The following is a 72,089-nucleotide window of genomic DNA, read 5'->3' as shown; positions in this document are numbered from 1 at the left end:
CCTTGGTTTTTCAGTCCCCGAGTACGGTGTGCGTAGGTGTCATTTACTTTGGATCTGCCTTGCTTGGGATATGTAATGTATACTGAATCTGTGGGTTGATGTATTTCATCAGTATTAACAAATGTAAGGCTATTATACAAATATGAATTTCATTTAATATTCTCTCTTCAGTCCTCGTAGAACACTAAATTTAAACATCTCACACATTTCTAAACATCTCATACATTTCCACTATGCCTCATACATCTTTTATTCTTGTATGTGTGTATGTATGTGTTTGTGTTTTTTAGAGTTAATTTGTCATTAAATCCATCTACTTAGTTATTGATTTCATTTACTACATTTTTATAATTCTCAAATTTTATTTACTTGTTTCCTTATGATGTCCAAATCTCTGCATATTTAAAATAAATGCATTTGTCAGAATTAATTTAACCTACTAAGGTTAAATTTAGGAACCAAAATAAAAAGATTACATGAAAACTTTTCAGACTGAAATTTTTGGAATTCTTCATCTTGCCATCTATATTTTGCATTAATAACATTAATGAAAAATGTATTTCATAATTGCAAACAGTGTAACACATAGGGTGGATTTTATCCTCTTTTTTTCTTCTCTTGGTGCCTGGTTATTCTTTTTTTTTTTATTTTTTTAAATGTTTTTATTGATTTTTGAAGGAGAGAGACACAGAGCATAAGCTGGGGAGGAGCAGAGAAAGAGAGGGAGACATAGAATTTGAAGCAGGCTCCAGGCTCCAAGCTGTCTGCACAGAGCCTGACGTGGGGCTCGAACCCACAAACTGTGAGATCATGACCTGAGCTGAAGTCAGATGCTCAACTGACTGAGCCACACAGGCGCCCCTTGGTGCCTGGTTATTCTTGACAGAATTCCAGACTCTATACATGAAAAAGTGAAGAATCTCTGAATGATGCTAACTCTATGTTTCTTTGTATATTTGCTTCTCCAAAATCAGAATAGGAAAAATTACCTTAATTCAAACAAGTACTGAATATATTTGAGTCTGGGAGCATTCTCTGCAATGCTCAGTCTGTCTATATATGCATCACTCTTCAGGTGTAACCCACGAGACTTCTCAGTTGGGAGAACAGGGAGAATTCTAAGACCCTTTACTTCTTGGGAGGTCCTGAAGTCCAAACTGGACTAGTCTATACCATGAGACCCCAGAACACTTGACTGTGCTTTCAGTGGCTTTTTGGTTGACTTTTTTTATGTTTTTAAATGTTTATTTATTTATTTTGAGAGAAAGATAGAGATGGCATGAACAGGGGAAGGCAGAGAGAGAGACAGACAGAGAAAGAGAATCCCAAGCAGACTCAGTGCTGTGAGCATGGAGCCTCATATAGGGCTTGATCTCAGGAACTGTGAGATCATGACCTGAGCCAAAACCAAGAGTCAGAGGATTAACTGACTGAGCCACCCAGGTGCCCTGAGTTGACTTTTTAGACTCTTGCCCTTTGAAGTTTAAGAATTCACCAAGTGTCTCAGGGGGAGAAGACTTGAATACTTCCATGCTTCCTTATAGCCCAAAGTATGGTTGCTCAGAGAATATATACCTTTGCATTGCAAAATTTCCATTTTGTGTAAACTAGACCCATAACATAGAAAGAAATTCTGCTGGCTTCTTACACTCTTCCTGGGTTGTCCAATGTTGGGTCCACACAAAGAATCAACAAATGCCCTCATGGGGGAAAAACAAACAAAAAAAACCCCAAAATTAAAAAACAAACAAACAAACAAACAAAACATGTATTCATGTCTTTATGACACCCCTTTCCATCTTGGCCTCAAAAACCTGGGCTACCTCAGCAGTCCTCACACGCTTTCCAACAGATGGTTCTGACATATCAAGCTTTCCTAGTTCCTAAAGGGAGTTTTGGTTTTGCTATCCTATTATAGATAAAAACAAAAGTTTCTCAAACAATTTAAACTGTTATATTTTTACATCTCAGGAGACACCTGAGAAGGATAAGAAGAGAATTTATGGTTTATGAGAATCTAAAATGGGTCATGTCGCATGTGTCATTTAATCTCATTTAATTTAAAATCTTTAATCAAGCCCTTTTTAGGAATTACTGTTCCCATTTTATAGCTAAAACTAGTGGCACATGTTCAATACTGTCTTTCAAGATTTATTTAAGTAATAAGTAGTAGGAGCTATATTGAAACCAACACTGACTGGGACCTACATGCCATCTACTACATCATGATTTAAATTAACTACACTGGGCAATATTGATTCAAATGAAGATGCTTCATCTATCCATGTAGTAGAGAGTGATCTTAGAATAACTGTTATTCTCATGGAGGGTAAAAGGACATTCAATATGTATTTGTGACCCAGGGACTTTTTTTTAATATCAATCCTGTTTTAAATGATTTATTCTAGTTTAAAATTTGTTGTTCTCTCTCCCCCATTTTCCAATGAAAAAAAAAAAAAGTACAATTTATAAACCTTTTATTGTTTCCTATTACTTTTTCAGTCATCTTTTTATTCTCTAAAATGAAATTCTCTAAATACTGCTTTTCTCACTGAGTCAATTTTCTCCCCATTACCATTATGGTTGTTTTGCTTCTCCATCAATATATTTTTAATTAAACTCTAGAAAGGGAATGGACTTCACTTAATATATTGGAAAGATTAATACCAGCTCCTAAATAAAGCATTCCAATTTGTACACTAAGATCAGTCTTGAAAAAAATAGAACATTTTTGTAATCTATTCATTATGGACCCTATGTTTTGCTTTAAAATACCACTAAACTTTATCAAAATGACAAAGCTAAAAATTATAATAATCCTTAATTTCTTGGATTTCTGAAAATGTATGCTTATGTTCCTCTGCCCAACTTATAAGATGGACACAAGAATATCTGTCACATCGTTTTGCAATCACACCTAGATATGATTTAAGTAAAATTATAGGTCATTTTATAGAAGCTGTATGATATTACTTTCTTATAGTAAATTTTTATATATTTAAATGTCTATTTTTGAGAGAGAGAGAGAAAGGGAAAGAAGGAGTGGGGGAGGGGCAGAGAGAGAAGGGGACAGAGGATCTGAAGGGGCCTCTGCACTGACAACAGATAGTCTGATGCGGGGTTTGAACTCAAGAACCATGAGATCATTACCTAAGCTGAAGTCAGACACTTAACCTCCTGAGCCAACCAGGTGCCCCTGTAGTAAATTTTTAACAACTCATTCCACTTGATGCATTTCCCCACTCCCTCTGTTAAGGACCAGTTTATTGAGAATAGTAGTTTTTGACAAAGAAATACATCTTTAATTGACTGAAAATAATTTGAAGGCCAATAAATGCTTCATAAATTATCTTTCAACTATATATCACAAAGTTTCTCCTTCAATTGAGTTGAAATTATAAGTTCCAAATATAGGTGGAAATTGTTTTCTTTACCTACTCATTATCGTAGGATGCATGCCTTCCGTCCAGGTAATGGAGTAGCTCATTCAACCTGCTCAGTGTACGACAGAGCCGGGCTATGGGGAAAAAAGCAACCTAACTCTGTCCATTAAACATGCTTTTCCCAGAAGGGAATTCTCATCTTTCCTGCCAAAATAGTTATGTGATCTAATCCTTTACATTATCAATCTCCCCTCCCAGCGAGATGTAGTCATAGAAGAAAAATTCAGAAAAAATATGGAATAGGATATTGACTTGCATATTGTTGACACTGTTACCTGGAATCACGGGTAAAGGATTTTAGGAACATGTGACAGCTGTGCCCCAAACTTTGCTCCATTTCCACTGCTTCACTACACACAAAATGGGATTTAGAAGCAATCATCTTACATTGCTACATTTTTATTACCAAGAGTTAAATAAATAGTGGTTGGGGAAAGAACTAACTTTGACACTTGAAAAAGAAGACTAGCATGTAGTGACTAAGAGTTTTCTTGCTCAAGATTCCACGGATTTAGAAGAAAAAGAAAACTAAGAGACTCTCTGTTCCACTGGGCACCCATGGATTGAGTATGTGGATGAGAACTTGTGTTATGTGACAGGATCTCATCAGAAATCATCTTGTTAAACAATTTCTACGGTAGCTCAAAAAAGCTAGAAAGACAACGGAAACAGAGTGTAATATCAAGCCTGCTTTTGAATATCAGGCTATTGAAAAAAATGCATCAAAACTATTTTTCTGGACACCTTCATGTTTCAAAGGATAGAGAATCAAGATCACATCTAGAGATCTACAGGCAAGACTTGAAGAATCAAAGAAATAAACAAACTTCATAGCTAATAAGTACCTTAGCCATTGCTCTCACATTTTCACCAGGTATTTATAATCTTAATGAAGGAATGGAGAGTGGTATGTAAGTTATTAACTAGCAAATTCTAAGACCCGAATCTCACCAGTGATGACCTCTTTGTTGCCTTTTTGCCTTTGAAATGTTCAGCACAGTTTTGATTAATCAGAGTACAGAACTCTCTCAATCCACTATTAATAGAGCTCTCAGATTCCAATTTAGATGTACACCATATACACAAACAGAAAGCTATTAAGTGGATGTTAGTGAGCATATACACAATCGTGGTGCTCCTCTGTGACTAGTGTCATAAATGTTTAGCCATGTCTTGAAAACATCAATTTCAGGTCATTTTTAGAAAGAAAGGCAATAAGTTGAAACATTTCCAAATAAAAAAAAAAGTGTGTATTTTATAGCAGGTTAGCAGATTTCACAGCATGCTAGGTGATTAACAGCATGTGACATAATGATGTAAGTGTCATGAGTGTGTTTACATTCTGTAATGTCAATATTCTATATTGCTGGTGCCTGAACAAAGAAACCAAGTTTACAGAGGACATTTGGACTGTGTCCATCCTAGTATTCAATTAGTTTTGCTATTTGTCATGTTTTTCACTAAAATCATAAGTTTAAATTCAATCCACTTAAGCAGTTTCATTTTAAACCCACATACATGCATATAGGTGTGTGCTTGTATATTTAATATAGCTGTTGATATAGATATTTGTGACGACATATTCATGGAAAGAGATGTGATCTACACAGTCAGTGTTTCCAATTTAGGAAAATTAGGGGAACTGACATTATCTTTGCGTCTTTTCTTTTCTTTTCGTTTCTTTTCTCTTCTTTTTTCTTTCCTTTTCTATTCTTTTGTCTTTTCTCTTCTTTTCCTTGACCACTTCTCAGAAATTTCAACCTCACTACTCTGCTCTCTCCTTTTTTCCTCTTATTATTTAAAATAAAATATATTCTTCTTTGTTCTCTCTGACGCTACAATTTGGATCTTAAAATCTTCAGTGATAGATGATGACAGCACGTGCTCAGAAACGAAGGGTTTGTTGGATGTTCAGACTTCTGGAAAGATAGGTCAACTAAACATATTTCATTGACCAGAATTCTCCCTAAGGGCCATTGTCTTTAGGGTGCCTGTTTTATCTTGCTCTGGGCCATCACTAGGAGACTGATCATACGACTTTTACTATGGTTAGCCAACTGCATATAGTGATGACAATATGTTTATATTTCCTTTTAAAATTTCATTTTTCTGAATTTCTTGGGAAGGAGCTCTTCCAGAGCAAGCAGGGTCTGGTTAGTGACTCTTCCAAGATATTGTCACCATTTTGCTTTGTTTTGTTTCTCAGATTGTGACTAGTAAAGCTCTCTGTGCCAAGAGTTTGAATAATCTTTGAATTCCAGAAGGAGGAATCTCAAAAGATCCAGCCAATAATAGCAGCGGGAATTGTGTTGCCATGCCAGGTGTACCTAGACTGTGACCTGATTTTTATTATGTTGAGTAGGAATACTCCAAACTAGTTGCATAACTATGAAAACTTCATCTCTTTGTAATCTTCTCAACAGCTTAGTTTCTGGGGAATAAATCTGCCTGACAATGGCAATCAGGTCTAAGGCATTTCTTGTATGGTTTGGGGAGGAAAGGTCTCACATATTCCAATCAATACAAAAATATATCAGAAACACAGAAAAAAGAAAATAAATTGAATTCAGCAAGTACTATCAATTGGGTAGCAAAAATTCTTTGCCCACATTAGCTTGGAATTATTTTCACAGGGAGTAGTGCAAGAAACTATAAAATACGAACTTTGAAAGCACCCAAATCCTTCAGCTACTATTTTAAAAGTTGTACAATATGTGTCATTCACAATAAAATTAAACTAAGGTGATATATTCATATATCTATGTATCTGTAATTTTATAAATACGTATTTCCTGTGTTTGCAATTTCTTACGAAATTGTCCATTAATAGAATATTAGTCTACATTTGCCATATGGAAAACAGTTCACTTTCCACCTATAATAAACTGAACTCATTGGTTTTAAGAAGTAAGTAAATTATAACCTCTCAGAGAACACTATATTCTAAAATATTGTGATAAGACCAGATACTTTACAGTAACACGGATTTTTCTCCCATAATAATTCATACCTGAGGTTGACAGAGTTATTGAGAAATTTTCCTTTATATAAGTTTTCCTTCATCCAAAACTGATTTTGTTTTTATTTTTATGCTTTGAATATTTGCTTTAAATATTGTAATGCATTTTAGCATTACATAGTTCACAGATTTCACACAGCCTCTGCCGAGGGATAATTCGCTCACATTTGTATCATTAACTGCTGTGGAAAGTCTCGCTCTTTGACTGCCTTTAGGAGAGTTTATGAGTGTTTTACGATGTTTCCTGGTTATGCTGTATTTTTACAACTGTTGCAAATAGACACAAACGTCATAAATTACCGAAAAAAGTCATCCTCGATCCCTCTGAGTTTAATGAGGAACAGTTACAGAAAAGGGAAGTTTGCAAGTGCCACTAAAGTCAGTTTGATGGATTCCACATGCAGAATAAGTTCAGATCTGAGCCAGATTTGTTAAACTTCTAATGCACCTTGTATTTGTTTCTCCTCTCCGACACTATTTTAAATGTACCTTAATTCTGGATAAATTGGCTATTTGTGAGTGAATACAGCTACTTGTTTCACGTGAATGGTTAAATAGAAGCTATCTTTCCAGATACAACAAACAGGTACCTCTATCTTCTTCCAAATAAAATCATTGACATTGTGCATGTCTAGAAATTCCTCATGACTAAAATTTCTAGAATTTATTAGCATTTTTAGTGCTGTAGTTGAGACACTGTGTAAACTTAATGGTTCACCTAACCATAATTTAGAGTTATCGTCATACCAGATATTCTATAATCACATATCTATCATTAGTGACAAACATTTATTTAATGTTAAATGGATGCCTGGAATGGTGCTAAGTAATATGGATTCAAAGAATTAAAAAAGTGGAAATTAAAATATAGCAGAAGACACATTTATAACTGGCAATAAAAGATAAATGTAAGTACTTAAATTATGTTACTTAATAAAGGTAACAGTGTTATGGAGAAAACAGCCTAGCAAGGAAAATAGCCTTGAGGAAGAGTGGAACTGAACTTCAAATTTTATAAAAATCGGATTTAAATAATTGAAAATGGGTTCAAAGAACTATATCCAGGAAGAATACGTCAAGGTATCTGCAGGTTTAGCAAATTAGGCTGCACGGGATATTGAAGAACAATTCATAGATTTGTACTCTATACTAGAATGTACAAAACAATGGCTATCCTAGAGGTAATATGACAAACTCAAAGGAACAAGAGATCACCAAACTTTCCGGTGTTCGGAGGTTCATTCTATTTAACATTACTTAATTCCTTACTAAATCTGGTACTAAGTAGGGACTGTAACTGGTTATGATTGCATTTCCTTTCTTTCTCTCTTTCTCTTCAGAATGCTTCTGAACATGCCCAAATTAGAAAAATAATTAAAAATGAAGGCTGGCGTAGAGGGAGGTGAACCAGCTAGCACAAAATGCATAACTCTTTGCTTTTAAGTAGAGGAGCATTAACTGACTGAGACATGAAAGCAAATACTCTGTGGAATGCCTTAGATGAAGCCTCTCCTATCAACCTCGTACAACCCAATAACACAGATCAAATTATTACCCCAGTTTTTTTTAATTAAAAAAGTGACCTTTTATAATACAAACACTTGCATGAGGTCAAAGAGTTCGTAAAGTGATGGAGAACAATCGTGAACCAATGAAGTCTGACCCCAGGGCCCAGGTTTTTAACAAATATGCTATAATGGGATATGAGTATGGGGCATATTTGAATTCAAGTTTACCAACTTTGAATCTTTCTGTATACTTATACATATTCAAAAAAGATCCGTGTATATATTTAAGGAGTTGTTTTTTTTGAGCTTGTTTTGGTTGCTGCACTTGATTCCACAGAAATCTAATCCTATGTTGCTTATGATGCTAATTCTTAGTCAAAAATCACACATTATAATTAGTTTAGGATTAAAAGTACTATTAATAATAAAATCTAATATCAAGAGCATCTTATAGAACAACTTTCAAACGGGGATCATATTTTTTTCATACAGTAAATACTTCTAATATTTTGATGAAGTTACTTCCACTGGACTTTTGCACAAAGATCATTGCCTTGCTCATCTAACACTACATACAACTAGAGATAAAAGGTATGGATTTATATATGTATATACATATGTATATATATACACACACACATATATATATTGTATTATATATGTGTTGTAATATATATACATATATATTCTATATTGTATAATACTATATTGTAATATATATGTATTGTAATATATATATACATATATATATTGTAGATTTAAGGGGGATAACCATTGAAATTTGTCATGTTTTGGATGAGAGCTTTGAACAGTCTATTCATCTGAAAAATAATACACGAAACATAATTTTAAAATATTTCTAATTATTTTACGAGAAATGTGAAATGGCATATTCCCCTGAACGTCCTCTCTTTCTACTCACTGAGCATTTTTAGTTTCAAATACATACCCTTGTCTTCACCATAATCGAAAAAGTAAGTGGCTATAACTCATATACAAATATTTCTTTCTTCAAGCTGGATCCAATACAGAAATAAACATAACGTTTGATTTTAGAAAAGGTAGAACATTTTTAAAAAAGCAAATGAGACAAACACACATCACCGAAATTAGTCTGTGTCTTAATTTGTTCACGGGAAACCAAAAAAGATGCCTAAGGGTAAATGCAGTTTACGTCTTCTGTGCTCCTATCATAATTGTGTTTTTGTTCTATTGCTGGCTGCACTACCATTATCACACTACTGTATATTCAGTTCTTGCCGATGGCAATGCAGTGGCCCCAACTAATAGAAGACAGGGCAGCATCAGGACTACATTAGGAAAGGAATGTTTTATTTAAGGACTCGGCTGGTAACTCACTACCATATTTCCCTTTACAATTTGCTCACTCTAATTGTTAAAACATTTCCTGCTATTTCCGAAGAGTGGAGACCACAAAAGCCTACAGATGAAGCACCAGCAGGTTTACACTGAAGGAACAAATTTGTTTTGTGACCTACATTTGAAAGAATTTTTAAGATGTCTTCTATGACTCCTTTCTTTCCTGTCTCGGTTAGTTGTTTTAGAATTGAACATCAGAACTTCTTGAGGCTCTGAAATGAGTAATTAATGAAGTATCAGTGTTTGGAAACTTTCTGAATGAAAATCAGTGAGATAGAACACAGACAAATGAACCTAGAGGCACACACGCACGAAGAAAAGCAGTCTGAAAAACTTCCGATTCAAAGATGGATTTGAGATTATTGAACTGTTTTCTCCTGATTTATAGTTTAAGTCTAAAATGTAAATGCTATGTCACTGTAGAGAGTGAAATTATCTGTGAGATACATCACTGTTAAATAGTAGGAGAGATTTTTTTTTAAGGAAACATTGAAAATGCACTGTTCACAGGTATAAAAATGAATAACAATTTCTCATTACATTGTGAAAAGTCTAAAATAACCGAATCACATTCCTAATATCAACAGGTTTCTTGTGGCTGTGTCTAGAGATATATTTCTGGCAATTATTACAAGTATCATGTTAAGACACGGCTAAATTCTCCAACTACTCTATGAGCTCTCTTTGTTCAGGACACTTTATACTCCCTCCTCAACTCCCAACACGAAAGGCAATAAATGTAAATAAATCATTACACAGACAAACCAAATATATTTTAACCAATAAAGTGCAAGTCTTCATTTCTAAACCCCTGGTAATTATATTCCATGTACTCGATATTAATTAGCAAAGCATCAAACATTTCTTTAGGCATACATAGCCATTTGGGGCATCATCTCAACTACAGTAAAGGTTTAAACCAGTATCTTTTCATTAACACAAGCACTGGGATGCCTGTGAGAAAGGTGGCTTCTTTAGTCATATGTTTACTAAGTCAGGAACATAGAAGTGGAAACTAGAAATTTGCCTTTTTAACATTTTCCAGATAATGGAAATAGTACTGTTTTTGGCACTCTCTGCCTGAATAAATGAATTTGACCAAATAGCCCCACAATTAGTGATCGCGTTATTTGCTTTGTTTTCCCGTTTCTGTGCTGCCAGGTCATCTGTTTCATCAAGGTACTCTCTCCAGAACTGGGATTTTCAAATCTGATCGTGTATTAAAATCTCCTGGGGACCCAGTCACAATTCTTTTAACTTAGTTTTTTTATATATAGAAAATTGTCCTCACCCCAGAACGTTCTTTAATTCCCCTTTCCAGCCAATCCTTCTCTACTAGTGCACAGAACATTACTAGAGGAACATAATTCTTTAGCCCCCATTCAGATTTTGTAGGGCTTCAGAAGTTAGGTCAATACTTATCACGGGAACTTTTAAAATAAAAGTTGTCTAACATACTCTCTACTAATTGGCATCATGTCCTGTGTATTCAAGGATTCATATCTGTTTGGAGAAATGGACCGTTAACCGGAATCCTCCCCACTTAGAAACATTTTGTAGAAGAGGAAAAGAACCCTTGTGAGAAACACTTGCCAAATCAAACATCTATGCAAATGTAAAGTACTATTAGAATGATCTTCTGCCCCATATACATTCTTAAAGAAACAGTTATCCTGTCACTACTCAGGAGAAAATTATTCAGACTGCTAAGTGTTCAGACTCCTTTAGTAACTTGCAAAATCCAATGGGCTCTCGGTTTTTTGCATCCTCTGTGTTACAAATTCCAACTTCTAGAGATAAAGAAAGGAACATGTATCCCCTGCCTACCTATCACTTCCTAACAGTTTCTCTTTTCCTCACTAGCCTCTAGCTCAGTATTTTTTCAATCACTTAAACAGACACCAGCCTTTCCTGCCCCAGGGCCTACACCCATGCTGATCTGCCTTGAGATTTCCTTTCTGTGCCTTTTGAAAAACTAACATCTCTTTCTTCCATTATTACCTCTTCAGAGAAGTCTTTCCTGACTATTCTCACTTCTGTGTTTACTCTCTCAGAGCACCATGGTAATTTAACTCATTAAACACATCCTGATGTTTGTTCACTGGTCCCTTCACAGACTGTAAACTCAGTGAGGCTAATGACATCACACATCATGCTTATTTATATACATATGTGGAGCCTAACATTCTGACTGAAATATTATGAATCCTCAAAGAGATGTAGATTTTGCCTTTATAAATTAAAAAAAGAAACGATGACCCTTATTTATTCATTAGAACTGGATTGCTCTGGATGCAGAGCTCCTGGGCTCCTCTCTCATGTGTCATCTCCTTTTGATTCAGTCTTTGGATCTCTGTGAAAGAAGGACATTGCTTCTTGAAGCATTCTGTATATATTAACTCTAACAGCATGGTAGTGATAATCTCCTGAGTGGTATTTATACTTGACATGCTATCAGCAGACTGAGAAAACACTTTCTATTTTCTCTCTTCAAACACAGGAACCTCTTCCTTCAGCAAGAAGGAGTAATTCAAGCATGCAGGGGCCTCTTTCTATTTAATTTTGTCCTGAAGATGACAATTATTTCTCCGTATTCCTCAGGTGCTTTATCACACGCAGCTCAATTGATCTGAACAATAGAGAAATGGGTCTTTTATTTGTTTAAGAAAGCTGATGTAGGAACTACACAGCCCTAATACTGCCTTAAAGCCTATTTCATAATACACTTCCTGCCTTGATCATGGTGCAGCAAAAAATCCGTATCCTGGCCATCTATCAATTTTGCTGATCTGCCCATGTATGGTGAGACTACATCATGGATGGAGACACAGAAGCGGAAGAAGAATCAGGAACCAACTAAAAGAGAAGGCTCCCCTTGTAAGTATTGTTCATTTATCTTTGCCTGCAAGATGGGGACAATCAAGCACTATGATGCACTAAATTAGAAACAGAAGGTGGAGCCAGGTCCATAAAGGGTAGTTTTGCACAATTCCTCATAAATTAAAAGAGAAATATACTTGAGCCTTTTTAATCAATGAGGGGACTGTTCTTTCAATGACTATTTTGTCGTTCTTAGCCTAGGAGTACTATAGCCGATGGTAGTGTGACTTCTGCTATTTTAGTCATAAAATACCTATGTGAACTCCAGATGTTGCCTATGAGGCCAGTTGTTAATGGGGCAAAGGAGGATTCATTCCGTGCCCATTTTCTACTTTGGTGCTGAAATGTGAGCTCGTCCATGGTCTAGATCCCACCCACATGCCAACATGCACCTGCAAAAGTCTTCAATTTGGGGACTTTTAAATCACAAACACACACTCTGATTCAGGCTTACATATTAAAAATTCCATAGTAAGGGAAAAAAATACTCCAAAAACTCAGAGCTCTAATTCCTTAATGAATTATGTACGTGGTGCGAGATATACAGACAGACATAACTTGATTTCCTGTCCCAAATACTGGAGCACATATTGCCATGTGAACTAAGTCCATTTCAGGGTAGTGTTTCAGTCATACTTGTGAGTAATGCAAAATGTTATCAAGATTTGCTGTAATTGAGGAAACTGGGAATTCCAAACTATTCATAAAGTATTGTTGACAACATCTAAACTCGAGATAAAAATGCAACCTACTTTCTACAAGTTAGCTGTATGGTCTTTGGAGACATAGTGCATGTGAATAGACAACCATGGACTGAAGTTCATTTTGCACAGATTCTACAAGGACTTCTTCTCATTTAAGAAGGCATGCCCCCTGCAATCGCCAAGTTTCATTTTAGACTCCCAGTGAACCAGAAACCCAAAGCTAAAGTCATCTACAGTCACCAGCTTTCTTATGCTTTTCACCTGGAGTCATAAATCTTCTCTTTATATCCTTTGGGAAGGAGTGAGTTCTGAAAACTTGGGCCAAGTTCACCTGACACTACTCATGAGCCCCATTTAGGGTTTACATAGAAAAAAAAAGTCAAATCAAAATAATTTTACCAGTTTTAGATTTCATTTAAAAAACACACAGACACACGTGCAATGTCCCCAGTCGCTTATTTTAGTAGTAATCTGGAAGACAGAAATGGCATCAGTTTAGACTGACATGACTAACCTGAGAAACACAAGACTCAAATCAATATCCCTGGCCCTCAGTTATCTCTGAAAATGAGGCCAAAGGAAGTTTTATGGTGGAAGTTAAAAGCACATTTGAGCATTTAATACTCAGTTATATCATTATTGTTCATGTTGATGTAAATGTTCTTAAACCTGATATTTTCAATCTATATAGGCACAAAACACAGTTAACTTTTTGCTTACTGGCTCCTGTTTTTAAAGAGTGGTTCCAGGGTACTAGGTCTTTTAGATAAGTGGGAGCACACAGGTATGAAGTCTGAGACTTGGTCATGAACCTCCCGGGAAAGGTTCAACGGCAAGAATTGTCTCAGAAACATTTATTTGGATCTACTTCCTTGAGAAGTATCATGATTGTTCTCACTTTACATTCCCTCCCATTTCTGCAACAAACTGCTAGCACCAATAGATGAAATATAGAAAGAATTGAAAAGTCATAGGCCTTCGTCAACTAAATTGGAAGAAGTTAGATCTTTGGGGAGGTAGGTATTGTCGGTAACTAGGCAGGGAAATGAGGGAAGTGTCTAGGTAACATCCTATTTCTTGATCTGATTAGCCATCATGTGGGTGTATTCTCTTTGGAATGATTTAACAACATGTAAATTGGTTATATGTGCTCTTATATATCTGCCAGTCTTTAAAAAATGTTCACTGAACAAAAATATTATGTGCTATCTTCCAAGATATAGCTACTTGGAAAAGTAACTCAAAACCACAAGCAGGATTGAGTTTGCAGACCTTCTGGAACCTAGGTGTAGAAGTCCGGAGAGTGAGACATGAATTGGACTGGATGGAGTTAAAAATGAAAAGAATCCTATGAACAGAAAGAAACTAAATAGAGCCATGATCACTGCATAAAACTTGGGAATGCGAAGAGGCTGAAAATGCTGTTCCTTCTTTCTGGACCCACAGCCTACTTAAAATTCCATACCCAGAGAGGCAAGAAAAGGAAGATAGAGGCTGATAACCAGCTTTTGCACTAAGTTGAATCTGCATATTCTAAACAACACCAATGTACAGGAGCCCCAAACCATCGGTATAAGACCGAGGTATGCATTTAGAACTCTAGCTGGAAGCGACTAGAAGTTTTAGAGCAGTTTGGTGACAGGCCAAGGGAAAAAAAATAACCTTTACAACAAGCAAACAACCAACAACTTACTCAAAGTAGATATGGATTGGGGCTCCTGGGTGGCTCAGTCAGTTAAGCGGCCGACTTCAACTCAGGTTGTGATCTCACAGTTTGCAAGTTTGAGCCCCACATCGGGTTCTGTGCTGACAGCTCAGAGCCTGGGGCCTGCTTCCAATTCTGTGTCTCCCTCTCTCTCTGCTCCCCCCACCCCCATCTGCTCACGCTCTATCTCTGTCTCTCAAAACATGAATAAACGTTAATTTTTTTTAAAAAAAGTAGATATGGATTAAAAGCAAATAACCAAATAAATCGATACCTATCCTTCTCTTAAAGAAACGTTACATGGAAAAGATGGATTGCCTCCAACTGAGCAATAATTAGCAAACTCTCTTCTCATCAGAAACAACACATGGAAGATAAAGAATATCCTTTCAAAGTGTTTACAGAAAATTACTGCCACAAAAGGGTACACTACAAAAGTGTAGGTAAACTTTTTCAAAATTGTGTATGCATATTAAGAGATTATTATTTGTGTGTCTGGACAGATGTTGCTGAAGAGCTAATATGGGACTACTTAGGTAAGAACTAACTAATTTGTTTTTTTTTATGTTTATTTACTTTTGAGAGAAAGAGAGAGAAAGAGAGTGTGAGCAAGGGCAGGGGAGGGGCAGAGAGAGAGAGGGAGACACCGAACTCAAGCAAGCTCCAGGCTTCTGTGCTATGGGCTCAAATTCATGAACCCTGAGGTCATGACCTGAGCCGAAGTCAGATGCTCAACTGAATGAGCCACCCAGATGCTCCAGAACTAACTAAATCTTAAGAAAAAGAAATGGAGGGCAGAAACCTAACTGGGTGTTCAGCAACTGGTAAAAATCTATGATCTCTTTTAGTTAAATATCAAATATAAACTAGAAACTAGAATCATAACTTCATGATTAACTTGCCGAAGGCCATTAATTAGAACCGCGATAGACCCAAATTTCATAAATAGTTAAATTTGGCAAGAATCTTATTCTGTTTGAGAGAAGGAGACGTGGACTTAATAAATTTAATTTTGTTAGAAAAAAAGATTGTGTTTCTTGACTCAACAAATATTTACCAAGCATATCCTAGGTGCTAGGAAATTGCGTAGTTTGTTGGAGACACAGGAGGCCCCTGTGAGCGAGGCAGAGTGGATGATGGAGGAGGGGGTGAATGTGGTTCAGGGACGGAGCAGGGAACAGAGCCTGTAGGGTATGCGAGGCTGTGGTAAAGAGTTTCAGTAAGATGGGGTAGGGAAAAATCCGACTCCATTTTTTTTTTTTAATTTGATTGCTGAGAGTTTGTTAGCTTCGCTCCTTCTCTTCCCCTTCTGCCTCACATCAGGGCAAGCTGATAAGACAGCCTCTCTCTTTTGGTGCCAGGAGGTGCCAAACTACACAAACCCCTATCTGCAAGCAGAAGTCCTCACCCCGGCCCTATTGCCACAAAACTCCAAGCCAGTCTCCTTTTGCTGCTCTTTCAAGATATTTTCAAACTCCCTTGGGATTTCTGCTATTCCAGAAATCCTCTTTATGTGACTGATAAACCTTTTTCAACTCTCTTGGTGCATGTAGCACCATCAGTGTTTACATCCGAACCAAAATTTTTTAAACTTTTTTTTTTTAATGTTTATTGTTGACAGCGAGAGCACGGGCGAGTGGGGGAGGGACAGAGACAGAGGGAGACACAGAATCCGAAGCAGGCTCCAGGCTCCGAGCTGTCAGCACAGAGCCCAACATGGGGCTCGAACTCGGGAGCTGTGAGATCGTGACCCAAGCCGAAATCAGAAACTTCACCAACTGAACCACCCAAGCGCCCCACATCTGAACCAAATTTTGCAGAGCCATAACAGGTAGTAAGCCTGTGGAGTATTTGTGAAGGTGTAGTTATTATTTGACTCTGGCTTTATAAAAAAATATCTTATTTTCTCTGTGCAAAATACAATGAAGGAAGGCAGTATATACGACAGGAAAACTGTTAAAAGTTATTGTAATAGACTCACCCCAATTATCCCCAATCTTCTCCACTCCAGGAAGCCCATATGGAAATTAAGAATGTCTGTGTGTCACATGAGAAAAGCAAGAGGCTGTTCAAGGCCAGCAACTATCCTGTTACTCTAATTCCTTCAGGCGTCATTGAACATGAGAGATGCTGTCACCTTGGTACACTTGAAATGCATTAGGTAATGATGTTGGGAGAGCTGGTGTTGAGATGGTGATGACTTGGACTCAAGCGGCAGGCGAAGTGATGGGAAGTTGTTTTAAAGGCAGAGCTACCGGGTTTGTTTTTTGTTGCTGTTGTTGTTGAAAATAAGAGAAAGGGAGAGGGGCGCCTGGGTGGCTCAGTTGGCTGAGCATCCCACTTCGGCTCAGGTCATGATCTCACAGTTCCTGAGTTCAAGCCCACACTGGGCTTTGCCTGACACTGTGGAGTCTGCTTCAGATTCTGACACCCTCTCTCTCTCTGCCCCTTCCCTGTTCTCTCTGTCCCTTGCTCTCTCAAAAATAAATAAACATTAAAAAATAATTTAAGGGTCACCTGGGTGGCTTAGTCAGTTGGGCGTCCTACTTCGGCTCAGGTCATGATCTCATGGCCTGGCTGGTGAGTTGGAGCCCTGCGTCGGGCTCTGGGCTGACGGCTCAGAGCCTGGAGCCCACTTCGGATTCTGTGTCTCCCTCTCTCTCTGCTCCTCCCCCTGCTTGCACTCTGTCTCTCTCTCTCCTTCAAAAATAAATAAACATTAAAAAAAATTTAAGTGATAATTTAAAAAATAAAACAGAAAGAAAGAAATCAAGGTAATTTAAAGATTTTGGCATGAAGAAATGGAACAATTTACAAATGGAATTGCCATTTACTGAGGTGAAAGGAATGTGGGAGGAGCTGGTTCAATGGACAGAAAGGAAATGTTGTGTCTTAAGCATAATAAATATGCTTACCCAAAATGTATTAACAACCACTAATGGCAAGAATTCAAAACCACTGTCTTCATTTTGCCAGGACTGCCTTGAAAAGTTAAAGCCAAATAGTGAAACGTACTATGATCTTGTGTGTGTGTGTGTGTGTGTGTGCGTGTGTGTGCATGTGTGTGTGCGTGTGTGTGTGTGTGCGTGTGTGTGTGCACGTGGTGGAAAAATAACCTCAACCCAGTATCTATTAAATAACTATTTAAACAAGAAAATGCATTTAAATCACTGTCTTTGGAAGATTATGGGAATTACATGATTATGTTTGGAAGGAGCACTGACAAGTTTTCTTGAGAAAATATAATATTATCGTGACAAACTCCATTTCTACTGATCATAAGTGTATCATAAGTGTAATGCCTAGTACATAATAGACGATCACTACATTTATTCAAGCAACTGTTGAAGATATTTTAATCTTAAGATGTTACCATTCTATTTTAAGAGATAGGTTTTTTTTTTTTAATTTAACCTACCTGGATTATGTTTTTCAGTTTTTCATTTTGAGATAATTAAAGTTTCACATGCAATTTTAAGTAATAATATAGACAGAGCCTTCACCAGGTGTTACCAAATATTAATATCTTGCATTTCTTTGGTACAATATCACAAGCAGGAAATTAACATTGATACAATCTGTTGAGTTTGTTCAAATTTTACCTGGTTTGATGCCTTCATTTGCATGCATGTGGTGGCTGGGGGGTGGCATGGAGTCCTATTTTATCACATCTGTAGATTCATGGGACCATTGCCATAGTCACATACAGAATAACTCCATCATAAGGATCCTTGGTGCTACCTGCTGATAGACATAGCCTTCACCACCACCCCATGCACATACAACCACTAGCAACCAGTCTCTTCTTCATGCCTGTAACATTGTCATTTCAAGAATATTAGGTAGATGAAATCATATATTAGGTAACAGTTCAGCATTAGCTTTTTCACTCTATTTCTGAGTAGTGTTCCATAGTTCGAATATACTACAATTTGTCTTAAGCATTCACTAAAACTTTTCTGCAGTTTTGGCTACTACAAATAAAGCTGCTATGAACCTCCCTATATTGTGTGTGTGTGTGTGTGCGTGTCTGTGTGTTGCAAACGTAAGTTCTTATTTCATTGGAATAATATTTTTTGGTGTTTTTTTTTTTTTTTGCTTTGCTTTGTTTCTCCCTCTCTTTTTTTAATCTTCCAGTGAGTTACTTGAACACTTTTTAAGACTCCATCTTGATTTAATTATTATGTTTTAGAGTATATTATTGCTTTGTAGTTTTTCTAGTGGTTGCTGTAGGCATCACCATGTGTATCGCTTACTATACTACTTTTGAGATTATTTTTTCTGTGTTCAGTTTCAGAGGTTTAATCTGGGACACCTGGATGGCTCAGTCAGTTGAGCATCCAACCTCAGCTCAAGTCATGATTTCATGGTTCATGGGTTCCAGCCCCGTGTTGGGCGCTATGCCGACAGCACAGAGCCTGCCTCGGATTCTCTATCTCCCTTTCTCTCTGTCCCTCCCCTGCGTGTGCTCTCTCTCTCTCTCTCTCAAAAATAAACATTAAAAAAAAAGTTTAATTTGATATTTCTTGGCATAGATTCCTTTGGCTTTACTGTATTTGAGGTTTGCTTAATTAACCTACTATAGTATACCTGTATGGACATTTTACCACTTTGTATGAAACGTAGAAAATATTTCCATTTAGGTCCTTTTGTCATTCTCACTTTTTAAATACAACTGTCTTAAGTATTTTCTTTACATATAATTGAACAAACTGGTATTATACCTCATTCAACGTTGGTTTCAACCATCAAATATGGTTTAAGAAATTCATTACAAGTAGGATAGTCTGTTTACTCCTAGTTTTACCCATTTGAGGTTCTTACATCTTTTCTGAAGTTTCAAGCTTTCGTTTATTTTTTTTTCTATTTAGAGAACTACTTTTATCCATTCTCTAAAGGTAAGTCTGCTAGTTACAAATTTTTGGTTTTTCTTTATCAGAAAACGTCTTTATTTTCCCTTCATTCCTGAAGGACGTTGTGTCCAGATATAGAAGTTAGAGCTCACCATTCTTTTCTTTCAGTGCTTCCAAAATGTGCCATTTCTTTCTGGCCTCCAGGGTTTTAGATGCAAAATCTTCCATCCTTGAACCAGTGATTTTTCATTCTTACCTATTAGTAATGTGTTGGTTATCTGCAGCTACTTTTAAGATTTTTCTCTCATCTTTAGTTTCAGATGTTCAATTATATTTCTTGCTTGAGCTTCTGTGGCTTTATTCTCTTTGGCATTCATTCAGCTTTGTGAATCTGTAAATTCTGTGTTTTGCCAACGTGGAGGAGTTTTTAACCATTATTTCTTTGAATACCTTTTCAGTTCTGCTCTTTCCATCTCTCCGTCTGGGACTCCAATGATCAGAATGGGACTTCTGTTGTTGTTTCACTGGTTCCTGAGACTCCACTAACTTCATTCAGGCTGTTCTTCTCTCAAATATTCAGACTGAGCAAATTCTATTGCTGTCATTATGTTCATTAATGTCATCATCTGAAGCTCACCAGTGAGATTCATTTGTTTATTTGTGATTTATTTTTCAGTTATATATATTTCATTTGGCTCTTTTTTAAACTTTTACTTCTTTGCTGCAATTTGCTATTTTTTTATTTGTTCCAAGAGAGTTTACATTGCTCACTGAAGCATTTTCATGGTGGCTGTTTTAAAAGATTTGCCAGATAATCCTGATATCTGATTTGTCTCGCTATTGGTATCTGTTTATCTTCTCTCATTCATATTGTGATTTTCCTGGTTCTTGGTATAATGAACACTGTTCCAGTTGTATTATAAACATGTTGGATATTATAGTAGGAAACCCTGGATCAGATTTAATGATTCTTTCTATCATTAAGCAGGATATTTCCTTGAGGAAGTGAGGTGCAAGGATCAGGTGGGTTCATACGTTTAACTTCCCACCGTACCCACACACTTCGACAGGAGTAGAGCCCCTGACTCACAGTGCCTCAGTGCACACAGATGTGGTGATATTTCGTCTCCCCTCAGCCCTGCTGATACCTTCCCAGAGAGAGTGCAAAGCCAGTTTGCAGCTCCTCATTACACAGGCCCTCCAAATCCAGGGAGAGAATAAGTGGAAAGCAAATTCTCATTATTTTGTTGCTGCCCGCCTGACATGGAAACTCAACACTTTACTGGGTCCCACTGGCATCAGATGTAGAGTGAAGCAGACTAGAATGGAAGGGAAATGTGGAATGCCAACTATGCTCACCTTGAACTGCCTCATTCCACCTTGTTGATACTGGGTTGGGTAAAAGAGCAGCTCCCCACCGGGCCAGGCTAACATCTGGAAAGGGGGCAGCAGAGTCTTGATCCACTTCGTACCACCTAATACTGCCTCATTGATGTCAGGTGGCTGCGGAGGCTTAGCTCCCTGCTGGACCAACCTATTTATTTTCATGCCCGTTTTGCAAATAACAACCTCAATATAGTTTAACAATAAAAATACATAAGATTTAAAAACTGATATTTCAACCTTTCTATTGCATTTTTTATGTTTTATGTTCCTTCCCAAACCTTCTTCACATACACTCATATTTATAGATTTGCAATAATAATACATGCTGCTTTGTATTCTTTTTATGCGTGTATTTATAGTTTCCATGTTTCTAAAGTCTTCATGATTTTCATTCTGCTGCATACACAATGTGTTGTAATGAGATGTGTGTTACAATTTTTTAAAAGATTATTATGACACTGGAAAAACGTTTAAAACCCACTTTAAAAATTCAGTGTACATCCTATTGTACGCTACCAAAGTAGCTGTTCAGCAGTGACTGTATTCGTTTTCCGTTAATGACTATTAGTTTCCAATGACATCTGTAACAAATTAGCACAAGTTTATTGGCTTAAAACAGCACAGATTTATTGGCATTTTATAGTCTTCGAGGTCAGAAGTCTATGGATCTCGATAGGCTGCCATCAAGTTGTCAGGGCTAGGTTTTAATCTGGAGGCTCTAGGGGATTATCCCAGATTTTGCTTTCTCCAGTTCCTAGAGGCTGCCCCCCTTCTTAGCTCATGGTCTCCTGTCACCTTCAAACAATTTGAAGCAACTGCTTTCAAAACTCTCTCACATTGTACCACTTTTAGACTAACTCTTCGGCCTCCTAACTTCCATGTTTAAGAGCCCTTTTGATCACATGGTACATAGCCAAATAATTCAGGATAATCTCCCCTATTTTAATATCATATGATTAGCAACCTTAATTCCATCTGCCACCTCCATTCCTCTTTGCCACGTAATATCACATTCACAGGCTTGGAAATTAGTTGTGGACATCTTTGAAAGGTCTTTATTCTGTGTATACCCATGACATTTTGATTTGGGTTTTCATTTCATTTAACTGAGTCATGCTATTCACTATTCACAAGATATAAATTGAGGTTTACAGGTCTACTACATATAATTTATCCTTTCAACACTAATTATGAATGGAGGTTGTAAAATTAAGATTGATTCTAAACTAATGTGGCTTTTAGGGTATAGCTTAGATGTTAAATCATTCCTAAAGCTTGGAGAGAGGAAGAACATTTTTTCTTTTATTTATTTATTTTTTTAATCTGAGAGAGAGAGAGAGAGAGCAGGGGAGAGGGGTAGAGGGAGACAGAGAGAGAATCATAAGCATGCTCAGCGTGGACCCCAATGCAGAGCTCGATCCCACGACCCTGAAATCATGACCTGAGCCCAAACCAAAAGTCGGACACTCAGCCACCTGAGCCAGCCAGATGCCCCAAGAACATTTATGTCTGAAGTCTTTGATCCCTTAGTATATTCCTAAAATAAAAGTTTGTCAGGAAAGGAATAATCAGAGTTGCCTTATTTTCTAAAACAAAGTAATGGAAGAGTGAGCTTAAATTTTTAGACTGGAAAGTGCAATTCCAGGAATCTAGACCAACATCATCGACTTTTACAAAGATGAAACTGAACCCCAGAGTCTTAAAGAACTTGTCTGTAGTCATACATTTGGTAAGTAGCAATGGGACAGTCAGAAGCAGTAATCAGTTTTTCTGAAGGCCAGTCCATGCCCATTTTGTTAAAATATCCATTTGGTGGGGGCAGAAGTGGAGACCTGTTCATGATGATTTTTTTAATTAAAATTTATTCGCAATGAAAGATTTATGATCAATGTACCGTCACATCACCAGGGAAATTTGTTGGAACAAGAAACTATATATTAAAACAAAAGAACAACTAAAGCTAATAGCAATGCTTCGATGGAGATTAATTCTAGATATTTTTATAAGATAAGATTACTTGCTACTATCCTCCATTTTCACTTTCTGGATACAAATGACCACATTATGAGTGAGCCTATATAGAAAACATTTATTCAAATTGAAAAATTCCAATATATCTTATACCAAGTTAAAATGGCACAATATATATATTAAGTTAGCAGTGTATTAAAAATATAATCAATCTATTTTATAGAGGTTCTTTTTAACTAAATGCTTTAAATACATTTATCACGAAACATGTAAGAAATATGTACTCCTAATTTCATCATCCAAGTAAAAATGTTGGCAATTTTTGTACCATAGGAATTTAAATATCCATAAAATGTGTCCATTTTCTAATCAGGTCTCTTCTTCAATTTAATTCAGGTCCAAATGACTAACACAATACAATAGCTAAGAGTTCTCGATTGAAGTCTTGAGTTAACCATCTGTATCTATTGATATCACCTGTCTTTGGAATCAATAGTTGCAAACCAGAATTTACTAGACACAATCCATTTACAGATGACAAAGAAGAAAAAGAATAATCTGTTAATATTTCTCCCCTCTATCAGGATGCTCATCAAAATGATTCAGAAGCCCCCAAATGATGCTTGGGGTTTGGCTACACAAATTAGCCATTAGCAGAACGTTGGCTTTTGAACATGCTGTGCAAACCTTTGAATTCTTCCCAAGATAATAGCATACTGTGAGCTCAAATGAAGGATCATCCACAAGTGCCCACCAAACTCTTTTGTTTATAGTTAAAAGATTTTTTGAAACAAACCTGTATAGAAATGCTTAGCTTTGAAAAAAAAGCCTTGAATTGTCATCACTGAATATTTGCACTAACAAATTTAGAGAGGAATGTTGGAGGAATGTGAGAAGTTTATGTAAGTACTAGAAATATGAGTTATATCAATGTGTTGATTTGGGTTTTGTCTGTTTTAGTTTTTGTTATCGGTCGTGGTGGTGTTGTTTCATCACCAGACCTGGGCTGACTGTTTTAAGATATCAATTATGCCCGTTACTTTATGCCAAGTATTTTTGTAGCATGATGCATGAACGAGTGAGCGTAAGAAGCCAAGTGCCTGCTCACTGGAAGCATAGTGTGTAAGATTTACAGGATGAGATTGTTAATTATGTTAAAAAATAAATAAAATTATTTTAAAAAATTTTAAAATGCAGAATGAAAAATATGAAGTATTTGCTATACTGGTAATCTTTATTTACCAATAAGACAAAACATCTTTGAGTAACTTACCGTGAAAATTGGGATAATTTAGGGAGTGAATGGGGTTATTAATAATTAGACCAGGATAACAGGCATGAAATCCAAGACAGTTCAAGAGGTATAATCAAACCAGTGGAATAAAGAGCTTGGAAGACTTTTCATTCAAACCTGGATCTGAACCCAGGCCATGGCACTTACTGATTCTGCTTTAACTATAACGTAATTTAAGACATTAAAGACAGTGGTTATTATAAGTTAAATGGAACCATAATGACACCAATCTCTTGGGCTTATAGGGAGGAATAAATACAATAAGATCTTTATTTAAAAAATTTTTATTTAACGTTTTATTTATTTTTGAGACAGCGAGGGACAGAGCATGAACAGGGGAGGGTCAGAGAGAGGGAGACACAGAATCTGAAACAGGCTCCAGGCTCTGAGCTGTCAGCACAGAGCCCAACACGGGGCTCAAACTCACGGACCGCGAGATCATGACCTGAGCTGAAGTCGGCCGCTTAACCGACTGAGCCACCTCATGACCTGAGCCAAAGTCTGCCACTTAACCAACTGAGCCACCCAGGCGCCCCTACAGTAAGATCTTTAAAGCAGCCAGCAGGGTCATGGCAACCCGTGAATGTTCAGAAAAGGGTCGTTACACGTATGCACGGATACTCAGAAGCTAATAAAAAACAAAAGAACAAGCAGCAGAAGATCCCATCAGAATGTTAGAAATTCTACCTTTAAGCAGTTATTCATTTTGATTAGACTTTTTTCCTTTGAAATGCAAATAATTCCGGGAGGAATATGTATTTTAAGCATTCCATAGGCCTTTCTCATTAGGTATTATGAATTAGCGCATAAAAGCAACAGATTATGTTTTGTTTAGGACTCTGCTGTTTTCAGAACAGTTTTGCACATGTCACAGTGAAATGTCTGCACATTAACAAGTACTATAATTGCCCTTGCTTTCCAGATGAGGACACAGAATAATATATTGAAGCCCAGAGAACGAGAGGTAGAATTGGGCTGGATTGCAGGTTTGCAGGTTTTGGTATCTAGACCTCTGATTCAGCAGGATTAGCTAAGAACTCATTTTCTGAGTGCAAAGGCTGGAAGTTGCAGGCTCCTTGTTAGAAAAAGAGAGATTTAAGAGACTGTATCTGGTAATCAACTGACTGCTGCTGGCAGATGACACTGGGCAGTGAGTAGAAAGGAAGAATGGGGAGGGAGGAGCACAAACAGGGAGGTGGGATCAGAAAGATAGATGGAAGATATAATGGACAACTGTTTTGTGCCATTTCAAGTACTCTGGCTTCATCTCTTGCATCAGCCGGTACTGCAGTGGCTCGTTTTGTGAAAGCTTTGTGCACTGTGACAGCTCCTTACCTCTTATCCCCGGGCTTCTCTGAAGCCAGGGCATGGGATGCCCACTGAAACCTCGTCGGCCTTTATACCTGGGTACATCAGAAGTTCAGGGAAGTTCAAACGAACGGAGATATCATGCACATATTTAAAAATAAATTATTTCTTTCTTGGAGTGCAAAGGTCTGAGAAGCATTTCATAATGCTCTTCCAAAGATCACAATGCATTGAGCACCGGTTGGCTTTTCTCTTTCTGTTTGGCTCTCTTTGTCTTTCACTCCTTGTTTTTTTTAAGGTTTTTTAAAAATATTTATTTATTTTTGAGAAAGAGAGAGAGAGATAGGGCATGGGGGAGGGGCAGAGAGAGAGGGAGACACAGAATCTGAAGCAAGCTCCAGGCTCTGAACCATTAGCATAGACCCTGACGCAGTTCTCAAATTCATAAACAGTGAGATCATGACCTGAGCCAAAGTTGGATGCTTAATCAACCGAGCCACCCAAGCGCCCCATCTTTGTTCTTCATTCCTATTTCAAGAGACCCAGGCTCAGCATAGTGGAACAGAAAAATATGGTCTCTGTTCTGCCAGGAAATTGTTCACATAATGAAGAAATTAGCAAACCAACAATACGTATCAGAAAGAAACAAGAAAAAATGTGGAATGGGTCTTGTGGGTATTGGCCCAATGGGTCCAAGTTTACAAGATTTATTGGCCTCGAAGCACTTAGAATCTGTCTTCGATGAGATGGCTTTTTGCAACGTGAACATAACAACTGTCTACCTGTAGCATTGTTATGGCACTGTTATCTGTAGACCAATAGCATGGATATCACACAGGAGCATATTAGAAATACAAATTTTAAGTCAATTCAGATGTATTCAGTAAGAATATGTATTTTATGAAGCTTCCAGATAATTTGTATTATATTTAAATTTAAGAAACACCAGCCTACAGGAAATAAAGTGGAGATGGCTTAAGAGATTATTGAGGAAGGAGTCAGAAGGCTCAAGAAAATAAAAATGAGTCTCTCGGAAGGAAACAGAGAATGGTCCCTTTGCTAAAGCAGTGAGAAATGTATAGGCAAGAGGAGTAGTGGCATCTTTAAAAATCTTGGTGAAAGCACTCTTCTCCGGGGCAAGGTTAAATGTAGGGGTGTGCCTGTTGACTGGGACCCCCATTTTGAACGGGAGATGGTAGTCTCTGGAATGGCAGAAGCCAGACGGCAACACTCCATGAGCAAGGACAAGGTGGATTAATGACTACCATGGATCACAAGGGCCAAATGGTAATTATGTTGCTTTAACCTGCAGGATCTGTGAAGATGATTAATGGATCCTGGTGTTTTGTCCTGAAAAGATAGACAGTTAAAAATAGGTGTTACTTGACTTGAAGAACTAAGAAAAAAGAAATGAGAGCTAGTGAGTCAACAGTTGACATTAGTGATCATGTCAACCTTTCAACCAGTTTTTAAATGTAATATTCCCTGCCTCAGAGCCATTGTCCACCTATGCGGAAGCCGAGTTTCCAGAGGAAAATCCTTGCAATATATGGGGCGAAAGTAAATATCCAAACTTTTTGAACTGGACACTGTTGGACATGGTGTCTGAATTTGCACTGATACCAAGGGACTGAAAGTGCCGTCTTGGTTTTCCAGATAGAATCATGATTTAAGGAGTAGAGGGGATAGATGGAGTCTGACTCAAGTCCATTGTACAGTGGGTCTAATACATTCATAACTAGTCCTGTCTCTATTGTCTAGCACCCAAGCATACATTTGGGATAGGTATATTTAATAGTTTAAAAAAATATCACCTTGTTTTTATAAACTGTGAAGTGAGACATTCTTGGCAGAAAGGGTAAAGTAGAGGACCCTAAAACTGATTTCTGCAGTCCCTTGGCAACATAGTATATCAGAAACAATACTGTCTCCCAGAAGGAGTTATGAGATTAACACCACCATCTAACTTTTATAAAATGTAGAAGTTTAGGCTCCCATCATATTCCCATTCAAACCCAAAAATGTCGGGGAAGGGAGACGGTGAATTCACAATGCTTTCCAATGTGAACTGGGAAATGTGGAGTTAACATTGACAGGAACACCCTTAACCAGTGGAAGAGGAAGCTGATGAATAATGCTCTCCTTGCTTTTATCTCACTGGAAGAGAGCTTTGAGAAGAATATCACATGACTTTCCAGAACATCTCATAAGATACAACATTAGTAGCCCACACACATGGTGTCAAATAAAAACCCTCCTGAGAACCAGCTAGAAAGAACTGGCTGTAGGGGAGTAGGCTGAACCAGCAGTATAATCAAAGAGTTGATCAGAGTGTTTCCCCTTAAGGTCAGTCCGTTTTCAGGAGGGGCTATGAACAAGACCTTGTTTCCAATGGTGATCCAAAGGTCAGGGGCCCAAGTGAGAAAAGAAACTTAAGCAAAGTTGAATCAAGTCAGTGCTCCTTTTGTTCAGATTAGTGAGTGTAGACAAACAGCTCACCCAACTATCTATGAGACAAAGAATGGGAATTTGAAGGGTCTGTGTCTGGCCTTGTCATAGGGAAACACAGGAGCCATCCAGAAGTCTTAGGTAAGTTGTATAGGGAAGGATTGTTCTTTGTAGTAAGTCTTTTCCCAAACACAACAAGTTGGAGATGTCTTGACCATGGCTATTTGCCAAGAGCACAGAACTCAGGGGAAAATTCAACACTGCCAGTGGTCAACTCAGAAACATATCTTCTGATTGCCTTCCCATTTTTCTCTTTTTTTTTTAAATTTTTTTTTCCAACGTTTTTATTTATTTTTGGGACAGATGAGAGACAGATAATGAACGGGAGAGGGGCAGAGAGAGAGGGAGACACAGAATCGGAAACAGGCTCCAGGCTCTGAGCCATCAGCCCAGAGCCTGACGCGGGGCTCGAACTCACGGACCGCGAGATCGTGACCTGGCTGAAGTCGGACGCTTAACCGACTGCGCCACCCAGGCGCCCCCATTTTTCTCTTTTTCATGACCTTGTCCCTCACTCCTGCTCTGTGGAATCACTTCAAAGTAAACTCCCTACACATAAGCCTTTTTCAGGCTCTGCTTTTGGGACAACTAGGCTAAGATAAAATAACAAAAGCAACCCTTACATTCAACTTAAATTAAGGGTCAGAACTGTAGGGCTAGATTAGTCTTCAAGAGAATAGGCTTGCTCTAAAACCTTGCCTGGTATTGACAAAGACTTGTCAATATAGAAATATCAGTGCCCTGGGAATCTGAAGACCTGTATTGAAACGACTTATCAGTTATCGGAGTTTAGAAAAAAAATACTTAAGCTCTCAGTATTTCAAGTGTTCAGTCGGTGAAATAGAGGCAACAATACCTGAGCTCGCAGATTATTATGAGGATCAAATGCTGTAAAGTACAGAAAAGTTCCTTGAATTCCTTCTGTACAAGTCATCACTAATTCATGAATGGGTTTCTCTCCTTCAACTGTTTAATATAGGTCTTTGGCACGTAAAGAGGTGTTAAGTTAGGAATGAGAAAGAGAGGGAGGGAGGAAAACAGCAAGATGGCTGATGGCTGCTATGGATCTCTTCGAAACACATTTCCACCCAAATTACTCAGTGGCTTACATGCTCTCAGGCATCAAGGCCATGACCATTTCTCTTCGCCTTCTTTTTTATATATGCATTTACTCTGACTTAAGCTCAGCAATTGCTTTCTCTGTGAAAGGCCAGATAGTAAATATTTGATACTTTGGACTCTATGTTCTTTGTCTCAACTACCTAGCACTGCCTTTGTAACAAAAATGTAACCATAAACAGTAGTAACTGAAGGGGCATGGCTGCATTCCAAAAAGTATCAAAACTGGTGGCAGCTGGATATGGCCAGCCAACTGGGGAGTAGTGTTTGACCCCTGATCTGACAGGAGTTTAAAGAAATATTCAGTTCTGTTAATATGCCATCCCACTTCATGCTTCTGGTTTTATTCATATACCTTTCCTCTAACAAAATATCTTTGGTTTGTTTGGCTGGTGACCTTCTAGCCATCCTTCAAAACAACATCAGAGACTCAGTTAAGTATTACCTCTGAAGTTAGGCACTGTTATCATATATCCCAGGGAGGTCTTCAACAATATATCCTTTATTCTCCTGCTTTACCTTATAATCAGCTTTCTTTTGATGTGTATAATAATTTACTGGCCATCTGCATATCGCTTTTCTCTATAAGAATTCCTTTAGGGAAGGGAGAGTTCATCTTTTAAATTCAGCTCTTATCATGTGTTTTTTGAAACGTTGGTTCGTTGCGCTGGTTGAAAAATTTAATGTATGATGTATAAATGAAACATTCGCCATGACTTTCTGGAAACTTGGTCTTCCTGGCTTGCAATTTTGGAGGAAAAGTTGCTTCCATTTAAGACTCAGACAACATAAGACAAATAAAAGTAACAATATTTGCCTGCGGTGACCCTCTTCTATTTTTTTTTTTTACTGGAAATCTTTACTAAAGTTTGAATTTGTAGGGTGCCTCATTAGGAGAGATAACCAGATTTACAGCTGAGATTTTGAGAGAAGAAATAATGGAAAAAATCTGAAAGCATTTCCTTATTTTATTCAGACTTGCTCTTTCAAAATAAATAGCTGATTAAAAAAATGACTCAATTCAGACCATATGGTAACATATTATCTTCATCCCATTAAGATCCCAACATTAAGGCAATCTTCATTAAAAGAAAAATGCTTTTAATAGGATTTTTACTATTTTTTATAGCTTCTCTGCCTCCATTTTTAATACACCCCAAAATAAAATTCATACCCACGTTGCAAAAAGGTTCTGTGAATAAGTTACTCATTGACTTCGGGACAGTAAATAGGGTCATCACGAATAAATTTAAAACTAAACTGCACTAAACTAAAATTAAAACTAAATTCACCTCCTACCATCAGCAGAGTTTATAATCCCAGGACTTGCATTTTCTTCAGGGGCGAAATATCTTGTATTTTCTTTTGGCTTTTTCTCTAGCAGTTGTATCAGCTTCAAATATCATTCTGGTGCTTTTCACTGCACTTAGGTCAGAGTTGTCATTAGCTAAGAAATCCTGAGGAAAAAGTCAAACTTATCACGGGAAAACTACGAAAGGAACCAAAAACTCTGTCAGAATATCCGGGTTTGCAGCAGGTAGTAGTAATTATGAAACAGATTCCAGGATGAAAAAAAAAAAAAGTCAAACACTGAATGACTAGTCTGAACATTGCATAGTGAACCAAAAAGCCACAGATGTTTCCAGGTTTATGTCTGAAAATCTGGAAAGATGAATGATTTATATATTTTCATTTTTATGATGGGGGCAAGTGAAGTGAATTGTTCTGTAAGTAACAAGTCATGAGATGTTGGAACATATGCTGGAAAGCTCAGTCACTTGGATGCCAAAATCGGCTTCTCTACTTAGTCCTCACAGCTAACCATATTTTATTTCTGGCTCATGGATTTCTTCTATTTTAATAGAATTTTTTTTATTATTTTATGGAAAAAATGTAGAGGTGACAAATAATTTTTTGACTACTTTAAATATTGCAAAGAAATTTAGGAATTGTTTCAGTTGACGAGGTTTGGTATGAAGGGAAAATTAAGTTGGGAATATACGGTTTTGAAAATATGCTTTCAGGAAAATCTATGTAAGTGATTTCTAAGGAAAGATAAATACAACAGAGTGAAAAGTCTATGTTCTCCCATTTTCTGCATCTATATTCTACAGTCTTAAATATATATATACATCTCTATATATAGATATATAGATATATAGATTAGATATATAGATGTATAGACATCCTTAAGCTCACACTCCAGAAACCTGCTATATCAGGATATTGTCTTCAACATACTCATTGTGGATCACAATATGGACCAATAAATAGTATAGCAATTTATAATAATTAAAATGCTTGTAATATTCCTTTGAATATGATTCAAATGGTATTTACATTAATACATTGACTTAAATGTTAGAATGGCTTTTTTCCTGCCTTACAAGTTTTCTTCCTTGTCTCTCTTTCTCACGCCCAGAATACCGCAGTATGGGCCAGAACCTTACACAAGTGCTGAACGGTTTCTTTCAAACACACCTGAACATTGGTCACTTCTAGTGATAATCCTAACATTTGGCTGAATATTTACAGAAGAAAATTTATGAAAAACTATGCACTAATCACCTGGTCTGGCTAATTCTGTAAAAGTCTAATGTTCTCAGTAGGGAGCATACACAACTACAGAAACCCACCAGGATCCTATCTTCAACCTCCACCATGATATACCGTTCCTGATTTTAAAAACAACATACGGAATCCCCACTTGTGCTAGTAATACTCTAGTTAGGAGATACAAATCACAGCAGTTATTTGAACAAAAAGAAATTAATATAAAGAATTTTCTAACTGGATATAAGGCTGTTAACTTTACCTCAAAGGGTAAAGTGAAAGCATGAAAGCATCATGGAGGTAGCAATTTCACGAAGCAGCTTCCTACCTGTCCCTAAAATCCCAAATGCCTCATGCGTGGAAGACTTTTCAGGAATCTGCAGCTCACCTTGTAATGTCTCTGTCATTTCTGGAAGGTAGCATGTCCCGGAACCCCTGATATCTTTAAACAAAACAAACAAATAAATATCCAACTTTTTTTTCAGTAGGTACAGCAGAAGCATTAGCCTTCTATGATCTTTACATTCTAGAAGTGGAAGCCTCTTACAATATCTTTTACGAAATACACAGTGTTACTTCATATATTTATGATAAATTAGTTGCAATTATTTTAACATTACTGGTAGTACTTATCAAGTGAAAGCACACTTTTTTGGCAGTTTGAACGCTCATACCTACCTCTGTATGTACGGAACTGTTTCTTTTTATTAAAAGCATATTTTCCAAAGCTGATATTTGGTAGAATGGATATGTACCTATATGAAATTCTAGATATAGATACATGGTGTATGATAGATAGACTGATAGATAGGTACAGAGATACAAAGATAGATCTCTACTATACATTTATGTATGAACTAGCACTTTTATTATAGTAAAATAAGCGATGTAGTCTAAACTATTCTCATGCATACTAGTGTGCTGTGAACTGGGTTCCAAATGTTACTCTTTAATACCAAACAACACTTTGTATAAGGTATAAAATGATGACATATTAGAAATATATTACTATGTATAAGACCAATTATATTCTGTGATTTTTGCTCAGAATACCAAACCTTAAAAAATGTGTAAAGTTGGTGGGGCGCCTGGGTGGGTCAGTCAGTTGAGCGTCTGACTTCAGCTCAGGTCATGATCTCACAGTTTGTGAGTTCGAGCCCTGAGTCGGGCTCTGTGCTGACATCTTGGAGCCTGGAGCCTGCTTCAGAATCTGTGTCTCCCTCTCTCTCTGCTCTTCCCGGCTCATGCTTTGTCTCTCTCTCCTTCAATACTAAATTAACATTAAAAAGTATTTAAAACAAAAGAATCATATAAAATTGTTGATTCATCTGTCATACGATAGCATTATACTGAAAAAGTGGTTTTGCTTTGAAATTCTCCTAATTATGTCTCTTAGCACAGCACAGGTATATTCACCAAAACAATTTGATATGTGTGTTAAATATGTATATGAATCACATGCTTGTTAAATACATAACTAGCCACCTATATTTATATTAACTCTCTGTGATTGTTTCATTCCTTACTTCTTTTCTGGTCTCCAGAACAACATATCTAACTGACAAATCTAACTGAACCCTATTTGGATCTCTCAAAGGCATCTAAAATGCAGCAATTTCAAAATGAAACTCTCTCTTCCAGCTTGATCCACTTAAAGTATCTGATTTTTCATAGGGTTAAGGCAAAAATCCTCAGTATGTCATATAACGCATCCATTTGTCAGTCCTTGCTACTCTACACCGTCTCATCAACCATGACCCGTTCCTTTGTCACATCCACATGGACACTCGGTTTTCAAGCTGCATCAAGGGCTCTGCATTTTCTAGTTTATCTGCCCAGATTGTCACCAGGCTCACCCACATATTCCCCAAGTTTGCCCTGTTTCTAGAGGGATTTTTTTTATGTCTTCAAAGGATAGGGAACATCTTTTTCTTACATGTTTATTTGATATAGCCAGGTACATACTAAACTTTGTAATGATAGATTTTTGATTTTTAAATTACCATCTGTTTCCTCCATTAGTCTCAACTTTTGTGTGTGTGAAAGCAGGTGCATCTGTTTTTTTTGGTTTATTGTTATTGTTATTATTGTTTTTTTACTATTACCTGGCACATTTTAGATACTCAACAGACATTTGTTGCAGGAAGAAACAAAAAGAGAATTGGATTCATGGATTATCAAGGAATTTTTTACATGAAAATGTCCTAAGTTTGGTGTCTGATTAAAATAATTTCAAACTCGGGCTCCAACGTGAAGAAACTATAACTTGAAATTTTGTATCATATTTTTATTAGCTATAATGAGCAAGACCTATGTTCTAATGAACATTAAATGAAATAGTATATGTAAATCATGGATGCCAAGCCATATTCTATGTATACATTCTAAAAGAAGTAATTCTCTCCCTCTCTAAATGAAATAACTAAATTTGCAGTGGTTTTCTGAATGCTTCACTACATCCAAATGTAAAAACTTGACATATAATCATAATTTTACCATCAGGTTTCCTAACATGTTGGCAAATCTTTAGAAATTTTAGATGTATGATTTGTTTTCTCCAAATTTAAATCTCATTTTTAAAATCCCAATAAAGCAATCAACTGTTTCAAGATAAATTATATTAATCTAACTTATTTGAAACTTTAAAAATATGTGCCATTAAAGGGAAATAATAGAGCTCTTAATACTTACAGCATATTTACATGTCGTTATAGACTGAATGCCTGTGTCTCCCCCAAATGTATATGCTGAAACCTAATCCCCAATGCAATGGCATGGGAGGTGCGACTTTGAGAGGTGTTAGGTCATGAGGGTGGAGACCTCGTGAATGGGGTTAGTGCTCCTATAAAAGAGACCCCTGAGAATGCCCTTGCTTCTTCATCATAAGAGCACACAGCAGGAGTATGGTTTTCTATGAACAAATAATCCAGTCCTCACCAGATACTGATTTTGCCACCAAGTTGATCTTGGACTTCAGTATCTAGAACTGTGAAAAATAAATTTCTGCTGTTTATAAGCCATGCAGTCTATGGAATTCTGTTATGGCAGCCCAAACATACTAAGATATATTTCTCCAAGTTATATAAATAAATTTTGGCTATTTACTTTCACATGTTGTTTTGCTTTGGGGGCTTGGGGGAGGGGCAAAATTATGCTCAGGGACTGAGTTTTTCTTTGCCAGCAATTTACTTAACACAGGTTCACTGTGGAAATTTCACCAGCCTATAGCATACAGGATGATGTCCCTCAGTAAGCCAATTACGAAATAACATACTCCAAACCAATGATAGATTAATCACACTATTGTTCCAGGCAAGGGGAGACGAAAGAAATAAAGTCCATATTTAGTTGAGGCGTACCTTTATAAAAGCTGGAGCTCAGGACAGATGGCTTGGTCAACCAAGAGCTAACATCCAGCTGCCAGGGCAGAAGTAAAAGTCCCTGGTAGCTACAGCATGATAGAGAAATAAGACCACTGGTATTAATGGGCAAGATGAACCTTGAGGGGCCTCTGCAAGGCTATTGCCACTGCCAGTAAGAATCGCCTTCACTTGACAGGAGCTAATTGTCCAAGGTCTTTGGAGAGCTCTCTGAATCCGCAAAATGTTTCCTTGGCTAGACCAAACACTCTAGGATGGTCCTCACAAACTCTCGGTATCCAGCCTACGTGTCCCCTGTCATCATTGCTTCTTCCTATGTCTTGTATTGGTAAGCCCCGTGGCAACCCTTAGCAGCTGAGCTACTGAGTTCTTATCAGTAAGAACATAAGATGATGACATCTTAACACAACCTAATTACTTTTTGGATAAAAACGACTTTTGTTTGTCTCTGTCATGAACAAGTGAGTTACAACAACTTCACTTAAGTGGATTTGAAATCACATATAACATATATGTGACTATCTACACACACATATGTGCATGTGTTGATAACCTCTTTTAGGGCAGTCCTACTTCCACGTGCCAAAATGTGCTTCGAATATAGCAATTTCTCTTTATCAAGTAGGATACCTACACTGTCATTAAAATCATCATGCTGTAAAAATCCTTTTTGATTGTGTCGCATAAATTTTACAATTTTTTTCTTTTTTAGAATTTTGGTATCACATGTTACTTCCATGAGAATAGCAATTATAAAATCAGTCCTCAAAAAGTTCCAATATGCTTCAAAGGAGTACCGATTCCACTTTCACATTTAATCTGATTAGTACGATTAGATTTTTGTCTGGTTTTCAATGCAATGTCCTAGACCAGTAGAATGCTATCTCCTAAAATAATCAGGGTCAATCAACCAGATAGCTTTGGTATCAATGGATTGACAAGGATCTCCTTTAACATTTTTTTTCTTCTTTTTGCTCAAAGACTTGTAATAACTGATCAAATAATCAGAGTACCAGATGGAATTATGTGAAGGTGTGTGTATATTCAGGTGCTAAGAGACCATCAACAGCCACTACACTGTTATACTTGAAGTTCTGACAGTATATGCAGACTGACCGGAGCATTATTTGGCTGGGGCAGCATAGCTCTTCACCTGGACTCCAGAAGTCTGCTCGCACTTACTCAGAAAAGTTTGCACCATCGCACCCAGGTCTCCATTTTTCCCCCTTTTTATTTTTATAGATATATTAAACATATTACAGAAATTTTAAAAATCATAGTTTTTCAATAACTAAAACAGTACTTCTTCTTTTTTTCAGCTTCCTGTTTGTCCTTATGTAGGTATACTTAATTTTTTTTATATTTATATAACCGTGGATATACTTCTGATTTAGGGTCACTTGTATACAAGATGCTTTGTGCATTCCCCCATGGATGCTTTTGCCATTTTTACGCTGTCTGGGTTCCCTGTTGCAGTTTCAATGGCAACATCTATGTGTCTCTTTGTTAAAGGACTATCTCAAACTTTCAGAGTGCATTTTTCCTGAATTTATGTAAATGCGGAATAAATTGTATATCACATCCTTTACACAAGCATGCTTTAAGAATTATCTCATTGAGATAGAAATAAAATTACCCTCATTCCTTTGTCCCTAGTCAGAATTGGAAATATGACTTACTTTCTCCAACGCTCGCCTCCAGGGGGTGCCACTATGTAATTTAGAGTGATGTCACATACTTTCTTGACCTCCTTCTCTTCTTCACTCTATTTTCGTACTTCCTTACCAGGTTTTCCTGTGGATACTTCCTAGCAAATCACTCTCAAATCTCGCTTCTAAAAACTACTCTGGGAAACCCAATCTAAAATAAGATATGAGGAACAAAATAAACAAATTGTTTAATGGGGATATTTTTTATCTCACGTGTAAAATAATTCTTCATGAAGAAGAAGAATTCTTCATGAAGGCATTTCCTAGATGGTTCTTGGTCAGAATTAGTTAACAGAATTAGTCAACAATTAAGACAGGGTTGATAGGCCAAGTGAAGTAGCTACCATTACTCTCAACACCATCATATTCAGATTCAGTGATGAACAAATTTAAAGATGCCCCTCAAATTTCTGGCTGTCATCATTCTCCTCTGCCCCTCTTCTAGCTCTTCTTTCTAACTGCCAGCCAAGTTGACCACAGCAAACCTAGGACCATCACCAGGAGCTTGACTGTGGCTCACAGAAAAGGCACCTACAGAAGGTCAACAGCTTCCCGTAGACTTCCCCATGAGTTTCCCTCTTCCACTTTGGTAGCTGAAAGAGCTTGGATTCTCTGATTGACTTGAAAAACAGCCTTCAGGGGAGCCTGGGTGGCTCAGTCGGTTAAGCATCCGAGCCCCGCGTGGGGCTCCGGGCTGATGGCTCAAAGCCTGGAGCCTGCTTCCGATTCTGTGTCTCCCTCTCTCTCTGCCCCTCCCCCATTCATGCTCTGTCTCTCTGTCTCAAAAATAAATACTCCCTCTCTCTCTGCCCCTCCCCCATTCATGCTCTGTCTCTCTCTGTCCCAAAAATAAATAAACGTTGAAAAAAAAATTAAAAAAAAAAATAGGGGCGCCTGGGTGGCGCAGTCGGTTAAACGTCCGACTTCAGCCGGGTCACGATCTCGCGGTCCGTGAGTTCGAGCCCCGCGTCAGGCTCTGGGCTGATGGCTCAGAGCCTGGAGCCTGTTTCCGATTCTGTGTCTCCCTCTCTCTCTGCCCCTCCCCCGTTCATGCTCTGTCTCTCTCTGTCCCAAAAAAAAAAAAAATTAAAAATTAAAAAAAAAAATAAACGTTCAAAAAAATTTAAAAAAAAAAGAAAAAACAGTCTTCAGTTATTTTTCCAGACCTTAAATTCCACAGATCTTTTATAATTGTGCAAGATCTAATTTGTACACTCAGTTCCTTCCTTATAACATTCATTGTGACTTATACATATAGTGACTCACACATAACGGACATTGCATAAACATTTGATGAATAAGTTGATGGTGATTTCACTGGGAGAGGTAATTTACTAAGTGACTGGGAAGTTATATGCCCCAAATATTAAGTACTTTCTTTTTCACTAATAGAATTAAGTTCAGTCATAAGCAATGAAGATATTCCTCTAAACATATACTTCCTTATGATATTTAGAATTCATAAAAATCTTTTTTCTTTTTAATTTAGAAAGAAAGCAAAAGAAAGGCATAGGAGTAGAACATTCACATCCCCCGTTGATAATTCAAATTGATCAAGTGCTCAGTGTACAAATCATTGACTGTCTAATTGGAGCATAGATAAATGTGTCCAAGAAAACATGATTCAGTGTCCCTGAAAATAAATTGGACCACACTGAACTTTCTTTTTCCTGCCTAAAAAAAGAAAGACGCTTCTACATAGGCAGCCAGGAAACATTAAGTCATTTCTAGTTAAATATGTGAAAATTTATAAATGACAGCTCAAAATCAAGCCTTGAAAAACAGCGGTGTTTAGATGCTGCCTTTGTGCAAAAAGACCCAAAGTGTCACTTGTTTTATTCTACTTTTCAGTGAGGAAACCTAATAGAAACCACCACGAATTATGTCTTGCCTCATAGAGCCATGATGCTTAACCATGGAAAAGGGGGAGAGAAGGATCCCAAGATTTATCGTGTATGTAAGAAACCATTCAATACAATAAAAACTCATGAAAATTAATATTTTTCAAGCTAAATTATTATAGAAATTATTTATATGTAGATTATTAATAGTGCCCTCATTATTCATTTTCAAGTTACTTAATAAATTCCAGTGGAAGCATTAATATGCTATCTTCATTTCAAGATAGGCATTATTCTGCTGTTTCAACTGGATTGTCAGTTTTTCCTCTTACTCCACTTTTCTTCCCAATAATATTTTTTTAAGTTTATTTATTTATTTTGAGAGAGATAGAGACAGGATGAGTGGGGGAGGGGGTGAGAGAGAGGGAGAGAGAGACAATCCCACGTAGGCTCCATGCTGTCAGTAGAAGTCTGATGTGGGGCTCGAATCAATGAAACCGTGAGATCATGACCTGAGCCAAAATCAAGAGTCAGACGTTTAACCAACTGAGCCACCCATGCACCCCCAATAATGTTATTTCTAATTACTTTTTTTTTTTCAGGAGGGAAAATAAACTATGAGGTGGTCATATAGTAAAATGCTACCTTTAACTCTTATTGAGTTAAACAGCATACAACGCCAGACTGCACATTGGGAAAGCTTTCAATGTGTTTATATGCTAAAGATTTACAGGTGATTCCGATATGAAGCTAGCATTTTCAAACCTCTCTTTCTTTACCATATAAAGCCCTAAAGATATAAATAGGTATAGATAACTATTTGTCTCATAAGTCCGCTAAAGGACATAAGCATTATTTAAGAGTTAAGCAATATTTAATAAAGTTTTTCACACTAAGTAAATTGTGGAAAATACTAGCTCTAGTATCTATTAGCTGTGTGATCCTAACCTCATTTCTCTTCTCTGAAATGCATTTCCATTTGTAAAAACTAGAGACTCTATCTACCAAGCCTACCTTGCAGAGTACTCCTGAAGTTCAATGCAATTAACGAATGTACAAATATGCTTTGTAAACCCTGAGATGGTGCATGGCTGAGAAAACAAACAAAAAAATCCTGAATACTGTGAATTACTTTAAGTAGGTATTTTCATTAACCCCTCTTCCAATCACATCTAAACACCACTTTCCCAGCAACATCTAGGTTTGTGTTTGACCAAATACTTGGCCACCATAACCTAGTTGACACATAAGATTAGCCATCAGAGTAGGTCTTCAATAAATAGAAACTATTTGACACAAACATGAAAACATATGGATATCTTTCACATAAAATAAAACTTATTTTAAAAATAAAAGCATTCACACACACACACACACACACACACACACACACGGAAAATTAAAATGGACTCCACCATTAGGAAACATTGTTCATTGTTCATGTTGCTAATGTTGTAGGGGAATAAAAACAGAAGCACAAAATCTTCACTTAAGAATAATAGATATAGGGGCACCTGGGTGACTTAGTCGGTTAAGCAACCAACTTCGTCTCAGGTCATTATCTTGCAGTTCATAAGTTTAAGCCCCACATCAGGCTCTGTGCTGACAGCTCAGAGCCTAGAACCTGCTTCAGATTCTGTGTCTCCCTCTCTCTCTGCCTCTTCCCCGCTCACATTCTCTCTCTCTCTCTCTCTCTCTCAAAAATAAATAAGCGCTAAAAAATATTTAAAGGGCACCTGGGTGGCTCAGTCGGTGAAGCATCCGACTTCAGCTCAGGTCATGATCTTGCAGTTTGTGAGTTTAAGCCCCACGTCAGGCTTTTTTTTTTTTTTATTTTTTTTCAACGTTTATTTATTTTTGGGACAGAGAGAGACAGAGCATGAACGGGGGAGGGGCAGAGAGAGAGGGAGACACAGAACCGGAAACAGGCTCCAGGCTCTGAGCCATCAGCCCAGAGCCTGACGCGGGGCTCGAACTCACGGACCGCAAGATCGTGACCTGGCTGAAGTCGGACGCTTAACTGACTGCGCCACCCAGGCGCCCCAGGCTTTTTATTTCTTATAAAAATGAACATATTCTTGCCATATGATCCAGCAGTTATGCTCCTTGATGCTCACTCAAAGGAGTTGAAAACTTATGTCCACCCAAAAACCTGAACATTGATGTTTATAGCAACTTTATTTTTAATTGTCAACATTTAGAAGTAATCAAGATGTCTTTTAGTAAGTGAATGGATAAATAATCTGGAGTATGTACAAATAATGAGATAGCCAGCACTAAAAAGCTGTCAAGCCATGAAAAGATATGGTAGAATCTTAAAAGCTAATTGTTAAGTGAAAAAAAGCCAATCTGAGAAGGCAACATGCTGTAGGATTCCAACTATATGCCATTCTGGAAAAGGGAAAATTGTGGAGACCATAAAAGGATCAGTGGTTGCCAGGGGTTTGTGGAGGGAAGAAACTAATGGGCAGAACATCAAGGATTTTAGAAGCAATGTAAATACTCTGTATGATACTAATAATGATGTACACATGTCATTACACCTTTCCCTAAACTCACAGAATGCACAACACAGAAAGGAACTCTGACATCAACTTTGTGCCATGGGTGATTGTGAGATGTCAGTGTTGGTTCATCGGTGGTAACAAACATCGCACTCTGGTAGGGGAGGCTGATAATGAGGGGAGCTGTGCATGTGTGGGGTTATATGGAAAATCTCTGTATTATCCCCTCAGTTTTGTTGTGAGCCTAAAATTCCTCTTAAAAGGTCTTTTAAAAAGTGATCGATATTGTCATTTGTGAAACTGTATTGCAGGAATTAAGATGGGGAGATTGTCAGCCAGGGGCCAGGGAGCATCATACCAGCCTAGCTCTATCTCAAAGTTAGAGGATTTTTGTAATACATGGCATTATCTAGGATCTCCTTCACAAATGATCTTGCCATCATCAAGGGGAGAGAACTTAAGAGAACTAGCTGGGGAGAGAAGGTACCCCGGACACTTGCCAGGGAAAAGTTCAAAATTGTAGCATAAGCTAAACTTTGAAAAAAAAATTAAAACTTTAAAATGGCAATTCAGAAATATTACTAACATATATTTGAGAAAATTCATGGTATCTGTTGAGTGAAACATACAGAATCTATAAATGTCTCAGGCCAATTGTTCAGAATAGGAAAACAGTAAGAATCTATTTGTTAATTGAAACTTTAACTTTTAGCATTTGGAACATGTAATATCATCTCCTACAGAGAGTCATCCATATTTTCTGATCATTAGCTCTCAAATAAATATAAATGTAAATTACCTTTTCCTAGGAAATTAGAAAAGAACAATTTTGTAAACTGCATTATTTGTACTAATCCTCACATTTGCATTTTAAACTCAAAAGGCTAAGATGTGAGAGGGAGTCTCTTTCAGCACTTCTGGGACTCTCTCAAGGAAGAAATAGAGGAAGGGAGAAAGGGAAATTGAGATCAGCTCTGAGATTTTTCTTATTTTCCACAGTAAAAAAAAACCAACATAGTTGTGAAATTTATAAAATCATTCCCAAGCTTTTCTAGCTCTCAGAATTTAAAAGGAACTATATTAGTATCATTTCTTCAACGGCAAATTTGGAACATATTATTTCTACCCTTAAAGGCTTCATATTAAATGAAGATTGATGTGTTAAAGCTGTGGCTACTGGTTTGTGTAGCATATGTGCCAATATCACGAAGGCTAAAACGAGTGGAAAATGTCAGTTTGTAGCCAGGAAACTAAAACAAAGGGAGAAGAAGGAAAAACGCGCCAGGCACCTAGACCCTTAAATCAGCACTGTCGGGAATGTGGCAGACCACTCTCTCTCTTCTCATGGCTTTGGTGTGCAGAGGGACTGAGCTGTCATTTGTGTCATAAGGTTTCACTTAAACAAGGAAATAAACGAAGGTGCAGTGCAAATCAAAACATGGCTTTTGGTTAAACAACCAGAGCATGAATGAATGAGAAGGGTTCCTCTGGCTTATGTTTCATTAGATTCATCACTTAGTTATAATTTCTCTTCATCTGGTAATTCACATTTAATCCTCTGGAAGTTTTCAAACTATATTCTTTAAAACACAACTCAAAAGTCCTGTTCTCATCAAGATGAAAAAAAAACGGATTTCTCCAGAATCCATTTAATATGATCAAATACAATCTCTTGATAGAAGTTTCAAAATCAGTGGAATTGACATATTCTAGTGGTATCTTCCAAATTAGCTGCACTTATCATATTAGAAATATATACAAACAGGAGTGTGTGTGTGTGTGTGTGTGTGTGTGTGCATGTGCGCACGCCCGCGTGTGTGTGTGTGGGGGGGGTGTCTGGGGAAGATTCAAAATTCTTATAACTTATGGTAGTCACAAGAACTTTCCAGAAACTCACAATAATTCCTCTGGTTTTTGACAACAGTGAAAAAACACCACTGTTCACATAAAATGGAAGGAATTCCAGGGTCCTGCCATAGAGGGAACAGAATTCGATGCACACATAACAACACCCAAATTATCTCACATTTAAAAACAAGAAGTCACTTTTGAAATGTTTTTCATTTGGCAGTTTTGATCTTTTGACCACTCACTCATTCCTGACTTACTTTTCCTTCACTATTTCCATGCCCAGTTTCCTTTTTTACCTTGCTTGCCATACACCATTACATTTTTCTTATACTCCTGACATTTTTATTGTTTTGAAAGTTCTAATTTGTTTTCTTATTTATTTTTTCCTAGGCTACATATTATTATTTGAAAGAAATTCAAAATGCAGTGTTTAGGGGCTGCAAATGCTGTTTTTTTAACCCTATTTACACAAGAATCTTCTAATTTTCCTATGTGTTTTGGCATATATATATATATATATATTTTTTTTAATTTTACTTGGTCACACACTAAAGTGAGATCAACTGAAACTAAGATACTTGTTGGCTATATTTATACGTAAATATGTATTTGTTTGTTTCCACAAAGCCCTTGGGAGAGAAGAAGGGAACTTGAGAGTAGAAATGGAAGCACATGGAGTAAATCTTTCTCTTTGAAAAAGTCTCCCACCTAATTGAAAAAATTATCTACTTCTAGATTAGATTGTCATAAATCCCATGCTCAAAATAATTTTTAGAAATGCAAAGTTTCATGTATTTAGAAACTACCGGTAATTTTAGCCTATGACAATAAGAAAAGAGTCTGTCTGTTTAGCTAGAGAAGTACTTACTCAACACTCCACCATTTATGAAGACCTCTGGAAAAGCTTTGTGAAAGATACAGAAGAAATATCTACACATGTGGTGAGTGTTTCAACAAATCACAGTCTTTGCCCAGTGGGAAATTGTGTTAGTAAGTTCTGGCTGCTATAATAAATTACTACAGACTGAATGACTTATAAACAGCAGAAGTTTACTGCTTACATTCTGAAGACTGGAAGTCCTAGACCAATGTGCTTGAATGGTCAAATTTGAGTGAAGACCGTCTTTCCAGTTGTCAAGTGCCACCTTTCCAGTGACTTCTTGCTGTGTCCTCACATGGAGGGGGTATGGGGCACTGTGATCTTTTATAAGAGCCCTGATCCCATTCATGAGGGATCTACCCTCACAACTCAAGCACCTGGCGAAGTCTTCATCTTCTAATACCATTGCACTGGGTATTAGGATTTTAACATAAATTTTAGGGGGACATTCAGACCATAGCACTCTGACTCTGGTCCCCCCCAACATCATGTCCTTCTCATATATCATTCAAAAGTCTACATCCAAAGTCTCATTTAAATATCACTTGAACCAGATATGCGTGAGAATCTAGGCTGCAAAACTATGAGATCAAATATGTAATATGCTTCTAAAACACAACTTCAGGACAGCCATTGGATAGATATTCCATTTCAAAAGGGAGGGATAACAGGCCCTGAACAATTCCAAAGCCTTAACATCCACTAAGGTGGGGAGTGCTGCCCTCTGAACATACCAAAGCTATGATTCTACTTTCTGGGCACATTGAGATGGAGATCCTCCCTCAGAACACCCTCGGCAGTTCCCAACTCAAAGCTTTAATTCTGAGCACAGTCTGTTTGTGGTTCTTATAGTTTGGAATCCCATGCCTGTGTTTCTTCTGGGCTGGAATCTAACACTTGTGACTCTATAGGTTTGAACTTTTGAGGGCAAATTTGCCCTTTTGTTCACTGAGCGTCACCCTAGGGAGAGTTCTCGGTGGTCCCCTACCCGGATCCAGAACCCTAGAGCTCCAGTAGGCTCCATCCTTGAAAAGCTAGGTGGAGACGTGGAAGAAGTCTCTCCACCTGTGATGAGTATCCATTCGAGAAAATCACAGTTTTCATTCACCTAGTGGGAAGTAAACAAAGAACAGTCTGTAACTTCAAGACCTTTAAAATAAACAGTTTGGGGTACCTGGCCGGCTCAGTAGCTTAATTGACCAACTTTTGATTTTGGCTCAGGTCATGATTTCAGGGTCGTGAGATTGAGCTCCATGACAGGCTCTGCACTGACAGCACAGAGCCTGCTTAAGATTCTCTCTCCCCGGGTGCCTGGGTGGTTCAGTCAGCTAAGCGTCCGACTTTGGCTCAGGTCATGAACTTGTGGTTTATGGGTTTGAGCCCCACGTAGGGCTCTGTCCTGACAGCTCAGAGCCTGGATCTGCTTTGGATTCTGTGTCTCCCTCTCTCTCTGCCCCTCCCCGGCTTGCACTCTGTCTGTCTCTCTCTCTCTCTCTCAAAAATAAATACATGTTAAAAAAAAGATTCTTTCTCTTCTTCTCCCTTGCCCTCCCCCAACAAAAACAACAACAGAAAGTGGTTTGAGAAACAAGATGTTAAAGTGAAAATATTTAAGTTACAACTTATATGTAATATTGCTGTTCCAATGGAATAATTGTTTTAATATCATGCGTAATTAATATTCAACAGGACTGCCTAGAAAATTATTGCTGTAAAAATTCAAAAGAGTGCAAGCACGTTGGTCTGAGAACATCAGAGAAGTTTTGGAGAGTCGTAAGGATCTGAGCTGAGTGACAATGATTCGGTCAGATTTGAACAGGGACTGAATGTTCAGAGAGAACAAAGATTAACCATAAAGTTTTCCACCAGCAACTCAATTGTCTGAGATGGAATTAAAAATTTGACTGGAGGACAGAGAAGGAAATTATAATTTTAAGAATAAATATGAACTAAAGTTAAATATTGTTTGCAGCATAATCTGAGCATGAAAAATCTTTTACACTTTTTCCTATGACTTCTGTACATCCATTTTAGTATGATTAATTAATGGCTAATGTCTTTCTTTTATTGAAGACTTAATAATGAAGGAAGGTTGAAAAATAAAGGGGAAAAATAACATGTGGATAGAAGAGAATAACTTTACTTAGTGTCAGATATTATGACCATATAAAAATGCTAGACAGTCTTGTGTCAAATTATAATAATTCAAATAAAAATGTCACAAGCATTCTTATCTCATGATTCACCTAGAAATATTAGGCTACCATAGATCGTTAGTTACCAACTAGGAAAAGTAAAATTAAAAAATTCTTATTTCCAGTAGCAACAAGAGCATAATGTAACTAGAAAACACATAAGAAAACCATGCAAATTCTTGACAAAAAATTTTATAAAAAATTATTGAAAGACACAAAGAGATGTGAAAAAATGAAGAGATATACCATGTTAATGAGTTATAAAGCTGTCATTATAGCAAAATTAATCTATAATTCAATACAATTATAAAAATATATAACACCTTATTTTTCTTAGAATTTGACAAGACATCCCTCAAATTCACATGAAACAGAAAAGTGCCAAAAATAGTCAAGATAATGTTGACGAAGAGTAAGCAAAGATATGGAGTTTGTACTTGTAGACATTAAGACAGACTATATCAACAATCTAATGAAGACACTGCAGTTTGGCACTTAGAAGACAAATGGGGTAATGAAGTCTGGGTTAGAAACAGATTCTTATAGACGTGCAACTTGGTATATGATAGAGGTACCGTCGCAAACACGTGTGATGTTAATAAATTATCTAATATATGGAAGTCTCCCTTTCATAACAAAAATAAATTCCAGAGTAAAACTTTTCCAGGTTGAAGTTTCCAGTATGAAGTAGTTATTTTCTTCAATGCTCTAGAAAAGCACTCCATACGAGGAGAAAAAGAAAAGAAACACATGCACGTGAGTGCACACACACACGCACACACAGCAACTTTTAGAAATTTTAAAAATACAAAAATGTAGAAATCCATAAGCATTCTTGGCTATCAGGTAGGGTCATGGAACGACATTAACAGAGAAGAAACGTAACTACAGGATTCAGAAAAAGCTAGCAAAGCATACTACTCTAACGTTCCAGAAGAAAGGGTATAGCCTGATGGACAGAAGCAAAATCCCGTTTTGACCTTTATAATAAAAGCATGATGCATGGGTTGTCATTGGGAGTTTCCAAGAGTGACTATGGTTTCCAGAAGAAACTAGAACGGTCAATTGTAGAGTTGCTTCAAGATACCATGCTCTGTATCTTACTCCAGTCTCACCGATGTGTCAGGTAATGGTGGAGTAAGTTATGTGTCTTTTGTTATGAAGACTAAAAACATAAAAAATTGTAAATGATTTACCTTTTCTTAAACAAGAATGATTTGAGATTATTTCTAGTCCTATCACTCTCTCACTGGATACAGAGCATGACTTTGGCTGGTATACCGCGTACGAGTTTTATCAGTCTTGTGTATCAGAGCAGAACGAATGGATTGAAAGTCACTCCAGGGTTTGTACTCCTTTTATGTTAAACTTATTAATGCCAGATGCCTTTCTAGTCAGAGACATGCATTTTGACAAGATTCTACATCCATATATACCAAAGTATATATATAAGTGGACTTTAATCCGTTTTCCTCTAGGCCCCCACTGTGGACCAGGGAAATTCTGAGAAGCTTCCCTTGCAACAGTGCCTTTTTGCCCTGATGTTTGTTGGGCAGAGGCTCAGCAGGGAAGTTGGGCATGTTTGTCCCTAGTACATTTCAAGAACACCCACAAAACCCAAAATTAAAATTATTTAAAGCAAGATTTTTTTTCCCCTCATCTTCTATTTCCACATTTGTGGCCTGATGGAATTTCTCCTCGGGAGAAAAGAGGCAGCTGAAGAAAATCTACCAGCCAAAGAATCATTTCCACAAAATATCTCTCTGTCAACACCTTAATGCGAGCAGAGACTCTTCCTGATCCTCAAACCAGCACCAGAGTGTGTAAGACGGACTCAACAGTGGGTGCTCAGGCCTACACACCTGAAAGGAAGCCTTTGTCTTTCATTAAAAAAAAGGGAAGTAATCAAGAATTCAGGAATGTTTTTATTACATCTCACAGAGTCCCTTTGATTGCTGTATTGCTCATTCTTTTTCCATCGCTCCATAAAGATGGGAGAGAATACTGAGTGGTGAAAGCTGGTGGAAGCATTAATCTTTTATATCCATTCTAAGTAGTTGCTTTATCTGACAAAATGTTTCCTTCTGGGGAAGAGGTGTTTGCATTATTCCCAATCTCCTTTTTGTCTTTAATCAGGAAGGTACTACTGTATTTCAGGACATTCTCTATCACATATAACTTCGCCTGTTTGTTTTTCAGCATTTGGTCTTGCTTTAGGATTTGATGGAGAGTTTTGGATTTTATGAAGTGGTACCATTAGGATTCAACAGTGGTGCCATGTGCTTTTTTAAAAATAGAATATGTACATTTTTTTAAAAAAAGAAGACTTCTACTGGGGCACCGGGGTGGCTAAGTCAGTTAAGCGTCTGACTTCGGCTCAGGTCATGATCTCATGGTCCATGACTTTGAGCCCCACATTGGACTCTGTGGTGACAGCTCAGAGCCTGGAGTCTGCTTTGGATTCTGTGTCTCCCTTTCTCTCTGCCCCTTTCCCACTCATGCTCTGTCTCTATCTCTCAAAAAATAAATAAACATTTAAAAATAAATAGGGGCGCCTGGATGGCGCAGTCGGTTAAGCGTCCGACTTCAGCCAGGTCACCATCTCGCGGTCCGTGGGTTCAAGCCCCGCGTCAGGCTCTGGGCTGATGGCTCAGAGCCTGGAGCCTGTTTCCGATTCTGTGTCTCCCTCTCTCTCTGCCCCTCCCCTGTTCATGCTCTGTCTCTCTCTGTCCCACAAATAAATAAACGTTGAAAAAAAATTTAAAAATAAATAAATAAGACTTCTAAGGTTATTGATCAAGCGTATTTTTTCTAGTCTTTCTCATTTATTTATTCATTCCATTGATTATATTGATCCCTTACTATGCAATAGGTCACAGACTGCATTTTGTGAGACGTTATTTTTGCTATTCAAAGTGCTTAATTTCTTGGAATTGAAAGAAGTGTAAAAATATATCCTCTTAAGTAAAAATGATATGCATAGAGTTTGTGGTAAAAATAATAAACTCAGGCCACGGGGGAGATTTAGATTTCAGAGATTTAGATCTACATTTCATCTGGGTGGATCTGATCAGAGGATATCATTTAGTTGAAGATATATATAGACACAGGGATGATTTTTCGTAAAAGAATGGGCTAAAAATCAAGTTGATAAAAATCTGGAAACAAGTTCAAAATTAAATAATAATATAATAAAATAATAGCTAGGACCATTGTAAATTAAAAATACACTGTACTCATATCTTATCTCACACCTTATAAAGGTACAACTGCACTGTGTCGCACTTTCTTTTTCTTCCCTCCCATGCAGACCTGATGCTTGATGCTAAGGTAGTCATCCTATAAGCGTGAGAGAAAATGCAAGAGAATCTTAGAGTCCCCAAGCCTGACAGAGTGACGCTGCTGAACCAACGCAAGCAGTAGCCTCTTCTCAGGTGAGCAAAATAAATCCTACTGATTTCAACTACTGTAAGTTACATTTTACTACAATGAGCAATGATTCTCAATTGGTGTGTGTGTGTGTGTGTGTGTGTGTGAGAGAGAGAGAGAGAGAGAGAGAGAGGAGGAGGAGGAGGATTTTGCCTGTAAAAGGGCATTTGACAATATCTGGAGACATTTTGAATTGTCACGACCAAGTACTACTGGCTTCTGGTGAGTAGAGGAGCCCAGAAATGCTGTTAAACATCCTACAGTGGCATACAGGTTGACCCCCCGAAACAAGGGAGTATCTGGCTGCAAATTTCAATAGTGCCAGGGTTGAGAATACTAAAAGAGTTATACAAAACCAACGTTGTGGTCTGTATGTTTGTGTCCCCCTCAAAATACATGTGGTAAAATCCTAATCTCCAAACACGATGGCATTAGAAGATGTGGCTGATGGGAAGTCCTGAAGCCCTCCAGACTTGGATTAGTGCCTTATAAGAGAGACCCCACAGAGATCCCTTGCCTCTTCCACCACATGAGGACACAGCAAGAAGGCTCTACCTATGAACCAGGCAGAAGACCCTCACCCGCCACCACATGGAATCTTCCAGTATCTTCATCTTTAATGTCCCAGCCTCAAGAACTGTGAGAAATAGGTTTCTATTTTTTTATAAGCTGTGCAAGCTGGTGGTATTTTGTTACAACGGTCCGAATGGACTAGGACAACCAGTTAGGAGAACATCTCTAATTGATTATCCTACTGCTTCTTCATTTTACCCGCGGAGAATGACCAGTATGTTTTCGTGTTGCACTGTACTTACCACACCATGATCCAATCAGTCCTTCCCATTACACCTGTTCATAGCTGTGCTATTTGTAACAGCTGCTGCCTGGACCACTTGCGTGTGATGAAGTTTGTAATTCTGGGTTTGTGTTGGCTCACTTCGCGGCAAGAGCACCAGCCAGTTGCCCCAGGCTGTGAGGGTCCGCACAGTGTCCAACCTGCCCGGAGGTGTCCTCAGAAGCAACCTACCGAATGAATGAGGCCTTGTTTCTGAATTGTTAGGAAACGAAAAATACACATATTCCGAACGTGCGTTAATCATAAAAATACATGTATTAGATTTTGATAAGAGAAATAATCGTCCTCTGTTGCGTAGTTCACAGAGTGATGAGTGAATTTGGTTTCTTCTGAACTTAACACAAAACCAAACTTTTCCCTTTATAGTAATGGTTGAGTCAAAATATTGAAGCATTTTTCCTTATTCCTTTATTGTTGACAGTAAATAAGTTGAATAAAAGAGCTAGTTTGAATAAAAGAACAGACTTGAATCTGTTGTAATGTGGCATAATAACTCTAAAAAATTTAATGTTTTATGCACTTTTCACCAATTTATAATAATCACTTTTTTAGTTTGCACATTTCAGAAATATTTTGCACTATCTCTAATCATCTATACACTAGGTATTTTCTCAGAATATTTTTACAAAAGTAAACATTTTTACAAAACTAAACTGAAAGTAGGAATTCTACATATCGATTAATCAGGATGAAAACTGGTTGAAACATGAAGATTAATATTTTAGCATTTTATAATAAAAGCATAAATATATTACATAAGTGTAATTCTATAAATCTAATGATTGTTTTGCCAGAGTGTAGTGTAACACTAAGCAGTAAGCAATAGTAACACATATTATAATAATAAAAATTACTGGCTTTTTGGAGCACTTGGTAGCAGGCACTTTCTAAACATTCTGCGTGTGTTATAGTATTTAATCCTTACAACACCCTTAAGATCAACACCATGATTATGTCCAATTTTCAGGTGATGAAATATAGATGCAATTTACCTGAGATAATACAAGTAGTGATGGCATCAATATGCAAACTCTTTTTTTACAACTGAAATATTATATGACATCAAAATAGATGAAACAGACAAAGCAGAAATAACCTGCTGGTGATCCGATGAAAAGATGCATGTGGCTTCTGGCTCATTTCCTTAGGCCAAAACCACCTGATTTGGGGTGCCAGTTTTCCGGAAAAAAATGTGTCATTATTGTGTTTCTATATATACACCGATAGACAATTGTTATAGGTTATTTATGTACTACTAAGTATCTAATAAATACAAGCACTTTTGCATTTACTCATTTTAGTAGTTTGAATGTTGCCTGTTTAGCTCTGAAAGAAAATGTCAAAATGCTAAGAGTTTTGAGTTTGGATTTGTCGTGTTTTGTATGTAAGTTTTGACTCTCCACTCACGGGCTAGGTGAGGCTCTGACAATATTTCACCTTCCTGAGACTGCTGGTCTGTAATATGTGGAATTGGCCCCTTCCTCCGCCATTTGCCTTATTTGTAGGTAAAGATCCTAGTTCATTGCCAGGGATATATTAGCTAATCAATAAATGACAGCTAGTTTTTACTGTGCTTTCAGTAAGTTAGCAAAAATTAATAAATATTAATGTTAAGTTTCCAGGTGTCATCAATGCTACCATTACTATATTCTACTTATTTCCAATTTTTACTCTATAATAGCTCCCACTCATCAGGTGATGTGTTTAGTTACATGACCCATCACTTAACCTAGAACATTTGTCAGAAATATAAGTGCACTTATCAAGTATTTGCCACATCCATAGCTCATCTGCAGCTAACCATATTGACTTTGAAAGAGAAAACGTAATTTCTAGGGATGTTTACACTTGATATTTGCTGACATGGTTCTTAAGTTCGCTAAATAAGATTTTTCTTTTTCAAAAGATATTTAGATCTTTCAAGGTGTATTCCACGTGATCCAGGTTTTCCAAGTGCTTTGGATGATAAAATTACATAAAAATAAAATGTATAATAATCTTAAGAATTAACTATTTTGACATGGGAATATATTGCATTAAATAATCTTACAAAGTGGATTGTACCGTATTCACTCTACAGTGTAGACTACAGGGTGATGATTTTAGATAAATATTCCAGATTATCTAGCTTAAATATGTGACTAATGAGGTAAACTTATAGGTTTATTTACATTAAAGATCAACCAGCTTTGCTTTGCTCAATGGAAACAGATTGCACTCCAACCACTAGCTAGCCTTATCACCAATGAATGAAAATAATCATACGGAATTGTAAGACATGGAAGCATTTAGTCAAAGTTCATTATCACAATTAGATAAAGTCTTCTGAATTGTAAGCCGATAATATCAAAATAATACACAAAAGATACATTTCTCAAGTAAATAAAAATAAATAAAACATGTTTCAATTCTTATTTTACTTTTACTGGAGGGTCCATGAAAGATTTACTTTTGCATGTGATGCCATTAATAGATCTAGAACTCCTTTACATGTTGTAAAATGTGACCAACCCTGCCTAGCATTCAAAGCCACTCAACCGATGTTCTACATTTCAAAGTCTTCTCTCTCATTAGTCTTATTGTGTTTCATTCATGACAATTCCTGAACATGTCATATTGTCTGTGCCTTTATTCTTTGTTTGACCCTCTTGTCTTTTCACTCTCCTTACCCATCATAGCTCATAGCCTTTTTTTTAATGCATTGTCAATAAAAACTATTATCAGTAAAAAATATATAAATGAAAAATCACTATACTTTAAAAATACAGTTATGTAAATTAAATGCAACTTGTTCCTCAGAATAACCCAATGCATTAAGTAGCATGATCAGAGTAAACCAAATTTAAGGATGAAGAAATTTAAATGCAATGACACTGATTTTGTCACACTGAAAGTTAGTAATAAGGTGCCCAAGGTCACCATGATTCTATTTCTGTGCTTTCAAAATGTCACACTTGACTGCTCTATAGTCTTTACAACAGCTGGGGCTTCTTAAGTTTTTTACATGGTATAAGAACCCTTCATCTTGTCTGTCAAGTTATCTATGACCTATGTGTGATTTCCCTTGGAAATAGGAGTAAAGAGGATCCTCTTGAGGACTTTTTAATAGATTTTCCTAAAAGGTACAGAACATCCACCCAAGACTCTTGACGGATCGCTAGCCAGTTTTCTCTACTTTCCAAAATTCCCTTGAATGCCAAATACTTGCTCTGTCACCCCTAGACCAATTCTTCTCATACACTTGAATCTTTTTAAGTTCCGTAAGATTTTATCCTGCTGTAGACATTTCACTGAATTCTGAACCTTCTCTTCAATCAAACTGTTCATGTTACAGCTGACAGCATATCACACTTAGAGGGCTTTTTCACTGATCCTTTTCTGTGAACCCTTTATTATATGTTTCAATAGAGCCTTAGAAAGAGAAAATTAGTTAGATAAATCTGGCAAATAGCAGAGAAGAGAAATGTAAAAATTAAAGTTATATCAAAATTCAAGAATGTGGGAACCTGAGGTTCACAAACATCAATTTTGGGAAAAACAACCTACTCCACTTACAGGGAAAGAATATAAAAACTTGTTTTTCTCTGGATAGAGAACATGTGTGTGAGAGAGAGAAAAGAGAGATCATGCCTGAATTACCATATTACAAAACAAATAGGCATAATGAATTCTTGGGAAATAAACATTTAGAGAAAAATAAGGAAAGTTTTCATGAGCATGGTATTCAGGTACTCTCACATTTAAAATAATGCTTTTCCCTGAAAAAAATTAAAAAGGTGTTAAGTTTCCAAGTGGGGAGTGGAGAGTATGCACCACTTTTTCTACCAGAAATTGAAGGAAACGCTGAAGACAGATAAAAGAAAAAAAAATAGTTCAAGTTTAAAATCAAGTCTACTTGGAAACCAATTTGACAATAAATTGTATTTAAAAAAATAAAAAATCAACTAAATAAAATAAAATAAAATCAATTCTACTGTATCAAAAGTATGCTTTCATATAAAATTATATACTAATTTTAGCAAATGTAAACTTTAGTCTTTTTATTTAATTGTAAATCATTTGAAAACTCATCCTCAGGCTCTGATCAATATGTAGGTATGGACAAAACAAGGCAGTGTTTCCCAGATTACAAACAGATGCTCCACAGGATAAATTAAAACATGTGTACATGCTATGATTTTGCCTATTATTCAACAACACAAAAATGACATAGATGGAAAAATTCAATACCTCTAACTTGATGGCTGTTTTAAAGAATAAACTAATTGCACATAGTATTGATGTGTTTTTCACTATGTCATCTTTTATTTTGATTTTTACTATGGTAATATAAAGTTTTAGACTGTAAGCAAAAACTAACAAAATGCTTTGGTATGTGTTTCTCCCAACCACCAGTAAGGCTATCTGCAATTCATTTTAAGTTCATAATTTGAAAAATCTCTTTTGGTGTTGACATTTTACTCCTCTTGGTATTCAGTGAATAATTAAGCCAAATCCTGCCTTCTAGAAAACTTCATTGTAAGGAAATATGATCCATTAATCAGAAATATATAACCACTCACAAATAATCAAGTGACATCTAAAAGAACTGGCTCTGGGGCACCTGTGTGGCTCAGTCTGTTAAGCGTCCGACTTCAGCTCAGGTCATGATCTTGCGGTTTGTGGGTTTGAGCCCCGCGTACGGCTCTGTGCTGACAGCTCAGAGCCTAGACTCTACTCAGATTCTGTGTCTCCCTCTCTCTCCCCCTCCATGGCTGACACTCTGTCTTTCTCTCTTTCAAAAATAAATAAACATTAAATTTTTAAAAAAAGAATAAATAAATATTAAAATAATTTTAAAGAACTGGTTCTGTGGTATGTTTTTTTCTATTTCCTCTTATTTATTTAAAAAAGGAGAAGAAATAATGGCACATTTTGTTTATTGAAGTACTTTTATTGAATCTGTTCATAAAAGAATTTATGAAAACTTAATATTAAATAGATTTACAAACTATGCAACTACATTCTAAAGCCAAAACTCTCCTGAGGACTTTAGAAATGAAACAAGTTGACTAGAAAAATAATAATATAGAGATAAAATAAATAAGAAATTTATCAAGTAGAAGTATACATAGTATGCAGAAATTTGTCCAGAAATTTACTTCAAAGAGTATCTCTTTCCATTGGATAATAGTCTGCCGTTTTGAAGTGGAAGTTCTACTTAATTAAATAAGTATTTGAATACCTATTATTTACCAAGCAGAGGCTTAATATTATAGGAGATACAAAGACTACAGAACTCTATTTCCATCATTCTGAATTAAAATATATTTTTTATTTAAAATATATTTACTAAAATATATTTCTTTATCCACATATATTTACCCACATGCAATAATTAGGTAAATATATAATTAAGTCATTATTAAAGTTTTTTTTGAAAATAAGTAGATGTTCATGCAGATAAAACCAACATCATATATTATCAGTATGGAATAAATCAGAGTTGATTGTCTGGTTAAGAAATTGTATGCAAAGGTTGGTGTAAGCTGAGTTCCAACAACACTAAAGAACTCAATATATAACAATTTTAAAGTGTTATATTAAAATTCAAAATGTTATATGAAAAGTATACCAGAATATACTAGGATTTTTACAAAAAAGAAAAAAAAAGTTCAATTCTTTATGGTCACTTGACAAATACCTTGGATTGGAAATTGTTGCAGACCAGGAAGTTAGGATTGATGAACATGAATTTCTAAAGCAGTTTGGAAAAGGGTGGGAGAGAAGACCAAAGACAGGTCTACCCCAACATCATGGCAGTGAAGATGATCTTCATTCATAGAAAGTGTTCGGAAGAACAGACCCTTGCACGTTTGTGTTTAAGAAGCATCTCACACTTGGGGCTCCTGGGTGGCTCAGTTGGTTAAGTGGCCACTTCAGCTCAGGTCATCATCTCACAGCTCAAAGGCTTGTGAGTTCAAGCCACACTTTGGGCTCCATGCTGACAGCTCAGAGCTTGGACCCTGCTTCTGATTCTGTGTCTCCCTCTCTCCCTGCCCCTCCCCTGCATGAGCTCTGTCTCTCGCTCTCAAAAAATAAACATTAAAAGAATATTTTTTTAATGTTTATTATTTGAGAACGAGAGACAGAGAGACAGAGAGCAAGCGGTGGAGGGGCAGAGAGAGAGGGAGATACAGAATCGGAAGCAGGCTCCATCCAGGCTCTGAGCTGCCAGCACAGAGCCCGACTTGGGGCCTGAACCCACAGACCGGGAGATCATGACCTGAGCTGAAGTCGGCCGCCCAACCGACTGAGCCACCTAGGCACCCCTAAGAGAATATTCTTAACTAAAAATTTTTTTTAAAAGAAGAATCTCACACTTATTTATCCAAAACATACTTCTTAATCCCAGCCCTAACTAGAATCTATTCTTCCAGAAGACTTCTTCATTCTAGTAATTGAGCCAAATAACCATCCAGTTGGCCAAGGCTAAGACCAATCATCATAAATTCCTCCATTTTTCTTTACCTCAAATCCACTAGAAGTTCTACTGTTTACATTTCAAAATATTTTTGAAAAGTCACCCCTTTTCTAGTAATTCCATGGAGCTAACCAGTGCAAGTAACTAATATTTTTCTTCTCCTGCTGCAATAGCTACTAAATGCTCTAAAAAGCTTTAAAAATTCTAAAATGTAATCTCGTAAAAACTGGGGTTAGATTTTTAAATCCTAAATCATTTCACTCTACTCTCACTTTTATAAGCCTTCTAATAAATAGCTCCTCTTTTAAAAAAATTTTTTAATGTTTATTTATTTTTGAGAGAGACAGAGACAGAGACAGAGCATGAGCAGGGGAGGGGCAGAGAGAAGGGTAGACACAGAATCGGAAGCAGGCTCCAGGCTCTGAGATGTCAGCACAGAGCCTGACATGGGACTTGAACTCACAGACTGTGAGATCATGACCTGAGCTGAAGTCAGACGCTCAACGGACTCAGCCACTCAGGCACCCCCTAATAGTTCCTCTTTTTAAAGTCTAATTCCTTACCGACAGGATCCATCTTGCTGCTTCACAATGATTTTTCTGATCTCATCTTCTATCACATACCTTGTTTCACTCTTACCCCTCCCATACCCACATATACAATATTATTTGTTATTATTATTTGATTGCACCAGTCCTTTCCCATTTGTAGACTTCTCATATGCTTTGTTTGTTTGTTTCAACAATGTGTAGTTCTCTTATCCTAACTCATCAAAATGCCGGCTCAATCATACACGACTTTGTTACATTATGGTAGGTGGGCTCATTTTGGAAATTATATGAATGGAAAGAAAATTGTGTTTGATTGGGCAGCCAAAATCTGTGCTGGAGGCATTTATAAAATTGTTTCCGTAATTAGACATTGGGTAGTCAATTATGCAAATAGAAATATGCCCCTGTGGTTAAGGAATTTTAAATTAGAGGGATATTAAGGCAGTTAAGTGATAGTCTATGTCATAAACTTCTCATGAGCACACAAAACCAACCTTCGTAATATATATATATATCCTAATGTTATGTTTACATATATATTAGACACCACTGGAGTGGTGTTAAACTCCAGCATGCTTTATATGTTTCCACAAAGCACCAGAGATTTAGGAGCCTTATTTGTTTGACATCCTAAGCATGATAAAATTACTTAATCAAATTTTCTCAGAAAGTAATCAGTGTCTTCCCACATCAATCTCTGTGCTATGGGTAGGTATTTATTCTTTATCACGGCTTATAAAATTAACTTTACCTTAAGATGACACTAAACAGGTTGGTCTATATGGTTTCTAAATATGCCTGATAACTTCTGTTTATTTGACTTCTACCATAAGACAACTCCTACATGCCCTTGTAATTTAAACCTTGACAACAAGTGCAGAATTACTTTAAATATCATTCACTGCATAGAATGGATAAATAAAACAGTAATTTACATGATTATGTAAAACATAGCATAGCTGATTTGCAAAATAACTCTGTTGATGAACCTCTCGGTTCAGGTTAGATAATATTAAACAACATAATTTTCCTCAGTGAACTCATCACAATACATTGAATTTATAAACCATCTGGTGATGCCTACTAAGAAATCAGAAAATTTGACTTTTCGAGCTTGATCATATTCAAGCCTAAAAGTGTGTCTGCTTTCTAACTGGTGAAACGTGTGATTCCATGAACTCAGAAGAAAACGAGAAATAAATGTTGATTCTTTAAATGGAAGGTAGTATTTTCTCTTTGTGGAAACCAAAAGAAAGAAACAATGTTGCATTGAAGTTAACTGTCTGGAAATGGATTCCAAAAAGTTGAAATATTTACTACCATTTTTACTTTATTTTGTATACCTTTCTGTGTATTTTATATAATATTTAAAATTAAGAATTTTTAGACAGGGTAAGGGCATAGACTTTGTAAGAACACCATATGGCTTAAAGTTGTGGCTCTGCCGCATGACCTTACAAATCTCTGGATCTCAGATTTCTCAACTGTGATATGTAGAAAACAATAATACAAATGTCATTGGATTTGCATTAAGTAATATATCCAAGACTTTAGAGCAATATCAGTTCTTAAAATAATGTTAGCTGTTATTATTTACTACCCTAGTCCTAGCTAATATCTCTTTCTGGCACTAAGATTTGGGTAGGATTTTTTACTTCATTTTAGACATGAGTTAACAGAGGCATAAACAGTTTAACTAAATTGTCTATGTTCATTTGACTAGTAATTTCTAGAGTAATTATTCAAAAACAAGAATTTCAATTGCAGACTGTCATCTTCCAATTTAGTGTGATAGTGAATAGTCTGCTAATAGAGTGTAGCGGCCCAAACAAATAACAGAACAAAATTTTAAACAGGTCAAAATAGGTTAACGGTGAAGGTGACACTTAAGTTTTAGTTCAAGGGACAGTTAGGAATTTTCCAGGAAGACCAGGGGAGAACAGTTTCCTAGAAGAAAGAATTTATAGCCTTAAGAAGGTACTGATCATTTATTGAGGTAACACTAAATAACTCATTAGGACACTAACATAGAAAAGTCACTGGAGGGGTACCTGGGTGGCTCAGTTAGTTATGCGTCCAACTTTGGTTCAGGTCATGATTTCACCGTTTGCGAGCTCGAGCCCCGCAGGAGCCTGGAGCCTGCTTCAGATTCTGTGTCTTCCTCTTTCTCTGCTTCAGCCATGCTCACACTCGGTCTCTGTCTCAAAAATAAATGTCAGTTGAGTCTATGGACTGAGGATGTTGGACTGGATAGAGGCCAGATTAGTGGGAGTCTTATAAGCCATATATATTTAAACGTAAGGACCCTCCACCCCACACACACATTGGAATTAGCACTTAATTTTAACTTGAGGCTTGTAGATTTGTTATTTCAAATTTCTTAGCTCTCATAGCTCAAGTATAATGGAAGCTCTTTGAAGCCTAGACCATACTCCTTACTAGATCTTTCACAGAACTTAGCACTGTGTCAAACAGTGGGATAATATAATTAATTCGTTTTGCTTATTGATATTTGATTGCTTACTCTGTCAGTAAACAACACAATAGGCCCCTAATGTAGTCATTTATGCTAAGCCCTATGTCCCCAGTTTGAGACTTAATTCTAGTTTGGGCACTGCCAGAAATGGAATATTGAATCAGTCTATCAGGAATCATCTGATAACACTACTTAGGTAATCTGCCTGACAGACCCCTGCTATCCCCTAAATGAAAGTAGTCTAGTGATAACAACCCACTTTTTGTCTAGTATAATTTCCTTGTTCCTCCTCTCTTCTGCCTATAAATGTCCTTCATTTTGTATAGCTCTTTGGAGCTTCTTTCTCTATACAAGATTGGATGCTGCCCACTTTGAATCAATTCTTGCTCAAATAAACTTTAAAAAGTTTTAATGTCCCTCAGTCTATCCTTTAACAATTTTGCTGTCAGAAAAGGAGATCAAAGGAGACCCTAATGGCGGCCAGGAACAACAACCAACCAGTCCCTTAAGCTCATTGCTTTCTTGCTGCCACTGGAGGTGGTAGGTAAATCCCTCTCAGATCCCGTCTACATTATTTTTTCTGTGTGAACTTTCAGACTTTATTTGAGCATCACTTTTTCCAGACTGGGTTTGGAACCACTGGAGTTGGACTAGGTCCTACTTAAAAACCAGACTTGGTCTAGGTCAGATTTGGTCCAACATGGAAACCAGACTGATCCAACTTAAAGTGCACTGTCTGGTGCAAGGCATCAGGTGGATAAAATGTTTTGTGCCTAAACAAGCAAGTTAACCTTATCAGAGTTGATCTGGAATTACAGTGGCCACAGCAGAGAATTAACCTAGGTAAGTTTATTCATTTATGTGATGCCCTAGAGAAAAAGGGATCTCAGTCAAGCCCTCACTGTAAAGGGTAGAAGGAAAATTATTTTGCCTCCTCTACAATTTCTGGTGACAAAAATGAACCCAATAGCTCACCCCATTCACTCTAGAGGCTGCAGAGGAAATCCTAGGAAAAGTGGCAGAAGCTGGCAATGGGTGACAATTTTTATCAAAGTCAGGGCTACTAGATCTCTATCTGTCATGCCTGGTTGAGACATGAAGGTAAGATATTACATTGCCCCTTCCTTTGCAAATTCAGATTGGCAGGAAAAAAAAACATTCATAAGAATTCGATCTTTGAATTATCTCATGATTTTGTGTTTGGTGACCCAAAGGTTGTTGAGCCTTTCTCTCTCAGGGACAGCTATGGCCTTCTTGTTTGTCTCATTTTGTGTCCTGAAAACCTGACTTGGCAACTCTCAGGTTGGAAACCCACAAAATATTGCCAGACAAAAATATAGGTTTCATACCATTTTCAGGTAGACATGACTGGACAGAAATGTGGATTGCATTCTGTTTGCAGCTGGGGTCCTACTGACTGCTCTTGCAGGGGAATTGTCTAAATCTTTACTTCTTTTGGTTATCTTTGGGAATGGCTCTGGATCTTGGGAGAGTAGTATCTTTTTGCACTCTCTTTGGAGATGCCTCTTACATCCATGGAGTTGTTCAACACTGCCAGGAATATTTTACTGTTTGTCTCAGCTTAAACCTGAGAAGATATTTAAAAAGAAGAAAAGAAAAGACAAGAAAAGACAAGAAAAAAGAATTAAGTAGTTGCATGGTCAGAAGTTGGCCAAAGTGGAAGCTGATATTCAGAACCTTACAAGAAGTTATTATAAGGCCTTCTGCCAAAGCTAAAATGAAACCATGTCCCCAAAGAGAAAGAAACACATTCTAAAGACTTTATGGAAGAATTTACTAAAGCATTCCACAGACACACAGCTCTAACTGTAGAACATAGAAATATTTTGATTTCCATCTTAGTTGAAGATCTTCCTGATAAAAAGAAGTAAATTGAGGATAATGTAGTTAGATGGGTGGGTCAGACTCCAAAGATTTGTAACCCAAATCTTTAAGGAATTAAAAATAACTGTACTTGTCTTAGAAGATGGACTTTTATAAACATAGAAATGCAGCTCCAGAAACAATTCAAAGCCTACCTATACTTTTTACCAATCCCAAAATGTCCCCTGAACTTGTCAAAAGTCTTGCAGATATTGTAAAAGATCTGGACTTAGGGAACAAAAGTCACTCTTGGGGGAATTTGCTTTCTTTCTCTGTGCCTTTTGAGACGTCAGTATTCTACCTGGCTCTTTTCTGGGAACCAAGCTAATTCTTATCAGAAGGTCCAGGGGTTGGAGTGGCGGACCTGGATGGCTCAGTCAGTTAAGCATCTGACTCTTGATTTCGGCCCAGGTCATGATTTCATGATTTGTTCTGTGCTGTCAACATAGAGCCTGCTTGGGATTCTCTCTTTTCCTCTCTCTCTCTCTCTCTGCACCTCCCTCATTCTATCTTTTTCTTTCCCAAAAAAAACAAAAGAAGAAGGACGAGGAGGAAGTGGAGGAGGAGGAGGAGGAGGAGGAGGAGGAGGAAGAGGAAGGAGAGGGGAAAAAAGGAAAGGTTAGTTTGAAACGTCCATGAAAAACCTTAAAAATCTCTTTCACAATTATTAGTAAAAAGTTATCTCAGTAGGTAATCTTAACTCACTCCATCTTACTCCATCTGCCAGAAATATAACTTGGATCTAACTGTCCTTTTGTAAACTATGAGCTTTCCATTTTCATATCTCTCATGACTAAAAATTTTTAAACAAAGCTGTAAGATCTCCTCATGTCTGTCTATATATTTATATCTATGTAGGTATATATCAGAGATGTATGATTTTTTTTTCCTACCTTTGGGTGGTATTTCCAAAATTAATTAGTAAAGACCTTTATTTAATTGGCTTAAAGACAAACAAGTATATATAAATCAAGCCTACTCCAGAAATATAGAAACAAACCCAAATGTTTTTCAACTTTGCATGAATTAGGAGAATCTTTGGTAAATAAAAGCTAGCTAAAATTTATTGGTTTAATTAAATCAGGCATGCCTTTAGGGTTATAAACATTAAAGATTATACTTTTATTCTACCTTAGGTTTGCTAAAAGTCAAATATGCTCAAATTATATCTGTTACAGAATTTGTCAGCAAGAAAGATAACTTATGATGATGCTTAGGTGTTTGATATCTCATGAAATTGTCTTCATTAAGAACATGTAAATTAAATACATGTAAGACAAATTTTTTTAAATAAAATTTCCAACAATAATTATGCTGTGTGGTATGTCTACTTAAAAATAGTTTCCAGATAGTTTCAGTAGGTACAGCATCTGATTTTTTTTAAATTTATCTCCAAGTTAAGTAGCATATAGTGCAACAATCTTTTCAGGAGTAGATTCCTTGATGTCCCTAACCCATTTAACCCATCCACCCTTCCACAATCCCTCCAGTAACCCTCTGTTTGTTCTCCTGTTTAAGAGTCTCTTATGTTTTGTCCCCCTCCCTGTTTTTGTATTATTTTTGCTTCCCTTCCCTTGTGTTCATCTGTTCTGTATCTTAAAGTCCTCATATGAGTGAAGTCATATGATATTTCTCTTTCTATGACTAATTTCACTTAGCATAATACTCTCCAGCTCCATCCACTTAGTTGCAAATGGCAAGATTTCATTCTTTTTGATTGCCGAGTAAGACTCCACTGTGTGTGCGTGTGCGTGTGTATGTGTATGTGTATATATATATATATATATATATATATATATATATTTATATATATCACATCTTCTTTATCCATTCACCCATTGATGGACATTTAGGCTCTTTCCATACTTTGGCTATTGTTGATAGTGTAGAGCATCTGATTCTTGATGTCAGGGTCATGAATTTGAATCCCACATTGGGTATAGAGCCTCTTAAAAAAATAATTTCCAATATCGTTTTTGGTAACTTAAAGCCTTAAAGTTACACTGAGATAAATTAACTTATCTGGATATTTGAGGACTATCCAGATCATTTTCAACTAACTGAAGCAGTAATTATAGAACACAGGTTTGTCCACCTTTGGCTTCCTTTTACAGAAGAACTAAAGATATTTGGGTCTATTAGAAAACATGTTTGGGGCGCCTGGGTGGCTCAGTCGGTTAAGCGTCGACTTCGGCTCAGGTCATGACCTCGCGGTCTGTGAGTTCAAGCCCCGTGTCAGGCTCTGTGCTGACAGCTCAGAGCCTGGAGCCTGTTTCAGATTCTGTGTCTCCCTCTCTCTCTGACCCTCCCCCGTTCATGCTCTGTCTCTCTCTGTCTCAAAAATAAATAAACGTTAAAAAAAATTAAAAAAAAAAGAAAACATGTTTTTCTCTTGGAAAATTTGCTATGAGGAAGTATATACTTCTTTTAATTTTTTTTTACACTTATTTATTTTTGAGAGACAGAGACAGAGCACAAGAAGGGGAGGGGAAGAGAGAGAATGAGACACATAATCCTAAGCAGACTCCAGGCTCTGAGCTGTTAGCACAGAGCTCGATGCAGGGCTCAAACTCACAAACTGCGAGATCATGACTGAGCTGAAGTTGGATGCTTAATCCACTGAGCCAACCAGGCACCCCATGGAAGTATATACTTCTAAAAATTATGAAATGTATTTATAAACTTTCCAATCCACAGAAGGCTAGTTTAGTAACACAGTCCAGAGTTGCTTACTTCTTAGTTTTCATAAGGAATTAAGTATTCCAAGAGTTAAGAATTCTAACCAATATCTGTAATTAAAACTACTTAGAAATAATAAGGGTGAAACAACTGTGTATGAAAAGCAGGTAAAGAAAATAAAATAAATGATTCCAGAATGAGAAAGAGAAGAAACATAAAAGTCTTTCATTTTGTATAGCTCCTCTGAGCTCTTTTCTGTCTGCTAGACTGCCCAATTTGAATTCATTTTTGCTCAAATAAACTTGTTTTTTTAATATGCTTCAGTTTATCTTTTAACATTTCTTTCCTGTTGGCTCTGTTTCTTTCTTTCAACCACTGTATGAAGAATTTTATGTGTTTTACCTGTTATTTTTTAATACTTTCTTCTGGAGCAGGGATTATTAAATGAACTCTATAAGGGGAAATCAAGTTATGGAAGTCTGTGTAACTTGCACAACCTTATACAACTGGGAAGTCAATGAACAGGTATGTGAATGCAGGCATTCAATTTCTAGTTGCATAATGCCATGTGATTAAAGGGTAAAAGGCAAAATCTAGTCAGTAAAGATTCAATCATTTTCTGGTTATTTTTCTTTAGTTAAAAAAAGGCAAAGATTCTTTTTTTAATTAATGAGATCTAAAATTAGGATACATTAGATTAACTAACTCAGAAATCTTAACTGAAAAAATTAAGTTAGGTGGTAGTAGATGAAAGAAAATGCATATATTTGGGCATATTTGTGTGTTTTGCATCTATAAGAAGCATTACAGCAAAATAGCTAAGATCATACCATTGAGCTAGTCTACCTTGCTTTAAATTAAGTCATCATTTATTAGCTCTGTTACCAAGGAAATTCAACATTTCCTACCTGAGTGTCTTCATGTATATATGGGGTTTATGATAGTACCCACATCTTCTAAAGATATGATGGGCCTGCTCTAAAGATTAATTGAGCATTCGGAACAGAGCCTGATTTATGAACAGGACTATGAAAATCTTTGAGATGATGATGATAATGATGATGGTGGTGGTGGTGGCAGTGATGATGGAGTTCACTTGTATTCCCAATTATATAAAATCTATGTGGATATTTTAGCCATTATTATTCCAATTTTCATCATAGGAAAACAGATATAATGAGTTTCCATGAGACCATACTAAGGATTATTCACCATGAAGTGATGTGGTACCCATTGTTCTAACCATAGGGAAAGACACTTCTTAGGAAAGAGGGTGGAATGGAGAGAAGAGATGAAATAGACAGAGCTCCAGATTAGATATGACTTGACAGGTATTAGCCAATGCGACCAATCAGGGGCAGAATTAAAGCCACCCCAACTTGAGGAGTGCTGACTCTTTGCAAGATGAATACAAATATTTTTGTTTTATATTTTGTTTTGTTTTATTTATCTGCCATAGAATAGAGTTTTTCTCATAGTTAAACAAACAAACCTTTCATCCAGCTTCTCTTCAACCTACTTCTATCCCCATCCTGATTTGGATCTCAGTGTTTCCATAGCTGAACTCTTCCTCATTTTGGTTTTCTTCCTTGCCTTTACATGGTAGCATGTAAAAAATGGTTTCCCACGATTGTCTCTCTTTTTTACACTTTATGATCGTGAATAAGAGGCACCCCAACACAGTGCCAGCCTCGACCCACTCCAAATCCCCTGACACCACAGTTGAGATCTGTTTTTCCTTTAGATCTCATCAATGTGGGATGGGGGTGGGGGCAGAGATTGAAAAGTTATAGGGGGAAAAATCAAAATGGCCAAGTTTGGACTATTATTTCATATAATGTAACATATTTTCAGAAAAGTACACAAATCAAGAGAACATAGCTAAGTGAATTATTAGAAAATAAAATGAACATACATTTAAAAATAAGCAAGGTCAAGAAGTCACCATCATTGAGACTCTGTCATGCCATCCGTATGCCTGCTCCTGCTAAACACATCTTCTCTATTTCCTTGATTCCATTTTTTCAATTTATCATTGTTCTTTAACAATGAACATTAATAAATATAAGTAGTGATATAAATTATTCTTTAATTTACATATATGTACTTTATATATGATTTCATATACATATTTTATACATATACATGCATACATATGTATATCTTATATACATATAGAAAACATTGAAATATTGATTTCATATGCATATATAAAACTTTAACAACAACATATATATGCCTATAAAATGTTCCTCTAAATACATATAGTTTGCATAACAAGTTTATAAACGCTATATTTTACGTTTCACTGAGTACGAAACATTCTATAATTTTCATTTTGTGTGTGTTTCTTGGTTATATATAAATATTCCACTTGATTTCCAAATATTTGGTGTTTTCTTGTTATCTTTCAATTTTTTCTAACTTCTCACTGATAAAGTGGCACTCTTGCTTCATTTCCAGCATATTTCTATTTTGGTAAATATTCTATGGACTCTATGTAGTGCGAGTGCTGACAACACTGACTCCATCTTTGATCCTCCATCTTGTTGGTGCCCATACAATGATCTCCCTCAGGACTACGTGTTCCAGGCCCCGTAGAGGTTAATGTATGCCTTGACTGGCATGTGGGAAGGCTTGTTCCAATCTCTCCTACAGCGACACACAGAAGGCCCCGCTTTAGATAACTAGTAGAGGAGACTGTGCACAGATGACCCCACTTTAGGTAACTAGCAGAGATGACCAGCATACAGAAGGTACCACTTCAAGCATTTCAAAGAAAGTGTGTACACTAATGCACTTCAACCCTAAATACTTAAGAATTGTCATATATTTTCTAAAGCTTAATGTTTTATTGACTTTATTTTTTTATCTGTTTATTTGCGAAAAAAATTTAAGATTGCTTCTTGTTATATGTATCAGATGTGTATAGAAATAAATATACATGTAGACATAAAAGATTTTATTTTTCCTGTTATTATTTTCCTTTAATTTATCCCCCACATTTTATTGTTAGTATTCTAAACATAGATAAAATTTGAAATATCTATACCATAGATAAACATATTCCAACAACTTAATTCTATAATTATTAGCATTTTGTCATATTTGTTTTATGGCACACAAATCCTTCCCTGTAGCCGCTATCAATATGTCTTATTAAGTTTCAGGCAACTGTACGCCTCACTCCAAATGCCACAGTATTTGTATTTTTAACTAGAATTTAATATCTGTTTACAGTTTTTAGGTAAATTCCATTTAAATTAATACATTTAAAATATACAAAAGTAATTAATATTTATGCTAATAAATGCCACAATTTGCTTATTCTTTTTTTTAATTTTTTTAACATTTATTTATTTTTGAGACAGAGAGAGACAGAGCATGAACAGGGGAGGGGCAGAGAGAGAGGGAGACACAGAATCTGAAACGGGCTCCAGGCTCTGAGCTGTCAGCACAGAGCCCGACGCGGGGCTCGAACTCGTGGACCGCGAGATCATGACCTGAGCTGAAGTTGGACACTTAACCGACTGAGCCACCCAGGCGCCCCTGCTTATTCATTTTTGTGTTTGTGGTATGTACTTGGTTTGTTCCTAGTTTAGATTCATTGGAAGTAAGCTATTATAAAGATTACTGTACATCACTTCGTGGATATCTCTATTAATTACTCTTAGGTAAGTTCCTGGAATTGGAATCACTGGTTTAGGATATATGCATGTTAAACTTTATTTTTAAAATTAGGCGAGTTGTGAAAATTCACAAAATTAGGTCTTTGTATCTCTCTCTTTCTCCTGCATAACCGCGTGCATAAACATATACCACACATGCACAAACACACATACAGATACAGCTTTTATAATGAACTGCTATCAGCAACACTCTCAAATGGAATGCTGTAATCCATCACAATTTTCCTTATTTCCTGGAACTCGGCATCATTTCCACTTTCTACAAAACACTAAATTTTACTTTAGATTCCCTATTACCATGTTTTATACCCTGATCCCGTGTTTTCCCCCAGAGTAGAATAACACTGCTTTTTGAAAATGAAACTTCTCTATTTGATATTTGTACATTTCTTAGAAATATGATGCTTTGATCTTTCATCATTTAAACATATTGATTTTTCTAATGATTTCCTGTCATCTCCCATCTTAGTTTCTAAACTACTCCTTCCTCCCCTATGACTTTCATTCTTACAGTGATTAATATATCCATTTTCAAAGATATGGAGAAAAGAGCTCGTCTCAGTAGGTTTATTTTCCTTCAGCATTTGAGTATATTATTACCTTACATTGACTCTTTCGGAGAAAATACCACACATGCATATGTATATGTATATATGTATACATACATATATACATATATATGTATATAGATATGTATATAGATATGTGTGTGTGTGTGTGTGTGTGTATACCCAAAGGATTTGAGAGGGTTTAGGCAAATAAATATAATGTGAAACAGAATAATTAAAGGTAAAAACAGAACTTAAACAATCAAAAAAGTAATGCAAGTAATAAGTATCAGTAGTCTGGCTCTTATTTGCTAACAAATGTCTGCTGGAAATTAAAGCAGAACTAGGAAATAAACTAAGAAGCATAAGTAGCTGACAACAACAAAGAAAGTCTCTATTTATCTACAAAGACAGCCTTGTTTGTGGTACAAGTGTTTGCTGTGCAGATATTTGTTATTGGATGAAGGGCCAGTTTCATGCTTGAGATCCCGAAAGTAAGAAGATGATGTTCTTACTCAGTTATCAATCAGACCTGACTTTGTTCTAAAGAGAATTAACTCATATGTGGGCAACAGAGAGATTTACATGTAGAACTGATGGTTTTCTTCTAAAATACATCAGAATCTTGTCAATTACACGGACAAGCCCTAAGTTCTTTGACATTCACCAAGGAAGAAGAAATTTAACATGAAAATATCCATGAAACATGAACCCCTCCTTGCTTTAAGGATGTCAGTATACATCCTCTTCTTTTTAGTCTAAGGACATCTTAATGGACCTGTTGGGAAATTTTAGCTGTCATAGTCATTCCCAAACAAATGACTGTCTTGACATTGGGAATGTGTATGTGAGGATGTTAAATATGCACTGAATATGCTTCTTCAAGATTGACTTTTACGTGGTTATAATGTCATGAAATGCTGATCCTGAGAAAAACAACCAATGGATTCATCTGTTTTAAGGTGACTCCTAGTCATAAGTAGTACATATGTACCTAAAAATAGAAAACATTTCAAATATTGCAAAATTTGAAAACTTCCGTGGCCAAGAATATTGAAAATAAAATATACTAAATGCTCTCTTAATTTCAGATACAATCATCACCAGTAAGACAAGCAAAACTTTTAGCTACTATTGTTAACAGAACTTCTACGGGGGCGGGGGGGGGGGGGGAGGCACTACAATCCTTTAGTAACACATATGTAGCTAAAGAATTTTCAATAAATCAATATTTGAAAGAAAAAAAGCCAAAATTCCAATGAAAGCCCACCAAAGAAAAAGGGACACAATGTAGCATATACATGCCTTCTTCCCATCATTGGATCATGGAAGAACCTAATATTAGCTCCTTCTCTTCCTCCATTTACTTTCAATTCAGCACAGAAAGTTTGGGTACAGACTATTTTTTCCCCAAAATATTGCAACTATAAAATTCCTCTACATATTCTCTATATGTAGTGTCTCTAATAGACCTAAGCTAAATCCATACTGTTAAATGAGGCCTACTCTACACTGTCCATTTCCTGCATCCCCTTAAGTGATGGATTCAGTAAATGTCTAAACAGAGACAGCATCCATGTACATTCCACACTTTGCCTTAAGGTGATCTGACTTAAAACTCACTAGGAAATCATATCACCCCTAAAAGGGAGCAAATACAGAATAAAGAAAACAATTCTTTTATTCATGTCTAGTTTCCTATAAAGAAAGTTTATACTAATGGGATATTTCAACAGAAAAATGAGAGAAGCAGTGGTAATTTAGATGAGACCAGAGTTTCCAAGTAGTCCAAACTGATTTCCTGATGGCAATGTAATATGAATTTCTACAAGCAAGACATTTCAAAATTATGTTCATAAAAGTTGAATCCAAGTTCTGATAAAATTCTAAAATAACCTAATTACTCCTTGAGAAAGTTCTAAATTGTAAATGTCGGTTTTGTAGCAGTGGGTGGAAAAATGCAAATCTGTGGTTTACATGCTTGAATATTATATGTTAATGTATTCTCAAATTAATAGTATGTCTCAGAAGAGTTTATTTAAAGCTAATCTTAAAAGTATTAATTCATAACTGTATAAATATCAACTTAAAAATGCATTACAATAAAATCAGAAGTAAGAAATAACAGGGGATTGCTGTTATTTAATAACTGAAAGGGTTGTTGTTACATATCTTTTAACAAGATATTTTAAAATTAGAAATACCACTATAATTGGAGGAATAGAATATCAGCTCTCAGTCTATTTTTGTACATAAACTTCATCGCCTATGGCTGCTAATTATTGAGTCATGAAATAAAGAAATAAAACTGGGGAGTCCATGATTCTAAAAACATCAATTTTCCTACATCTCTCTCTTCCTTAATTAGTAAGACTTTTCATGTTATTACTTGAATTATCTAAGTATTTTCTTAAGGTTCCATTTTACTTTGAGACTATCATATTGACAACTCAACTATATGGAAGTTTAGGAGAGGAAAATCAGTGCAAGAAAAATTACAATAAGTACAAAATATATAGATAAATAGTTGATAGAAAAATACAGATATAGATATCGTTGTATATATCACTAAAAATACAGTTTATATCATCGCAAAATACAGTATATATTGAAGGATCTTATAATTTACTAACTTCTTTCATTTGATATTGTCATTTCTATCTAATCAACCAAAACTGATTTTACTGTACTTCTAATCACTATGAGAGCTGAGAAATAATTTTAAGAAACTCACTGGACCCTGGATATACATCTTCATTATTTGTGACTAAAAGGCATATTGATATTCCCACATCTTCTATGGATTTGCTCTTGTTACCAATTGTTACAGATACCTTGTAATCAATGCAAATAAAACCATCATTATTTCACAGAAAACTTTGGTTTCATAATTGCAAATCTGTGTCATTTCTACAATGCCACACACACACACACAGAGAAATACACATGTATTTACCTATGAAAGTAAACAAAGGAAGAATTATACACATATATTAACTCACATATTTAAAATACATGTGTACTGAAAGAATAACTGACTAAACATAGGGGTGCACATATCTTTTCTTTTTTTTAACAAGTTTATTCATTTTGAAAGAGAGAGCATGTGCAAGGAGGAGAGTGGTATAGAAAGACAGAGAGAGAATCCCAAGCATGCTCTGTACTCTTAGCCCGAGGCCCAACCTGGGTTTGATTCCATGAACCGTGAGATTGTGACCTGAGCCACAATCCAGAGCCTGACGCTTAACTTACTGAGCCACCCAGGTGCCCCTCCCCACATGTATCTTTTCAAATTAGTGTTTTCCTTTTCTTTGATCATATGATATTTCTATTTTTTAATTTTTTGAGGAACCTCCACACTCTTTTCCACTGTGCCATTAAAAAGAATGAAATGTTGCCACTGTGACATGGATAGACCTAGAAGTTATTCTATGTGAACTGTGAGACAGAGAAAGACAAATACCATATAATTTCACTATTATGTGACATCTAAAAAACAAAACAAATGAACACACACAAAAAA

General features: G+C 36.5%; 1 long non-coding RNA gene across 1 annotated transcript; it reads right to left on the bottom strand.

The window, feature by feature from the left end:
- Positions 1-30,065: 30,065 nt before the first annotated feature.
- On the bottom strand, positions 30,066-53,724 carry LOC128316092 (uncharacterized). The gene is made up of 5 exons (XR_008299577.1): positions 51,373-53,724; positions 50,236-50,443; positions 44,785-44,904; positions 32,020-32,073; positions 30,066-30,535 (listed from the first exon to the last, which is right to left on the bottom strand). It is a non-coding gene; the product is annotated as an uncharacterized LOC128316092 (long non-coding RNA).
- Between the last annotated feature and the right edge of the window lie 18,365 nt (positions 53,725-72,089).

Source organism: Acinonyx jubatus, chromosome B3 (genome assembly GCF_027475565.1).
Source record: "Acinonyx jubatus isolate Ajub_Pintada_27869175 chromosome B3, VMU_Ajub_asm_v1.0, whole genome shotgun sequence".
Lineage (NCBI taxonomy): Eukaryota > Metazoa > Chordata > Mammalia > Carnivora > Felidae > Acinonyx > Acinonyx jubatus.
Note: the sequence above shows the minus strand (reverse complement) of the source record. Positions and strands in the feature narration are given on the sequence as shown.